At 40.0% G+C, this 63,195-nt stretch overlaps 1 long non-coding RNA gene across 1 annotated transcript; it reads right to left on the minus strand.

Moving 5' to 3' along the window:
• Window positions 1-23,068: 23,068 nt before the first annotated feature.
• Window positions 23,069-59,483, minus strand: LOC135480707 (uncharacterized). Its single transcript, XR_010445954.1, has 3 exons — window positions 58,848-59,483; window positions 26,620-26,682; window positions 23,069-23,834 (listed from the first exon to the last, which is right to left on the minus strand). It is a non-coding gene; the product is annotated as an uncharacterized LOC135480707 (long non-coding RNA).
• Between the last annotated feature and the right edge of the window lie 3,712 nt (window positions 59,484-63,195).

Below are 63,195 nucleotides of genomic sequence, written 5' to 3' on the forward strand. Positions count from 1 at the left end.
ATTGGAGGAGAAAGGAGTAATTATTCATGATCATAGAACAATGGGAATTAGTCCCGAAAATAATGTGTTTTTTGCGACTGCACCTTTGAAAACAAGAAGCAGCGTTCGGTGGGAGGGAAGTCCATGCCTAAAGCTCACTTAGAAAAAGTTGGGTTTTGTGTCAAAAACCTCTACCTCAAGTGCTTAACCTATTGTAATACATGTCAGGTGTTTTGACCAGAGCCTCATACAAAATCTACCAGGAGAATGACAGCGTCCACTCATTAACACACATCAAGTGACTTAAAGTGACGCGGAATCCGTGATTGGTTAATTAAATGTGCATTAGTTAAAGCTGTCGTAGTAGTCTACGTAAATGATTGTCGTGAAATCGTCCTTAGTAAAGAACTCTGTACATCCAATATATTTTGATTGTAAGGAGTACAAATAGCACGCAGATTATACAAAATAACACAAGGATAGTCTTTCCATGATTGTAACTCTTGTGTGAGTTAAGTTATCTTATCAGTCTGTTGTTAACTCTTATGGCTCAGTATGCATAACTATTGTCTTTTACCCAATGGACGTCGCTTCTGTATTCGTGTAAACAGCTACACTGGCGCTCGACAATCCACTGCCCCACTAGTCCATTATAAGCGACAAGATATAATTGATTTTAGGTGATTTCAGTTGTGTTTTAAGTCGTACTAATAACTGTTGACTTCTCTGATGCCATTACATTTTAGAGTCGGGCAATGTACAAAATCTTTTGGGAACAGAAAACTGGTCGTCAGAAAAAAAATTATTTTTAGTCTAGTTTTGTAGCCTGAGCCGTAAATAATGGCACGGCCTGATGTGTCACATCAGTTAACACTCATTTACTTTCACGTAATGTGAGCTCCATTTATGTACACCACTTGTATTCGTTGTCTGCAAACCGTTCAAATTGTTTCGTATGATTCCCCTGTACAGCGATGAATTATTTCATATATCAGGACAGATATAGCTATATACAGGTATGAAGTGTTAAAATAACACATGTACATTAGTTACTTATCTGGTTCACCGTTCTTGTAGCATTCCTGGTTGGTGTAGTACGTTTGTTTCATGTAATTATGTGCATTATTTGTTTACTTGTTTATTTATTTTTTATTTATTTTTTTGATTGGTGTTTTACGCCGTACTCAAAAATATTTCACTTATTTCACTTAGACATGCATTATTTGTGTTAGAGCGACGGAGGTGGGGGTAATTCCGCCAGACACCACCGATTCCCCCAATAAAACTCCCCCAATAACAGGATATAAATTTCCAACCAGAGGCCTTGTTACGTGTCGCTACTGTCGGTATTTTAACTTAAGTTTTATTATGTTTCATCTTCAGTCATTTTAAATACCCCCCACCATAATGTTCGCCGGAGCTGTATAAATGAAATTTTCTTGACTACGACGTAAAACACCTATCAAATACATAAGTAAATTTTTAATTAGAACGCAAAAACGAGTGGTTTCTTCAGGCGTTTTCGGGCTTATGTTGTAACACAGGGAACCATTGTTTTCGACGTAGACATTTGTCGTATAATACAATAAGTAGAACAATATATCCAAACAGATTCTTCAACATAGTTCAAAGTCGCAATGGAAACCACATGACATATATATATGATTGCAACACCGGCTAGGTCGTCTTTTAGATTCAGCTATGCAGCCTTCTAATTTTTATCCATATATTACTCAATGATTTAGCAAAATGGTAAGATTAGTTAAGGAAGACTCTCTGGAACATCAGTAAATGTGCCGCCTGGCTTTGCGATTATGCACTGCACAGGAAGATTGTGCAAAGCCACAATTTCCACAGGTGTTAGCATCCTGTAAATGTTCCTGAATGTTCTTTGTGTCAATACTAATTTGTGCCAAGGCCAGCTAAAACCGACTTGTTTGGCACGACAGAAATCGCGTTCTCCGGGTGCCAGAGCGCAGCTGATTGGCTCATATACTAGTACTCTGTGTGTTTGGAGTTGGGGAGTGGCGTGGCTTTATGGGAACAAGGTAAAGCTTTGGCAAACGTGTACGCACATTTATTACCACGTAAAGTTTAATTCCTCAGTGTACGTAGGAGAAATAGTTTATTACAGCCGAACAAACATCAAAGTCTATGATCCGTTACTACTGGCACAAAGATCTCTATCTGACCAATCGGTCTGTAGCTGACTTGCACATTACGCCTGCTGTCCTGTCAAATAGCCGGATTTACGTCAAATGTTCTATTAACACAGAGGATATATTTGAGCTGGACTTATCTGATCCTATTGCTTGAACCACTCAGAAGTGTAAATAGGGTCACTGTTTCTCTAGGGAATTTACCAACTCTGATCCGGTCTTTTAGGTACTTTCGAACTACTGTTTATTTTATACATGATCAGCAATGTTTAATAAACTGTGCCACATGACATCCTTGTACAGCGGACTGATCACAGAGAAGTAAGTGTATGTGTTATTATACCAGCAGCATTAGTCTCCGCAATGGGGCTCTACTGGAGATACAAAAGACAATGAAAAACAATACACTGAAGTTGGAATACAGTTGATACATGTATATATATACCAGCTGAAATAAGACAAGTTACTGACGCATTCGACTATGACGTCACTCACAAGACATCCGAATTGTTGTTGTAAAACTGCGCACGACTCATGACGGTCTTGCATATGGCGTGCACATAAATATATCTCGCTTTGTAGCATTTCCGATATACCGAGTGTTATATGACGATTTCAAGCAATGTCACAAATTATTTCTGCTTAACCCCTGAATATATTACATGTATATTTGTCGTGTTGAATTGAATACCAATCAAAACGCAAATGACATACATATTTTATTATCTAAAGCTTACATACTTACGTGGTACACGATTTTAATACTGATTTCACTCATTCGTCTATAGAACATACATGTATCTTGCGTCCTTCCAACATCACTGAAAAGTTTTGACTGCTTCTCTTCGCATGATTCCATCCTAATTTCCTACTTGATATAGCTTCTCAGTTTTTTGGTGATATATTTTATACATCGATTTGGGGAATTGGCCTTGCAATTACTGACCTCGAACTCCCATGTTGTTGGACGGCTGGTATACGGATGTCTGTTTGGACGTATTGATTCAACACCTACATCATCATGACTGGAGCCGTAGGTGATTTGTGACTTACATGATGTTCTGCACACAACGGGTTAAAACTACACTGTAATAAAAAAAATCAAAACACATCTAAACTATTTTAAAGATATATAAAACCCGAATTTTTATTTTATCTATTTCCTTGTGAAAAGAATCACATATGCAGAAAAGACATTATGTTAATAATTCTGTAGGATTTATTTTAAGTAACCACGGAGAGTCTGTCGGTGGAAGAAACTAGCGAAATTTTGCAAGCGAATTTTTTCCTCATGTGATACACCAATTTTCATACACAAAGCGTGTTGAAGACAGATAACTTTTCAATTGAACTGATAAAAATCTCCAACGCGTTGTGATTTCAACCAGCTTTCTTACATTGAACTGTGGCAAACCGGAGCGTGAGACTGGCTAAGTTATTGTCCCATTCATGTTCTCGCAAACTGTCCCCTCAGCTTAATACCGGACAGCAGTGCCTTTGCATTATTACATTTTCGCGGCTAACTGACGCTTGTGGGTCTCCAAAAGGCTTATGCTCGCAAACGTTAAAAAAACTTTCCTCTCTTTGCACGACGTGCATAGGCCATCAAATATACCAGTAATAGATCATGTTTCTATACTTAGTCTTGCGACTTCATTCTGTACATTACTCTTTGCACATGATTAATAGCCCCTTGTCTCTTGCATGATAAGTAGCTGGAGATACAGATCTGCCGGACCGCTAACGGCGATGGTCACTGATACGCCCGCGCTTCGGATCCCGGAGAGCCGTGACTGAGCAAACTAAAACAACAGTCTAGCCTTTGATGTGGCGTTTGACCGGAAATCCCACAAATCAACTTTTATCCCTAAAAAAGCTACTAGATTTTTTATGAATCGTCTGTATTTCTTTCAGATCATTTATCTATACCTCAGGAGACTCTTCGCCTACAAAATCTGGTATCATTTTTTACCTACAAATGTTTAAGACATTCTGTACGAGGGAAATAATTCTTCTAGTGAGCAAAAGGTTTGTTTCCTTTTTTTTTTCTTTTTAGTGATTTTGTAAATTGTGTATTTACACAAAATGTATTTGTCCAATATGTCTTTCAAACATGTGCATAATCCGAAACAGGGCAAGCCTCTGATTTGTGTTGAGCCAGAATAGTTAAAAGCAAAAACGAAAACATCAGTTACTGTAAAAGATAACAATTTTCATGGCAGAAATACTTTTTTTAGGAAGAAGTAAAATTTATTGGTCGGTAAGTCTTTTCCTTTATGGCATGGTGGATCCGCATCTTAGATGTCCGTTGTGGAGTGCAGTTTTTTTCTATGAGCTGACGTACATATACTATCTAAAACATGATCTCAACCAATACATAACGGTTACTGGCGACACCTAAACCTTCGCATTCGTCAACTTTTTATCATTAAAGAAGTCCTATTTGGAAACAAAGCATTTTATTTGTAGCTGTGACGCATCTGACAATCCGGCGTGAACTAGAATCCTATATGCAATCTTACTGGCCAAGCACAGCTGGTCTCACCCTAGGCATCTTGGACTGCTCATCGGCCTAAAACCTGCATTTGATTTATTTGTTTGATTGTTGCTTAACGCCGTACTCAAGAATCAAGCACTTATCGATTAGGGCGGGTATCTTGTGTGACAAAAACCAACGTGCCAGTGGTACGTTTTGGTTTGAACCCACATTTCGAGTGTCCTAACGATTGAAAACAATTGAATTTGATTTAATGAGTTCTTCAAACATGTATCATTTAATATTAGTATTTAGTTATATTAAACATTTAAGATTTTACCAAAACCCAAAAGACAATGATACGCAGTAGTTAGAACAATTTGTTTGGGCTAGATCATGGCTAAATGCTTTGCTTAAAGTTTAATCTAGTATGAAGGTACAGGACAGTTTTAAACAACTGTGCCCTGACCTCATGAGCCGTCCATTTTTGTGATGGCCTTTTTCTCTAACTAAAGGCTTATGTGCCCGCAATGTGGGACATTTACTCAGACGTATTTCGACAGGAGCCTTTTCTCCACGCTGTTGACATATGAACTTTGTGGCAATCAGTGGATGAAATATTGAGTTTGTTGGAGATTTTGACTTTCAGAGGTACATCTTGAAAACATTGTGTAAGTCAAAATGAAAGTATGTGGATTACGTGTAGGAAAGTTCATCACTTACGAGAAAAGGATCCGTGATTTACTTTTGACATTTTCTGACTTGTGTACGCCTAACCTACGGACCTCATCAGGACGGTAAATCTAAAGTAACGGTTAGTGAAGTTTATTATTTGTCTTATGCGGGATTGACGTCATAGTCGACCATGTCAGTAATAATCCAGACATTCGTTCAAACATGTATGCGTTATTTTTAAAGCAATTTTTATTTCGTATCACATGGACACTTTATAACTAAACCAGAGAAAGTTACTGCCAGCGAAACAAAACAAATACTCCCTTTTTTCTGATCAGTCAGCTATAATGAAGTACTCTTGTGAAACGCTGTTCTCTGTGTGTACGCTAAATAGTAGCGTTAATGATTGGAGAGACAGGACCGCAGTTAACAAATTCCCCGGAGAAGTGGACACCGTGTTGACACTTCAAAGCGATAGAAGCATCAGGACCAGACAAGCCGCGCTAAAATGTGACGTCTCTTTCACTAGAATATTGCACATGTATCCAGCTATTATGCAGGGCAGCAAACGTAATGTGGAAGTCAGGTACAGACCTGATATACCGATTGGTAGATAAAGATCTATGTGGTTGTAGTAACTGAAATATAGACTCGGGTGTTTGCTCGGCACTAACAGGCGATTCCCCTCACATGCACTGAGGTAATAGGGTATAACCTGTCCAAACAGGCTTTATGTGACACTAAATGTGAGTACACGTTTGTCAAAGCTTTACCTTGTCCCCATTAAGCCGCCCCATTGTCACTCGCCAGAGACTAAGGCTTTGTGAGCTCATTAGCTGCGCTGTGAGCCAGTTGGATCCAGTATGGTTCGATTCATATTGCACCAAAAGTGGCCATGGTTCCAGAAATCTCGTTCTGCAAACCTTTGACTGGAAATTGCATTAAAACAAACCTTAGTTCTAAGTAGGAGCGATGGCGTTTTTCTCGTCGTGTGTCTTAACTTAAGCCCTTAATACCGTAGACACTAGGACTTAGGGCTAGCTTTACCATTATTGCGTAATCTCAATACAAGGGGGTATGTTTAATGCTGTCTTACAAAGCCCACCTTAGGATTTTGCTAAATTAAAAAGATAGACACTTCAATGTAAAAATATGTTTTTTTCAGATATATTGTCCGTTTTGGCTACCTGACAATTCGTGAAAGAAGAATTATTTATTTGTATTCAAAAGCATGTCGAAAGCCAATCTGCATTTTAGAAAATTCTCATTGTAAAAGAAACAAGCCAAGTTAAAGTAACGTCACATGTATGTATTATTTTCCAGCAAAGGTTCTTATGATTTCCTCCAATATGTTTGTATGTAAATTAGACTTTGTTTTGAATTCCTTAGTCGGCAGCAGTGTAAGTTGTCCCAGTTAGGCTTGTTGATCGCTATTCCGGTCTGTTTATAAAAAGATGTGTACACTATAAGAATTTGTGGAGCATTTGTTCCAGCGTTGGAATATTCCGGAAGTAAAATTGTAAACATTTTGGATTATTCAAAAATTTTGAAAGCATACATAAAGAACGTGATTGTTGGCTCGTTAAGCCTATTCAGTTGTTATCTTGTCCCAGTGTCCACTTTTGTCTATGTCGCAGTCAGCTTATGTGCAACAACAACGTATTCTGAATTAAACTTTTTGCAGTCGTACAGTTATACCGCAGTTCGTGGAGAGAGTTACCGAGGGATTAGTATCTCTATAGGCCTACCATCTATTCCGGCCCGGATAGCACAGTTGGTAGAGCGTCCTCTTCGGGAGCGGTAGATCCAGGATCAATCCTGGGTCGAGTCACACCTAAGCCTTTGAAGGAAGAGTTGTAACCTCGCTTGGCGTTCAGTGCAACGACTGGTTGACCCGTATCAGTATACTGGCTGGGGCGGGGCGGCTTACTTACCTTGGGTAAGTCGTCTCAGTGAAGCAGCACTAGATAAAAGAGCGGTGGAAATCCTTCCTGCAACAAAGAGGTACATTACATACACCCTAAGGATAAGGTGAAAATGGTTGAGCACGAAGTTAAACGCCAAGCACTCACTCTATTCTTGTTGTATTTCTGTCCACTGGAGTTCAGCTTCTGTATTCTATAGGAAAGTTTGGATTTATTCCCCAAAGGTAATTGTTCAGCGATTGACTGGGGAACCATTTGTCAAAGTACTGCTTGTTGTATCCTGGTTGGTCTTATATATATGGACTAGCTAATTTTTTTTTTTTTTTTTTTTTTTTTGATTGGTGTTTTACGCCGTACACAAGAATATTTCACTTATATGACGACGGCCAGCATTATGGTGGGTGGAAACCGGGCAAAGCCCGGGGGAAACCCACGACCATCCGCAGGCTGCTGAAAGACCTTCCCACATACGGCCAGAGAGGAAGCCAGCATGAGCTGGACTTGAACTCACAGCGACAGCATTGCTGAGAGACTCGTGCGTCATTACGCTGCGCTATCCAACTGAGCCACGGAGGCCCCGTTAAGGGATGAGGCATAGTACGACACTATGTATACATCTATGTATATACCTGATTTTGTATATTTGTTTTGCACATAGGAATATGTGTATTATGTGTGTAGTAAATACATTATCATTCCATTATAAGTATTAAATCTGTATTAAATATCTGAGCGTGTTCGCGTTTCTGTCTTTGATCTTTGGTCCCTGTATGCCTTTCCATTAGGCTCTTCGGTGTTTATGAAATCCGACAAGGTTCATAACGAATACCTAAATTTTTTCTCTGCGTATTCATATTCGCCCAGTATATGTGTAGGTCTCTCCTCGACTCGTCGCTGTCTCGCGAAATTTCATCCACCCCCATCCAGATTCTCACTGATAAATTCACACAACCCCACGAACAATCGCTACATACGTGTATACAACATCAACCAGGACTTCTTCGTGAACATTGAAGATGCCAATGTACATGTCTAATTTGCCACAGGATATATGTGGCGTATCAGTCATTTTATCCGTTGTGTCAAGCAGTGCATTGACGTGTATGATTGTATAAGTCTTGTACGCCCTCGCAGAAAGGCCTTGATGTTCTAAGAAATGATCAGGGTTAACAGAAAATGGGAAATGTATATCTATAAACATCGGTCGATATTATTTTCAAATGTTGGTGTTCATATCTACCAGAAATAAAGCGTTGTTAATTGGGCCTTACACAACTTGAAGTTTGTGGATCACAACCTGGGGTATAAATTTTTAGTCACAAAATTATCATTTTCGGTTGACTTGATTCACGCAGTCAGGAGACTTTCGTGGAAGTGAAAAAGTCTTGAGTACGGTGTTAAACATCAATCTCAAGTCCAGCTCATGCTGGCTTCCTCTCCGGCCGTACGTGGGAAAGCCTGTCAGCAACCTACGGATGAAGGTAGGTTTACCCCGGGCTTTGCCCGGTTTCCACCCACCATAATGCTGGCCGCCGTCGTATAAATGAAACATTCTTGAGTACGGCGTAAAACAACAATGAAAAAAATAAAAAAATAAACATCAATCAAATGTTTTAAAATAAGCCATGTCTTGTCGCTGCCAAGATCAGACTGCTTGCTAATGAACTTGATTGTCACCTTGGCAGCCATAAAATGATCGTGTTATGGACTACAGCAATAATATCGACTGAAATAATATTTAAAGACTTTAATCGCAAAACATTTCTTTAAAATTCCCAGTGTTTGTAAATGTATACTTTGAAAACTACTATCCTTGTGTAACTGTATTTGCACCCATATATTACTTGTTGAAATCGAAATAAATCGGATATTTATTGTTTTGTTTAAAAGGTATGAAAGGCAATTTTACAACCCAACAGGGATGATGCCAATTTTAGCGACTGCAATTGAATTATTAGATTTCCTCCTCTCATTAACCTGGGCAATTCTTGATCACAGAATTTAACACCAATCTACCTAGCAGTCAGTCAGCCAGTCAGTCAGTCACTCACTCACTCACTCACTCACTCACTCACTCACTCACTCACTCACTCACTCACTCACTCACTCACTCACTCACTCACTCACTCACTCACTCACTCACACACTCACTCACTCACTCACACACTCACTCACACACTCACTCACTCACTCATTCACGTATTCACTCACTCACTCACTCACTCACTCACTCACTCACTCACTCACTCACTCATTCATTCATTCATTTATTCACTCACTCACTCACTCACTCACTCACTCACTCACTCACTCACTCACTCAGTCAGTCAGTCAGTCAGTCAGTCAATCAGCAGATACTGTAATTCATAATGTTCTACGCTATACGCAATTTGTCTTCGAGCAGATTTTGAAAAAAAAGTCGCACCCGTCCCGATCAAAACCTTTTTATGACTTTGTTAACCGTCTTTTGGCTCTATAAATGCACACTATCTTTGGATATTAGCACGGAATCGTTGCCTATTACCTTATGAATGGGATATTACTTTGCTTAAGCACCTTATCGTTGGGTATCACGTGTTTATGAATATCATGTGACCGTGAGTTGACAAATGGAAACCAAGAATCACTCTATGAGTTATAATAATCGTTGACATTCCTTGCCACAGCCTTTACTATCGGTGTATTGTATTGCTTGATATCAACTTCATTTCAACATTCAAATATTGTTTTCAACATCTATCTTGACAAGTTTTCCCTTCTCTGTGATCAGTTCGTTATCTAGTAATATTTTGTGTAAAACAGCCCAGATCGGCAACATGCTAAAAGAATTCATTAAAGTATGTGTGACATCTGACCTGATCTGATGAATTTCCCCAGAGAAACGGCCACCTTGTTGACACTTCTGAGTGTGCAAGCCATGCTCAAATATGACCTCTGTGTTAGCAGAATATTGTACGTGTATATCCGGTTCTATGATACGTTAGCAGACGTAATGTGGGTGTCTTACTGGTCCGACAGAGATCTTGGCGTTGAAAGTCACGGATCATAGATTCCGATGTTAGCCCGGCACTAATAGACTGTTCCTCTCATGTATACCGAGGTAACAGAGCAAAACCTATCCAAACAGGCTTTATGTGACATTAAATGTGCGTACACGTTTGTCAAAGCTTTACCTTGCCCCCATTAAGCCGCCCCACTCCCACACGCCAGAGACAAAGGCTTTGTGAGGCCATTAACTTCGCTCTATAAACCATTTGTATCCAGGTTAGCTCAAATTCAGTCGCACCAGCAGTATCTCTCCTCTAAAGAATCAAACAAGCACTGACTTCAAGTGCAATATAGAAAAGACCAATCCTCCGAAACATGTATAGGGTTTGTCAAGGAGAATGATTTTAAGTCCCTGACTTCAAAAGGCGTTCACAAAGAGCTTAAACGCCTGGATGTTAAAACTGTGATGTAACATGCTCATGACCGAATCAAATTAATGTCATTTTGGATCACGCCTTACGCGTGGAATTTTGTATCTCTCATTTAAGGTATAATACTACGAGAAAAAAGAGAATCATGGAAAGTAAATAAGACTCGATAAGCGTTTTATAACGTCCTTTGGCGTTACTTTTACAATCCAATATAAGCTTCTATATGACGACAGTTGGGAAACACAGGGGTAAGACATCTGGTCAGGCAAAATCGTAGGCATTGAAGCCTGTATTCTTTTATGCTAGGACAATATTTTCTGCCAATATAATGTTAGCTATATTCTATAAGGCCTCTTAACTTACTTAACATGTTCAGAACAGTGGTAGAAAACGTCTTTCTGCTTTCACACCTCAGACGACAATGAGAGAATAAAATTATAACTCCACCTAATAAATGTAATTTCTTAAGCTATGTATGCAAATGAAGAAATGTTTACAAATGAAACATGCAGTATAGATTTATAGATTGTCATAGCAAGATTCGGAGCCACGGGAGTCACTTAAAACTCCAGACCATTATCTTTAGACACACCATACAACACACTGTGCCTCACTTCCTTAAATAACCAATCATATTGTTGCAGATATTTGTGAAAATTTATCACGTACTCCACCGAATCTCGCGAGATTTTCTCCACCATAATTTAAACCCCTGTCGATCTCATCGAAATAGTCTAAACATCTACGATTTCTTGGTCACTAACTCAACCAGCCCAGTGTAATCTTATATTTACCTCTGAGGGGGTAATAAAGTTGTTTTTTCTGGTTACCTACATCTTATAATGTAAATGATTTTTGAAAGCGTGCAAATAAGGACTTTTACCAAAATTAACCAGTCCAGAATATACCTGTTTACGTTTCAGCAATATTCAATTTCAATTAAACACAGGATAGGCTCCCAGATACGTATAACAAAAGACACGAGTCTTCTATTCTTCCTGCGTACATGTTTGGGGAAATTGCTCACTAGCAGAATAGCTTAAGCAAAATCAGCAGAAAATTTTTTTGTTTCTACATTTTTGTAAATACATTTACCTACACAATGGCCACAAGGTGGGTTATAATTACTCACAATGTAAAATATGTACAATGGGTTGGCGCACTATCGGCAGCATTTGCTACACATAATGTAACAATGTTACACGATGGGTAGCAAGTGATGCCGGTACTGTAATAATTGTTACCTTACGGGCATTTACTTTTGTGGATATCTGCATGCTGTTTAGCTTCCGGAAGCTCAAAATTCCTTTTAGCCAACAAAACTTTATTTGACTGGAGTTTTACGCCGTACTCAAATATATTTCATTTATACAACGACGGCCTGCATTGTGGGGGGAGGAAACCGAGCAAAGACAAGGGCAATCCCAAGGCCACCCGCGGTTTGCACCCTTTAACATAACTTTACAACTTTTTCTAAGGTCAATCTAAGAGTGGGAGAGAGGTCGGGAGCTGTAGACATTCGAGCCCCTCCTCTTATATCCCCTCCCCCTATTCTGGCGTGTGTGTACATCAGCTTGCCGTCACGAACATTAAAAATCCCACCCACCATACGCCTGGTTATCCGGAAGTACAATCCTAAAAGAGCAACTGGGAATAACATTTCCGGTGTACAATGACGTAAGACAACGCATTCATTGCCTCTCCAATAAAAACGACCAGCAATAAAGCGAGGTGTAAAATCCGATCTCTAGCAAACGTAAGCCATCGCGCTCCTACGTGGCCAAGGAGGGGCCGATACTGAACGTCCTATTGATGATGTTGTTTAGGCTTGTGACATCGTTCAGTACATTATTCTCTACAAGTGACTGATAAGTGTTTGCCTCGTGTCCGATATGTATCTGGAGATACAGATCCACAGGATAGACAAAGGCAATGGCACTTTCGAGCTCAGAGAGCGGTGTCTGAGGAAACAATTGATCCTGCCGTGGATGTGGTATTTGGTGGAAAAATCTCACAAAAAAATGTTTTACCGCCTCGAAATCTGTTCCTTCTTTCTTACCTTGTATTCCTTGTACCACATATAGGTAAAGACACCGTTCTCCCACAAGATGTAAAATAATGTGTACCCACTCATTCTTTAGGCGCTCTACATGACGGGAATACGGAGTAGTAACTTCTGGGATACATTATTAATCACCCTGTCTGTGGAAGACTTTAGATACTACCTCCCTTAACTCTTCTTAAATCATTTCTAAGCTCCTTTGCAAATGTTTCAACTTTTACTCTCTATAACCGTATTTTTACACTTGGCAGTTTAAATACATTCGTACAAGGATGAATCAGAAATGAAATGGTTAAAGAAACAACTCGACACAACTATAAAATGGCCCATGTCATTTTCTGCCTCATTCACTCATTTATTTAATTGTTGCAAAACGTCCTACTCAACAGTTTTCCCGCTATACTTATGAAGGTCAGTTTCATGGAAACCAGAGTGCCCGGTGTAAACCACCGACCTGCCACAAGTTACTGATGCACTTTTCCACGTGAGTCGTTTAGATATAAAACACCATAATAGTGGAAGACAAGTGGTTTTCAACGAATTCGACGCTGTGCAAAACGGTTAAATAAAGATCGTCTGGCGCTTACTGTCATTAAAGCCCCACAAAAGCTAAGGGATTACACAATTTCCCTTTTCCAATGAACAAAAACGTTTGCACAATTTAGTAGACCAAAGCTTTTCTCTTCTCAAGATGTTTCTGAGCAAATTAAATAGAGCAGGGGTGGAGAGGGTTTGGAGGATTCTACTAGGCGGTTTACCAGTTGAGTCCAAATTTTAGTGTTCTATATGCTGTAGGACCCCCAAAGTAGTGGGACTTGTGTCTAATACCATTATTTATTATGTGATGCCCGTTCCTATATAAATTTGTTAGATATAAAAAATTTCAGGATTCTATCAAGGAGAGTAAACAAGTGTCGATACTCTATGCATGTATGCGTCAGTCATATGACGACGAGGAGTCATTAAGCGTGTGAACATCTTCTTGTTGCAGGGTGAGTCCATGTTACAAAAGTGCTGCCACGACTGAAATATAATGCCGAAGACACCAGATATGACACCCACTTGACGGTCATCCAGAAAGTCCTGTTTCCTCGTTTTAACCTTTAAGAGTTGAGCACCAAGCGAGGAAGTAACATTTTATTCTGGCTTTGGTGCGACCCGAGCCACATTTGATTGAAGGCCCCCTGATTTAAAAAAAAATGATGTGTTAAATTTAACCAAAAGTCTGTTATTTGAGTGTATTTTATTGTTGCAGCAGGTTAATCTGCTACATATAACACGCATATTCCATTAATTCAACATAACAATTCTATTAGACTAACGGGGAATTATACTGAATAGGACAGAAGGTTGTGTTATGATCACAGAATGCATTCTAGCATCACTCAGAAAACAGATTTTCTATTAAATTTCACAGATTCATTTTCGAGGTGTGCTACTGTTGTCTCTGCTGTAGTTTTGTTCTTTATGTTGTAGTCTTTTCTAACGTGTCGCTTTTTACTCCATGCGTAGTTACAAATATCAAGTATAAAATATGAATGACCATACATAAAAATATCAGTTTTAAAAAATACACAGAACGATGTGAACAGCTGAAAAGAAAACCACACATTGCTTTGTGCTTTACACAATAGTGCTGTATATGTACTGAGTTTTTCCTATACCCCGCTTAAATGTTTATGTATTTAGTTACGAAAGTATATAATTTACAAGACTGATGCCAATATAGCTGATACATGGCAATTCGACTTGCCGCAATAATGCTTTTGACCTTCTGGTTTGTAAATAGTGTTGTATACAAGATCTTTGTTCCTTGCAGGCTGTAAAAATAATAGCGAACTAGTTAAAAATAATACAAGTGTCAATGACGAATTGTTTAAGAAAAGTGCTGTTATGAGTGTTACTTTTAAAACCATGCTTTTGTACGTGTTTTGTGCTTTTTGCTTTGTGCTTCAAACGCTATACATGAGTGAGAGTTAAACACTAAATTCAACTCAACCCATCTTTTGCGTTGGGTCGTACGTGATCGTGTAAGGGAAATAACGACCCGACTCACGGGTTACGTAGATGCATTTCAGTTTAAAGCTCTGCCTAAGCAAGAGCTTAAAAACACGACTCAACTGCACTGGTCGTATGGAGTTGGTTGCAGTTAGTGATGGCCACACGACGTTAAGGTTGAACGGCATAAACGAGTCAAGTCGTTGTTTGCACACAAAACAGCGGTCGAGTTAAGTTGAGTTGAGTTGGACTAATCAATTACGACTTTAAAAGTGAAATGCATGCACGTAACGACTGAAGTAGAATTCAAGTTGCGCGGCGTCGTAACTTTACATACCGTATACGAGCCATGAGGACCCGAGGTAATAGTCGGATTGGGCTGAGTTGGGTAAGTTCCCGTGTAAACAGACTTTATATATACTAAAATTCACTTAAGAGTTTGTGACTTCAAACACATCTTGACAGACGTGGAGAATATTACCTGTCCTCTGTGGTCATCTGCATGCCTTTGCAATCGATCTGTTTTTTCTTCTACCACTTTATTTATTTATTTAATTTTTTATTTGATTGTTGTTTTTCGCCATACTCAAGAATCTTTCACTTTCACGACGGCGGCCAGCATTATAGTGGGAAGACCGGGCAGAGCCAGGAGAAACCCAACGTTGCTGGCAGACCTTCACACCTGCGACCGAAGAGGAAGCCAGTATAAGCTGGACTTGATCTTACAGCGACTGCATTGGTGAGAGGCTCCCAAAACAGATTGCGAGAGTGTGAGTGCTTGGGGTTAACGTCGTACTTAACAATTATTCATATGACGACGAAGGAGTCCTTAGAGTGTATGTACTGTGCCTCCTTGTTGCAGGACGGATTTCCACCGTTCTTTTATCTAGTACTGCTTCACTGAGACGAATTACCGTGGGTAAGTAAGCCGCACCGCCCGAGCCATTATACTGATACGGTTCAACTATTCGTTGTACTATCCCCTTCATGCTGAACACCAAGCGAGGAAGCTTCAACTTAAAACAGATTGTAGTCTGCCGAATATTACACTTATACATATACATAGTAAGGCTCGGTTGGTTTTAGTATTGGTATATATCTTACTGGTGAGGGTGTTGGCATTGGGACGTCCCTCCCGAAACCGTTGGATAGACTACTGAGAGAAAGACTAACTTGTTTGAGATTTCCCTGATCGATCGATATCAATTGTGGTTGTAGAAACTGTGACAGAAATACAGACCGGTCTACACTACACACTATAGAGGCAAGCATCAGAGAGCACGAGAAACGGTGGTAACTGTATTGTCCACTGCTAATCTTTATGCATACCTTCGCAGACTTGTAGTCTGACAATAGAACAGCCGGTATGAAATTCTGCGACTGTCTCACACACGAAGTGATTGACCCCCATTGGCTTAACGGTCTACAAGATGTGAAAATTCGAAAGTATCTATGAAATATGGAGAGTTTACCTTAATTAATTTAATTAGCTACGGTTTGGAAATCAACTGTATGCATGTAGAATGGTTTGGTTGTTTTGGAATGTTGCAATTCATTTATTTACTTTGCATTGTTTTTCAAGCCACCAAGTCTGCGACCAGATCGATGGTCTTGGAACCTGCAGTACTCGAAAAAAAAAAACACCAGCTTTTTTCAAGTATGTTGTTCAAACCGCCAGAGTTAAAGCTGCTTTTAAACTAGCATCAGCTAGATGTGATCTTGGCCTCATTGATTACTGACAGGCCAATCGGCAACGATAACATCAACGTTTTAAATGCGTGATCAATTAAGTCATATAACAAGTACACAAATAGTAGGTACATATTAAAAATCAGTGTTTCGTTTTTGAACACATTTCTTACAGTGTTACAGTTTAGAAACACGTCCTGAGCCCAGTTGTTCAAAACTGGTTTAAGACTTTATACCAAATTTAAGTTTAAGCCGAGTCTTCATATTTGTACTTACACTAAAAAATGTGTAGCATTATATTAAATATGAACTAAAACTGCTGCCGTTATACTTTGACTTTGGAGAACTGCTGTGGCAGCTAATTTTGGCTAAAATTTATACATAAAAATATGACTTAATACGAGTATTAGATATTACACTTCCGAACACTGGGCTTTGGTGTTTAATTCATAGACAAATATGTTAAGTAACTAAAGAGATGTTACTGAGGGTCACATATATAACATATACATATGTAACATGTATATATGTTTATCAGCATTTTACATATAATCACAAAATCATGTTTGTTGAACCATGAGAAAATATCCACCACATGACTATATAAACCTTGTCATATTAAACACATACTTACTTAACATAGTATTTTATTGAACGAAGAAGGAAGCGTTTCTTTATTGCAAAAATGTGCTTAAAGTTGAAACACTTTTTGGTGTGATACTTGCCAGTGAAATATTCCCCTCAATCGGCTAGTTAAGGAGAATACGAGAATCTAGCAGTGATAGGATACTAACTAGAGAGTAACCTATTTTTACTGCTGCAAAAAGTTCGTCAGTAAATTGCTGAAGGTCGGTGGTTTAACCCGGGCACTCCGGTTCCCGTCACTCATGCATCTTGCCACCTCCAAATAAGCCAAAGAGTCTTCGTTTGGGGCTTTCAATGACAATTAATTATTCTATCAATGTATCACTCAGTCAGTTTGTTATGTAACAAGACATGAAAGCTAACACGACGTCATGGATTTTACGCCATGGCACCCTTCGGCTTTGAACCAAGGTCTGATGCCTAGAATTTTAGATGTTCAAAATGAAGGCCATCAGCAGTGCTCTATACTGGAACATGCGGGCGTTGGTACATTTCTTTGATTATCGATTACCATATCAGAAACAAGGTCACGTTAACACAAGCGTAATAAGCAAATCATTCCATCAGAGTCCGTTGCTGGCCATGCGTGTGTAACCACAGAAACCCACACCACCCAGAGTATGATAACTCGTCACATAAACCTGCCAACTTATAACACAGTTGTCGTTCGTCTTGAAACGAGTTGATGTGTACTCTTTGCAAGGTGCATGGATTTCTGATTTATGATTGAGTGTCAGATTTCTCGTCTCGTAATTTTCCTGTGCTTTTCCTGCGTTCTTCCTGTGCTGATGAGAAGATTACTCCGACTCCTATGTGACAAATTTGAAAACGGTGTAAAACACAGAAAACATCAGTAAATGCTATTCCAAACGACAACACTCAATAATGATAAAAAATACTTAGAACGTTATTCACTGACAGAAATCAATGCTGGTTTAATCTTTGACGTCTAAGATGTTCGAATCAGCTCTCGCTAATTAAGCTGGGCGAACCGGCATGTTCCTGGTAAAGCATGGTCGTAGTTACATACATCTGTGCATTGCACAAGAAAAAGCATAAAAATAAAGAATACCTGCATCATTCATGTATTAAACCGATGAACGTCTAACTACTAATACATATCTTCGGTGTGGAAAGCTTCATGAACCAAGGAGTATATTTGTACAGATGGTGTAAACATGCAAATTTAAACTATAACTCAAGTCATATCTGATTTCTACTTCTTATACTGTTTGGTGTCTATTGCCATCTATATCTGATGTGAACTTACTCCCAGGTTGCCCGCTCTTCGTCTCACACCCAATAAACCTAGCATTCTGCCAATTTATCGCATTAGCCTTTAGAGTGTATCAACAAATAAGATTAAAAACGATGCTTTCAATCATCATGGCATCTCAGCCCACTTGATAGGCAACTAGGCAAATGAGGTCGCAAGCTCGAATCCATCGCTCGTTACTTCGACAACGCTTCAAAGTCAAGGGGCTGCTAAGTACAAGGGGCTCTGGACGTTCCGGTTTCCTCAACCCGTAAATCCGAACGCCGTTGGTAAAATGCAAAAAATCTGCAGTATGGAGCAAAACAAGAAAAAAAAACAAATTAGTAATATCAAGGTGTTATCTTATATTCTTAAATGCGTACACACATATATATCTCATACAGTTGCCATTTCTGAGATGAAAAATTCCCAAACTCCAGCAGTAGGAAATGTACATATGAATCTGACGATGTCCCGATGTCTATTTTCTTGGAGATGCCATTAACGTAGCCCACTGATAAATTTGTTCCTTCTTTACCACATATCACTTAGTCAAGATTCGTGAATTAGCTTCACGTATTAGATCCGGGCCGTCAAGGTGTTCTGGTGATTAACAGCCTGGTTCCAGGTCTCCCTTCCTAGCCTGATGGATAAACACAAAGTCATGAACTGAGACAGACCGTTCAGATTTTTCGTACGAATTAACAAAGAGTTCTCGGTAATGATTACGGCTCCACCTGCGCACTATTGCTGTTCCGCATACTTCCGATCAGCTGCCATTAACGATTGATTGCGCGCATTGTAAATTGTTGAAAGCGGAAAGCCATTAGCAGTTCCAGACTGCTGGAATCACTCTGGCGATCCGTTGAAGTATATCTGTTCAATTCTAACCACTTGTGTTTTGTACTTTGAGCTGACACTCACTTCCGTGTTATACAACACGCATGCATGCACACAATTGGTGTCAGCAGTGTTTTTAGGTCATCTCTCCTTTGGGTGAGGAAGTGCTTATGGCTTAACGTCGTACTTAACAATTTTTAAGTAATATGACAACGAACGAGTCCTTAGAGTGCATGTACATGCAATGTGCCTCCTTGTTGCAGTACGGATTTCCACCGCTCTTTTATCTAATGCTGCTTCACTGATACGACTTACCGTGTTGCCCCATCCGCGCCATTATACTGATACGGGTCAACCACTCGTTGCACTACCCCTTAGTGCTGAAGACCAAGCGAGGAAGCCACAACTTCCTCTTTTAAGGTCTTGGATGTGATCCGACAAAGGATTGACCCTGGATATACCGTCTCCAAAGCGGACGGTCTACCTGCTGAGCTATCGGGCCGGTCCTCTCTCATTTGAAGCTATTTCGTTGTGAGAATTAAACAAACACATTTTGTGTTTTTGGAAATCAGTTTTGGACTGTTACTACTTATGTATCGGGGGTCAAATTGTACGCAGATGCACAGGCGTTGAAGGGCGACGTTTACCTTGTACTTAAGGATTGACTGTAATATTTTAGGTTTATTGACGTATAAACGAAAAAACACCGCTTTGCCTACTGCATATACCTGCGCAGGAGTTCATACAAAAGTTTGCTCAGCGGCTTTTTCGTTACACCCCAGTAAACCTACATATGTTACGTTAATCAATCCTTATATTTTAATTTCAGAAATAAAAGAATATAATCTAATGGTTTACTTTCATTCCAAACTGTGAGAAATGTTAGTCGATTGTTTTGAAGAAAGAAACACCGCAGGCTCTTGAATACACATTTTGTGAATGAGAGTCTTTGGGCCGTTGAAATTCGTGATCAATGGTCTACCATTACTAATCCACTTCACCAGCCCAGCAAGCAAAATCACGAGACAAAGTTTGCATCTACAGGTCCTTAATCGTGAGCAACTTAACATTTCGACCCTAGATAATGAAATCTGAGAGAATTTTATTTTATGAGACTAATTATCTAGGTGACAAGACCTTTGTGCTGTGAATAACGGGCCGCTCTTGTTGTTGTCTCACATTGGTGATTTTGCAATGTCCGCTTCAAAACTCGTGTAGTTATAAGATGTGGAAGGTATATAATTAAATTATACAAGAATAAGCAAAACACCCAGTCATGATACAAACCTCATGTAACGTTTCTAAGACGTAACCGCTACGGTTACCCAGGTAAACGAATGTACGTGCGCGTTTCTGTATGTTTGTTGTTTGTTACAGTCACAATACAAATGTGGACAATAAAATATATCAAAAAAGATATTGGTGAGTATATATAAAGAAATGGCTTAGTATATGTGAGGTGGGAATAAAGTAATGTTAATGTGCTGGTAGATCTTCAAGGGCCCATAACTGCCGCGCGAGTGTATGTGTAAAACAGCCAGGACCTACGGTGTCTGTCAGGCAAATCCATTAGCAGACATGTCCCCGACTTTTAGACATCATGGACTTATAACGATGTATGCCATACTCGCATTCAATTGGATTCTGCCTGCCGGAGCTTCTGGTAAACCAAAGACAAAAGCATCTAACCTACTTATGGACTGGGTGAGACTTCATACAAGTGGACATTGGATTTAATCAGCCCATATACTCACACCCAAACCCTCTTAAAATTTTCACCCCTGCTTTTCACCGCACTGCCCCTCAGGGGAGATAAATCAGACTGGTTGAGACATGTACTGAATGACAAAGACTTCAGAAAGTTCGGGGACAATGCGATTATACTTTGGATGGACTGCCAAATGAGGCCTCTGAATGCGGAATATGGCATCATTTTCAAACCGCCATGGAACAATTCAATTCAGCATCTGACTCTTGTTGGCATCACCTTAACAGACAAATAAACAAAAGAGTTTTTTGTACATTGTAACGCCATAATTTTCATTCCCTATATTGGCCTACGAAATTTTTTTCCGCTGTCATCTTGTTCAAAAATAACGTTTGTAATCGGATGAAGTTATTTGCTACAAATGTCATTTTGAACGGTTTGAATGTTTTTGTACGTTGAATGTGATGAAAACACATTTCAAATATTTCTAGATCAGTTAATTTTTATAAATTACAAATATTATTACTGCGTTTTTCTTCATATTTCCGCTTAAGCCTTTGTACTAAGGAGTGTATAATCGCCACTATTTAATGACTTACATGAACAGATAAAATAAAGCCTAAGGCCTTACTTAACCGATTATTTGTCACCATTTGCCAATCACACATGTCGTCGTTGCTCTGATTTTACTCTCTGTGCTGTTGTATTTTCTATTCACATTAGCCAGATATAAATGTAATAACCGCTCGTTCAGCGATAATAAAGCCATGGCGTGCGGATGGTCGTATGTTTCTCCTGGTTACCTCCCACCAAAATGCTGGCAGCCGTCGTATAGGTGACAGATTCTTGAGAACTGCGTAAACCACCAATCAAAGGAATAAGTAAATCCTTCGTAATTAACATATTCATTACAATGTCCAAAGGAAGGTCAGGGGATCGCTTGTAGTGGGCGGATATGCATCCAAGTCCATTAACAAACCTCGACTGTGCTGGCAAAAACAAATGTACAACTATTGACCCGACCTACAGTCTTCAGACACCGATGGTCATCGATCTCAATTTATGTATGGTTTAATATCACACAGAAGCAGAGTACACTTGAACACGTACATGTGGATGAGCTTTCCTAAACGTGGAGACAACCACTTTTGCAGCTAATGTATATTAAAGTATATTAATTTTTTCTCTGCAGTTATTCATGAACTGTCCCTTTAAGAGGTCAGAATGGTTTGGAAAAGGCCTTTTGCCCTGATTATGTCAAAGTCATAGTGTATATCCTTTCGGTAAATTGTGCAGATGTTTTTGTCCAGAGTTTGTATTACGTGGAAAATCCTACAATGAACAAATCAAAATCAAAGTAACTGTAACAGAAAAATTGGGAGCTGATGTCACACTTCCTTCAGTTCTCTGTTCTGGGTGTTTTTCGCGTATTTTGAGATTAACCGATAACTTATATTTTAAATCATGCAATCTACTGGTTACGATGTCCTCTTGAGTTGAACCCCACAACTGCTGTCACATCCAACGCCCCAGTATTCAAGTTTCGAGGGTAAACTACATGTACAAAGACTTACTGTCATTTATTTCTTTGATTTGTATTTAACGCCCTTCTGAAGCATATTTCACTTACAGGTACTTACATGTACACAGTGATTTATTTATTATTTATCTGGTTGGAATATTACGCCATACTTAAGAATATTTCACTTATCGGTTGGTTGGTGTTTGAGATGTTGGCGTGTGCCAGTCGACTGATAGGGCTGTATTTCACTTTTACAACGGCGACCTGTATTATGGTGGGAGGAAACCGGACAGAGCCCTGGGAAACCCACGACCATCTGTAGATTGCTGACAGACCTTCCCACGTGCGGCCAGACGAATGTTTTGTTTTACAATGTTATTGTCAGAACAGGGAACCGACGTGGTCGAGTGGTTAATATCGCTTGTCTCCCAATGGCAAGGCCGCACTATCCATGGGTTCAATCCAGATCTTGGACTTGGAATTAGTACATTTTCGCTCTCACTATTCGTGGGCGGCTTTGGTGACCATATAAGTGGACGACAGCGCCGGAATGAGCGTTAGGACAGTCCAGCATTGGTCAAAGATCGGATGTCTTCAATGAATATGATGTGCATGTGTGTATCACAGACGAAGAAGAGCTCGTCAGTAATTTGCCGTTCGGTGTCATCCACTTGTTAACCTAGTCGTCGTAATCTATGCAAAACATTCTTGACTACCTCCTTAAACACCCATCAGTTAGCTGTATGGCGTTTCTGTGTAAAATTATACCAGCGAAGGAAATTGCATCGGATAAGAATTATATGCCATCTTAGTCACCGGAATTTAAATACCACCATAAATCAGTTGAATACAAGAGAGTCTGCGACACGAAGAGATTTAAAGAACGATAAACTGTATTTGCATTTCATAATTTCTCTTTCAACCAGTGAATAGCACCACCAAATTCAGTACATCTCGTGGTGTCATAGAGAGTTAGACAACGATTGGATTTAGGACAGCAGTCGGTCGTGAAGTCACTGGATCACTCCACTAACAACGGAGGGGTGAGCAGGATTAGCCATACCGGAACAAGTTACGATTGACTCCGATCGGTTTCTCCGTCTTGAGAAATAGCCTGGTCCCAAAGGGTGTTATTCGGTTGCTGACGGGAAGTAGTTCCCTCTTCAGATCGCCGGGGAAAAAGTTTCGGACAGGTATTCCGTACATTCTCTGTCTTTTCTCTGCAACTGAGGACCTCGTTCGTGGATCACCCTGGCGGTCGTGAACAGGCGAATGGAGATCGGCAAGAAATTCACTGAAATCTAAAAAGTTGTTTTTCTCGTTTTAAATCATCTTTGTTGCCTGACAATTCTGGTGAGTTGTCAAAGTTTCCAGAGTTTACAAGAAGCCCCACCCCTCGTGGTTTGGAGACAGCTAATGGCGAGAGAAACATCAGTAAAATAATGTCCACTAAAATCACCCGAAGCTCCATTTTGTGGGAATCTGAAAAAGAAGCAAACATAGAGATGTAGCATCTGCTATGGACTTCAACGAAACTTAAACTACATGTACGAATAAACATAAAAGGAACAGCACAATCTCCTTTGGGTGAATAGCTAAAAGCCAGTGACAACAAATCCAATTAAAAGTCTACCCAAGCAGTGAACTCTTTTGTACACTTCTGTAATACGTCGATGTTTCTTCAAAGTTGTGAACGTAAAGCTAGATTTCGTCAATTTCTGCTATAAGTGTATACCAGTGTTTACAACACAGAACAACTTTCGAGTAAAAGGTGCAAGTTTATACAACAAAATCCTGATGACACGTATTTAAGAAAGAGTGGAAGAATTTAAGGAATTTGACTGTGAAACGATTATTGAATGGGTTTTCTATTAAAGCTATCATTGCAGAAACGAATAGTAAACACTGAAAACTGTTTTTCTCCTTCTTCACGCATGTTTATGCATGTTTACTTCCAGTGAAAAGAACTTGTTGATTAGACGACAGATGCTACTTGTTACCAAACACCTAGACCAAGCACCTAGTCTGGGCCATTAACGTTATCCTGTTCAAAGGTAACAACATATAATTATGTGTAAATCGATGTTATGCTTGAAAAGACTGATTAGCAAGACGTTGATGTGGAAACAACTGTTCCTACATCACCCGTGTTTTTCGATATTTCGAAATACAAAACGTGTTCCATACTTTCTATGGAATGTGCAATTTATAACAGTATGTTATATATATGTGTGTGTGTGTGTGTGTGTGTGTGTGTGTGTGTGTGTGTGTGTGTGTGTGTGTGTGTGTCAAATGTACAATTCGATGTTTATCACAGCTCAACATTATAACATCGTGTCAAATGTACAATTCGATGTTTATCACAGCTCAACATTATAACATCGTGACTGTTATAACATTGTATACTACTGAAATTAATACCTGCTTAATATAAGCAATTCAACGATGGCGCCTCCGTGGTCGAGGAGGTAAGCACGCTAGCAAATGTGGTCGCTCTGAGTTCAGCTCATGCGGGCTTCCTGTCCCTCTCGTACGTGGGAAGGTCTGCCAGCAGCCTGCTGCCCAGTTTCCTTCCACCATAAAGTTGGCCGCTGTCATATGAGTGAAATATTCTTGAGTGTGGCGCAAAACAACAAGCAAGTAAAGCAATAAACTAATCAATTCTATGGCGATGAGAAAAGCATGTCAACTACAATACCCTGCACCATTCAAGGTATATAGAGAGCTTGGGCCATGTGCATGACAAACGAACGGGCTTAACTGACATTGAAGCAACAAAAAATAACAATATTCAATGTAATCCATCATCTACTGAGCATTGTATCTCATTCTGTTGAAGCATAGCAACCATTAGATCCGAGATCTATTTGATTTTTTGACAGCTTAGCTTACAGAAAAACAGTTCTGTACTTTTCCATTTACTCATCAGGAAATCGGTCGTTTTGAGCATGCTGTCCTCAATATGTCCAAGCTGTAGGCAATAAAATCGTGTTCAATTTCATCCTGAAGAAATTTTGACTTCATATCACATAGTTATTGGTGACTAATACAGACCATAACGTAATGATTAGCACAGATATACCTGACGTATTGACAGCCAGTAAAACGTCGCTAACCGTTCCACTCGATTCTCTTTTGGCATTCAGCACATTTTGTTCCAATGATGTATAGGGGAAGTATAAGTAGCTATTATGTTACATATGATAATCTTAATTCTGGAAGATCAACGGAAAGTTCACCCTTGAAGTTGTGTCACTGATTTTAAAATGACGCTTTGTGATGTTCAGATGCTGCCCAGTAAAGTGTATGCTATACGGTTAAGTTAATTGCCAAATTATCGTCTTTAACATTCTTGCATAATGAGCTGAATTTAATCTATGGAAAAATATTCATAATCACTTCAAGATCATAGAATCCGAGGTTTCCTGACGCACACCTCTGATATTTTATGGACACCGCATGCAGGCGACAGTACCGATTCAGATCGGTTAATATGAAAATTACCTTTAAGCTGGGAATATGGTCAACGAATCTCAGAGCTTAGCCGCATGTGCAAAGATAGTTTATTTAATTTTGACTGGTCTATGACGCCATATACTGAAAAACTGTTTCTTTTATACAATGACGGCTGGGTCTCGATGGATGAGAGGATTAAAGTGCTGGCTAAACGACTGTCAAGAGCTTGATCAATGAGGGAACAAGTTCGAATTCAGCTCTTGCTGTTTCAGCTAGGGTTTTAATTCCATGGTTTTGCCATGTCCTTGACGAAGGCATCGTAAAACATTCTTAAAACACTAATAAGTCAATCAGCGTACGATGAAAAAAGTGGAATTCTGGGCGTCAGTTGAAATCGTTCCTGTGGTTGTTTATTCATTGTGATGACGACACAGCATTTCCGGTAGTTCTAGAGTTAAGGAAATGCCATGGTGCTACCTATTAAGCATTTACTTAAAAGGTTGGAGTGAAACCCTAAATGCGGTAAACAGACAGGTAGCCACATTTCATCGGCTATAAATGTCAGCATTGAAAAACCATCACACCGTTTTCGATGCTTTTGTTCTGCTGTAGTCTTTTGTACCTAGAGAATGCCGTTGACGACCTCATTTACCGTAAGAAAATACTGCCTGTTTTGTGGACTTTTATACTTAAACTTTTATACGTGTATTAGCTCTGCCTTTTCTTTCTGGTATTTCTAGAATATTTTCAAATTCCACCTACAGAGCAGGCGCAAAAATGTAAAGAAAAGAATTCTTCGTCAAGTACTTACATGAATTGAAAAATTTCTTGCACGGGTTTTTCCTCAGTCCGCGATTTCGTGCACCCTTGTTGCCTATGGAGGTGAAAGTAAAATTATGAGCGGGTTACACAGAGAATATACATGTATACCAGATATTTTGCTGAGTTGCGAAGATAACGTGATAATTAGAGTCACACGTGTTAACCAGGTGAACGTTGATGGTGACGCAGGTTTATGCTTAATGCGCTCTTCCAGGTCCAAAAAAAACAAACTAGGCAGGAATATTAAAATGGTATGAATGGAATAAGTATCACCATGGCTCTATGGAATCACCATGGAATCACGAGGATTATTACTATTTAACCTTGATATCCAAAGTGTGCACAAAAGGCAAGATTTTTGGTTTGAAATTTGCCTGATGTGATGTGATGTTAATGAATGATAGAGTAGATCTGTATATTTGAAAACTAAGCCAGGAAGAATGGAACAGATCAAAGAGCTCATGTGTCGTTGTAAATTAGGGGCGTTGTCAAATTGGTGTTTTCTTCTTGTTCTGTTGTGTATTACTTCATTTCGCGAAACACCCGGGTTCTTCGGAAGGAGTAGAAGGCGACTTGGAAACTGAAAGATCAAAAGTCTAATTCCGGATTCGACCACCTTGCTGGCAAACGGATGTCCACAATAACCCCCGACGTCCTGAGGATTTATCTGACGTCAGGCATGATCTGCAATCGTGCTGAAAGCAGTTAAGTTTATTGCTGGACGTATTTTTATAGTTTTGTTCGTTGGCACCTTTTTGTTTCTGGGATATTCAGTTCTATTTACATTTACTATTTGGACCGGGTATATGAAGCTCATTAGGCATAGTGGTACATGTAGATCACATAGGTTGCTCAATAACAACAGACAATGATATGTTATTACGTAAAAGGCAACACGTAACAAACATGTTGACAAAGTTGTCGTGTTAACACGGACAACAGTATAGCCTACAGCTGGGCTCGCCATGGGTTCTTCCAGATAAATCTGTACTAACTGTTGACAATATGTTGGCTGCATATCGGTCGAAAGTTGTTCAGGTACCTCTGCTCCTGATGTAACGCAAGTCAGAGACCTTGGCTAGGAATTAGGATGTCGATTTTCAGTAAACGTCTGTTGTCTGTTACACATTGAACATTTTTATTTATTTCTTTTTTTTTTATTTTTTTTTTTTATTTATTTATTTGATTGGTGTTTAACGCCGTACTCAATAATATTTCACTTATTCGACGGCGGCCAGAATTGTCGTGGAAAGGAAACCGGGCAGTACCGGGTGGAAACCCACAAACAAAGGTTTTATTGTTTTCAAGCCAAAATACAGAACAAGTTAACTGTTTGATTCTATTTACCTATATACACCCCTAATAATCAGTTCTGAAAGAGTTTGTTTCCACACTATTATTTCCCACAACAACCCAGTGGAGAAAGTCAATGTACAAAATACCTACTCTCCAGCATTACCATATTGGTCTATCACATTCCGTCTATCACAAACCGCAAACATTTGCCAGATTGTAATTATGTCACAAATCTATTAAAATATGGCATGCTTTGTGCCTTTTCAGTTTCAGTTATGGCACTGAACTTATCCAGCTACACCATAAGTAAAATGTAAGTAACGAAAATCTTGGGAAAGAAGACCAGACTAAGGTGCGACTTCCTGCAAAAAGCCAATGTTGTTTTGTTAATGACCCATCTAACAGTGTGGAAGTTAAATGATGGACTAATCGACGGGCCGACAAAAAAAGAGATATATATGAACAGTCAGAATAAAACAAGAGCCGTATTTCACCAGTTACGTGTGGGCAGTTATCACGCTGCCAGATATCACTGCTCTGTTTTTCCTCTCTGTGCTGTACGGCCGGCCCCGATAGCACAGTTGGTAAAGCGTCCGCTTCGGGAGCGCTAGATCCAGGATCAATTCTGGGTCGCGTCACACCTAAGACCTTAAAGGATTAAGTTGTAGCTTACTCGCTTGTCGTTCAGCGTAAAGGGGATAGTGCAACGACTGGTTGACTCGTATCAGTGTAATGGCTCGGGCGAGGCAGATTACTTGCCTTCGGTAAGGCGTCTCAGTGAAGCAGCACTAGATAAAAGAGCGGTGGAAATCTGCCCTGCAACAAGGGAGCATATAACATGCACTCTAGGGATTCCTTCGTCGTCGTGACTGAAAAATTGTTAAGTAATGTAGTAATTCTACACCAGTGAATTCTAATCAGTTGTCATTAACATCACTGCATTTTTTAACCTAATTCTACTAAAACCACGGTGCTCAGGGGAGTGAAGTTTGCTACCATTTGCGTATTTACATGAACAGAATAAAACCCTGAATGAGGTAAACTGACAAGAGGCCGTATTTCACCACCTACGTGCGACCATATGCCAGTTATCACACCTTCGTCCTCTGATTTCACTCTCTATGTTGCAGCCTTTAATTATAAATTTACGTTTAGAGGTGCCTGCCGAAGCTAAAGAAGAAAGGATGACCGAATTCCAGTTATAAGCTGCAAAAAAACAAAACAAGAACACCTTGTGTCGTTCTTTTCCACTGTGGGGCGTCAGAATGCAATGATGCCAGTCGTTCGTATGCTTATTATCGACGTCATATCTCACTGCACCTTATTTTAGAAGTTTTAGACCACTTTATTAGACGTTACTCGTCTAGAATTACTCACAACGCTGTGTTGTCATCACATGTAAATGAGAAATACATCAAAAGCAATATAAATGCTGGCCGCCGACGTACATGTGGAATGTTGTTGACAATGGCGCGAAAATTAAATGAAACTAAAACTGCATGCAGTTATACGACTTCCAAGCGGTCTGTACACACAGTTTTTAGCATTCATTTTCTACAACTTTCCCCTTTTTCTCAACCACAGGCCGTTCAAATCTATCAGTTCTATGCCCTTCTGAAAAGACCGCAGGTTTGTCTAATACAAGCACAAAATATGGCTAGACATAATCCATATTAGACAATAAATTCTCCGAAAAACTGAATTGCGTGTACCTTGTCGAAAGAGATCTCGTATTTTCAACGAAAACAAAACTATTTTAGCAATACCCAGCATCTCCAAAAATCAACCATAGTGTCCATTCTTAAATCCGAAATGAATTTGGTAAGAATGGTAAGGAGTAGACTGGATTTGAATCTAGGCTGCTAGGATTGGCTGTCTGGTCCCTAATAATTTTATGGTAATGGATGAAAAAAAGAGAACAAAGATTGTCAGGAATGAACTGTATTTGAACCGGTAACTGCTAGGGTGATGTTCATTTGGGCTATGGTGAAAGACAAAAAACAAAACAAAAAAAACATTGTTCACAAATAGCAGTACTGGGCCACAACATGTGGAGACAGATTGTTCCTTTGATCTAATGCTCCTACCGCTAGACAGAATTAGAACACACGTCCTGTAGCCAGCACTCCACAGTGATGCAGCGGGTTTCATGCAGCCTAGCACTAAGCTTTTTTAAATGGGAGGTTTGTTCATAACCTGAAAACTATACTAAAAATATTAAAAGTACAAAATAATGCTTAGAGGTTTGTAATCCTGACGTCAAGGAATACCAGCCAGTGAGTTTATTTTAGCATTTTAAGCAGTTTTTAGAACTGACTTACTTTTAAACTAATTTCATTGGTCAGTTACAGCACAACTTGCATACCGAGCAAAAAGTTTTTTTACAACATGGGTACGGCGATCCACCTTATATTTGCAAGTGAAATTTCATGCAAAGATGGTTTAAGACGGAAAAAGATGGTTCAAGCTTATCAATAAAATTCAGAATGGCTGCTAAATCACGTGACTAGCCCAAGAGCACAAAACGTCAAAAGCTGCTCCATATGTTCGTTATGAAAAAAGCAAAGTTTGTTTTTTTATACCTTTACTGGTTTTGGAGATATTGCAACTTTAGGAGCTATTTGCGAGATATTTTAATTTTCTATGGCAAAACTATCACTCGTAGCCCGGCAGTCCTAAATTAAAAATAAAGATCTGTAGTTGATCTATCTACTGACCAATTTTCAGCTTATTACGGTGTCCGGTCACGTGATATTTAAAATATGACACTAAAATGAGCTATAATTGCAATTTAAAGAAAAGCTATACATCTTAGGAAAAAACTAAAACCATGATTGTCTTCAGAAGGTCAATCTGCATCTAACTGCTGTCTTGTTTTTTTTAAATTCAATCAGAGGTCATCTTGTGGACTAAGACGACCAATAGCAATTATCCACATTTCTCGACCGATTTGCGGAAATTTTTAAATCGTGATACACCCAGTAGTCAGTTTTCAATGCAATCGGATCAGTGGTTCCAGAGAAGAAATTATTTCCAGATTTCCGTATTTCTCCAATATGACCGAAAAGTGGGTCACGGGTGGGTAAAGTTTTATGTGCTGGACTCCGGCAGGTAGCCCAAACGATTTGGTAATGAACATGTGTAGAAAGTTAACAGCTGCGACTCGTAGTTTTTTCGCAAAACGAAGAAGAAGCAGTTGTCAGAGAGGAACAAAAATAATCTGAGCGAGAACAATAGTCTTCTAAGCTTCTCCTAATAAATAAATCAATAAGTAAATAAGAGCAATGCACGCGAAGATGTCTTAACCAAGGCACACATTATCGTGCCTGTCCCAAACTTTGGTCATTTGTACGTTTTTGCATTAGTGAGAAGAGTGTATTGGTAACAAGACAGATTTCACCGATCACTCATTTGAGACTGTACGCGACAAATTACGACAACGGAAGAAATGTGGAAGGGGAAACGGAGAGACCTTGCACGAGGCCAAGCTCGGCGGAGCGAGAGATGGTCGCCTTGTGTGTGACCCCGCGAGAGGAAGTGGGGTTCCCGTTAGGAGCTATGTGGGAAGCCCGGCTTTATGAACCAGGAGGACACCCCGTGCTCTCCGCTGGGGACAATGCTGCTACCGTTAATTTCCACGGACGCTGACGGTAATTTGAAAGATTATCGAAGTAATTCCTTAGACCGTTGCTCTAATTTGTCTGCTTATAGATGAGGACGGTCCTGGTGGTTAGAAGACGCCTTCTTGTGGAGTTTTCTCTGCAGAGCCGTGTAACACAGCGATGTGTTACAGACATACACTATCTATTTTTTATTAAGCCCTAATGCATGGGAAGGATTGCGGGTGAGCAGGGGTCAATTTCTGCCCATTAGGAACTTTTTCTAAACGACTGTCGGTTTGCCAAAACAAACGTGGGATGCAGACTTCCTACTTTGTTAAGCTCTAAATAAAAGTATAGGGCCTTTATTATATGTGCTTGGCATATGATCTTTTGATCCCACGAGAATGACAGAGTGGATGATCACTAGAGTGAGATTGTTTTCCTAGTGGAATCATGTACTCAATACTAAAGTGAATAAATCAATGAATAGCATTGGTTTAACGCCACATTGGCAATATTTCAGCCATATCGTTGCGACATAATAAAGTGAAACAAAAACAAAAAATAAAGTGAGCGTCAGTACAAAGGCCACTAAAATCTACATCCATTTCTACCTGTATTTATTTATTTATCTTTGGTTTTTGTTTTCCTGTTTGTGTCGTGGAGGGCGGTTGTAGCGAAAGGTTGGGATAGGGTGGGGGTGCGAATTTTGAGGTGTGTGCCATGGACCAAACTTATTGTCACCCCAGATTCTGTATTTCACGAAAGCTAATTTGTATATGTCATCAGATTCGTCATCAGACTCTTCCCTGTGTATCTAACCGTGTATCTAAAAACTTTCTTAAATAAAATTCTATCGGTTGAAACCTTAATAGTGTTTGGCAAAATTATTAGTACGTTTGACCATTGGCAGTTCCTGTCCAGTTCTTTGTCCAGTACATCTAAGGAACAATACTAGTCTTCAGTATACATGGATTGTAACAAGTTCAGAGAATTAAATGTGTTTTCAACAAGAGATCTTAGTTGAAACAAACAAAACAGCTCATACATCGATCAGTCTGTTCCTGGTTTATAGCGGCGAGTGAGCCAACTGTGGCTAGATTCGATATCTCGACCTTAACGGCCAGATATGACAAGATTTAATTATTTATTTATTTGTTTGATCGGTGTTTTACGCCATACTCAAGAATATTTCACTTATATGACGGCGGCCTTCCCACCTACGACCGGAGAGAAGGTCAGCATGAGCTGGACTTGAACTCACAGCGACCACATTCTTGATAGGTTCGTGGGTCATTACACCACGCTAGCGCGCTAACCAGCTGAGCCATGGAGGCCCCATTATTGGACTAGATGCGTTATACGGGTGGACTCTGATACAATGCAATAAGAATGATTATTAAATGTAATTTTTACAGACTTTGAAATAATCCAAACAGCATACATGGAATTTGCCAGATTCACATGTTTTCATTGTTCTAGAGGTCATTGTACAAAAAAGAAATGGCGCTCGCTAAAGACCGCATGCCTCCCATCAACAGCACGTGGAAAAGTTTGTCAGTCAATTGCGAAAAGATCGCTGGTTTACTCCGCCCACAAAACTGTCCGCCGTCGTATATGTTAAAAATTATGTAGTATGGAGTTAAACAGCAGCCAGTTAGAATAGAAAAAAATATGAATTTGTGCTTCGAAACATTTATATACCAGTCGTCAACCAAGATGTGCGCTCCGGGTCGGTAATCGTAAGGCTAATTCCTAAAATGACGCTTAACACTAACTACCAAAGGACTAAGAAAATATATACAGTACGAAAATAGGACGCGATCATAGGAAGAGAAGCAGTCAGCAGTTTTTAATGATGTAGGAAAGACACACGGTATGTTCCTTGAAGGTAGTGGTCATACTGTGTTATATTAAATGGGAACTGAAGGGAACTGCTTGGGTATAACTCACCGTGTATTACAAAATGAATTACAAATTGCAATCAAATAGCAGCCAAGAGATGATAATCTCCACAATATTATTCCATCAGTTGACTAGTAATTAACAAGCCAGACTTCAAAATGAAAGCATGGTTGGCATATAAAACACTACAGTATAGTGAGTAAAATCAGAGCTGTGACGACAGAGGCCATTCATATTGTAAGATGTAAAGCACAACTCAACCTTGACCAGCGCACGCTGGCTTCATTCCCGGTCGTACGTGGGGAGGTCGTACGTGGGGAGGTCTGACAGCATTCTGCTCGTGATCGTGTTTTTTCCCGCCCGTTTTCTTTCTACACAATACTGGCCACCCTCGCATAAGTTGAGTACAGCGTAAAAGTATAACCAAATCAATCATTTAAACAAACATGTTTGTTATACGCTGGTAATAGCACAGTGTAGAGAGAGAGCCATCAAAATCCCCAACACGATAAATATTGAAAATCGCGAAAGTGCGAAGGTCAAAATGACCATAGTGCGTAGAGAAACTCGAATGGGCGAGGTGAAAACGCGAAAATGCGAAGGTCGAAATGGCCTTGTGAAAACATGAATGGGCAAGGTGAAAACGCGGAAATGCAAAACTTATACAGGTGAGCACCTTTGGGTTTTCGCATTTTTGTCCTTATAGTTGTAACGTCAAACTTTAGAAAATTCGAGTGTGAAACGGCTGAAAACACCAATAAAATAAATATGTCATAAGTCGTAAGTATTTCGCGCGGAAGCGCTTCCTCTAACCAGGTGCATCACATGCTGATTTCCTGTACGTGGGAAGAAGTCTGACCCCCGTCGTATAAGTTAAATACTCTTGAGAACGGCGTAAAACACCAGTTCGACAAATACGTAAATGTATACCGGGCACATCTTATATTGCAACATGACTGTATTTCTTGACGTAATTCTATTTTAGCCAAGCATGGTGCTAGAAGTGATGTTAGTTGCTACTTTTAAACATTTATATTAACAGCTATAATAAAACTCTCCCTGCTCAGTTGGTTAGCACGCTAGCACAGCGTAATGCCCCAGGAGCCTTTCATCAATGCGCTTGCTGTGAGTTTGTCCAGCTCATACTGGCTTCCTCTCCGGGCGTAAGTAGGGAGATCTGTCAGCAAGCTGCGGATGGTCGTGGGTTTCCACCGGGCTCTGCCCGGTTTCCTCCCACCATAATGCTGGCCGTCGTCGTATGAGAGAAATATTCTTGAGCACGGCGTAAAACACCAATCAAATAAATAAATAAATAAATAAAACTCTAACTGATGCCAGGCATAACTGGTTATTTGTGACCATTTTCCAACTATCACACTATCGCCACTGCTCTCGTTTTACTTCCTATTTTCTCGTCTATTATACTGAAACAAACTTAACAGTTTCACTTGACAGTGTTTGCAGGGTCTCGCTTGGCAGTGTATTTATAGTCCGTGCTTAAATCTATAGTAAGTGAACATAAAATTTAATGGATAATACCGAAAATTGCCGGGTGAAAATATTAATTACTCGATAATGACAACGTAAGCAACATTTTTACACAGAGAGATCTGTCTGAAAAAATGTAATCCTTTGATTTGTGAAACTGTTAGCCTATATGTATAGGAAGTCAGAAGCAAATCAACAGATTTTTCTGGAAACCATTCAAAGCATATCCTGTACCTCTAAATTTTCTTTTCATCCGTATATTAGTCAACTGACGTCATATACAGAAATTTACGTGTGAATATACTTTAAACTGCTAAAATTCTTTTCATCCGTTTATCAATCAATTGACGTCATATACACGAATTTACATGAGAATATCCTTTACAAAGACAAAACTATTCGCGATCTTTTCAGTGTGACCACTGACCTTAACGAATAATTGTTCAAAATAACTCTGGATCCGGAAGACGCGTTTCTTACCCACAGCACGGCGGTCTGTGTCTTGATTTTCACGCCCCATGGACCTTCGACGAGTAATTGTATGAAGAACAATTTATCCGCACGTTTACCCTTGTAAAGTCGTGTCCATCACTTACTAATTAAACCCGCACACCTACCTAGAAGACGTCCGAGGCAAAGTACACGTACCACCTATAGTGCTCGGGAAGCCATTAACGTTAAGACAAGGTAGAACCTGTTTTGTTCAGGGTCGGGAGGCCTGGTAAAAGATAGTACCCAGACAACGCCGAGAACACGCTGTGTCCGTGAAGAACCCGACTAATGGCCGTAGCGCCAGGAGACGGGTGATGAGGCATCAAAAGAATCGCGTATTCGCCAAAGAGGGTAGGAGATTCGTTTGTACCGTTATATCAAGGTTTAGTAACGGAAAGGCTGGAGAGTCAGCTAACGAAGAAATTCATATTGTTTGTATTATTAATAAGTATAATCCGCAAAGTGTAATGTCCGCAAAGCTCTAAAACCACAATATAATACGTCTTTCTTAAAGTAACGCTGATCAAATACCCAAGAACATGTAGGCCTAATCAACGGGGAATGTGTTTCACCTGGGAAAAAGTTCATTTGATTTGTTTGACCCGGTATAGATATCAAGATCGCAACGGCTATGTGAGGTAAGAAAGAACAGCAGTCATGTTCAAGTTTATAACTTAATTCGTTATTCTACATTTACTTAAATGTCAGTTCGAGCCTCAGATTTTAGATAAGCACTTATTTACAACTAGGCCTATTTGTGATCAAGTCTTTGTAGAAAGAATTATGTATCAACTGCCTTTACAATATATTTTACCTATTATTCGGATTCATAAAAAACATATTTTTACTATATATCCCCCACCTCATGCAGATGTTAAATACTAAGCGACTATATATATGCGACTAATCCATTAACTATTGACTTTCGCCTAAACTAAATGAGGCTAAATCACTCTAACCAATGTATTTCGACCAAACACGAGGAGTCTGCATTAACTGAGGAGTCTGCATTAACTGATATGTGGAGGGGGCCTGCGTGGCTCAGTCGGTTAGCGCGCTAGCGCGGCGTAGTGACCCAGAAGCCTCTCACCAATGCGGTCGCTGTGAGCTCAAGACCAGCCTATGCTGGCTTCCTCTCCAGCCGTACGTGGGAAGGTCTGTCAGCGTGTCGTAGGTTTCCCCCGGGTTCGGCCCGGTTTCCACCCACCATAATGCTGACCGCCGTCGTATAAGTGAAATATTCTTGAGTACGGTGTAAAACAACAATCAAAAAAAAATCAGATATGTGGAACGATGTTATTTACATGTATTACCTAATGGTTGTCAGCTGAATGGTTAAGACTAACTTAATACTACCTGATTTCCCCCAAATATTGCGTTGTTATTGTGGAAACAGTTCCTTCTTAGAGAATCAATGAATTTGCTACGCCACATATTATCATAAGAAGCTAGAATCCTTCCCAAGTTAGGTACAGACGCATTTGCTTCAAATGAAGAAAAGGAATCTCCATCTCTGTGACTATTGACTGCTTTAGCAATCAACACGCGGCGTTTTTTTTTTCCTTTTTTGAAAATAATTTTGCGTACTAAATGATGGAATCCTATTCGATTAACTAATACTTGGATGAATATGGAATTCCCCAATGATGATGGGGTGGATAAGGGGTAGATAATGTTACTCGCAATTACATAACTGCTCCAGAACAATCTCGTGTCAACCGTTTGCGTTGAACCAGCCAATAGCGTAGAATGTTTTTCGGGTAAATCTCAAGTTTAACTGTTCTTCATTCTGATACCGGAAGTATAATTTTTACAAACACGGATGTGCGTTGATTTGAAGCCAATTTTCCTCGAATTACAAGTGTAAAACCTTTCTTGTGGTGACATAGCTACAGGCCATCCGATTTAAACCTGCATAATATCTATAATCCCGCAGCAATGTATCGTTTTAGTTCCTGACTTTCGTCCACTTACTGGAGAAGGAGCCTTGACTTCTGCATTTCAGTGCTTGATGGAATCAAAACGACCGGTTTACTTCTTCTGCGGTTAGCGTTCTGAAGGACAAGATAGTGTGGTCGTGTCACCTGTGTGCTATATGGCAAGAAAATGTGGTAGTCGAATTATTTGTGAGCGACAAGACAAGATAGTGTGGTGGTCGTGTCATTATTGCTCTGTAAGACAAGTTATTGTGGAAGTTGTTTCACTCGTGTTCTATAAGACAAGATAATGGGGTAGTCGTGTCACTCGTGGTCTATAACACAAGATATTGTGGTAGTCGTTTCACTCGTGCTCTATAAGACAAGATAATGGGGTAGTCGTGTCACTCGTGATCTGTAAACAAGATAGTGTGGTAGTCGTGTCACTCCTGTTCTATAAGACAAGATAATGTGGTAGTCGTGTCACTTGTGTGCCATAAGACAAAATGGTGTGGTAGTCGTGTCACTCGTGGCCTATACAACAAGAAATGTGGTAGTCGTGTCACTTGTGTGTCATTAGACAAAATAATGTGGTGGTCGTGTCACTTGTGTACCATAAGACAAAATGGTGTGGTAGTCGTGTCACTCGTGGTCTATACAACAAGATAGTTCGGTAGTCGTGTCACTCGTGGTCTATACAAGAAGAAATGTGGTAGTCGTATCACTTGTGTGCCATAAGACAAAATGGTGTGGTATTCGTGTCACTCGCGTTCTATACAACAAGATAGTGTGGTAGTCGCGTCACTCGTGGTCTATACAACAACAAATGTGGTAGTCGTGTCACGTGTGTGCCATAAGACAAAATGGTGTGGTAGTCGTGTGACTCGTGGTCTATACAACAAGATAGTGTGGTAGTCGTGTGACTCGTGGTCTATACAACAAGATAGTTCGGTAGTCGTGTCACTCGTGGTCTATACAACAAGATCGTGTGGTAGTCGCGTCACTCGTGGTCTATACAAGAAGAAATGTGGTGGCCGTGTCACTTGTGTGCCATAAGACAAAATGGTGTGGTAGTCGTGTGACTCGGGGCTTATACAACAAGATAGTGTGGTAGTCGTGTCACTTTTATGCAATGAGACAAGATAGTGTGGTAGCCGTCTCATTCGTGTGCGATAAGACAAGATAATATTGTAATCGTTTCACTCGTGTTCTATAAGACAAGAAAAAATGCGGTATTAGCCACATTCGTGTTTTGGAAGACAAGACCGTACTGTAGTCGTCCCACTGTGTGTTATAAAACAATATCGCCATCCGTTGTGTCTTGACTCGCGATCATAAGCCCCGAATGTCATATCAGCTTTATTCAACACCATTTCCTTCGAAAATAACTTTCTCAAACACCTGGAAATGTTGAAAAACATTCCTGAGTACCAAACTGCATTTAGCTAAGTGCGTGTGCATTGTTAATACCGTAATGTTGCTTTAAAAATGTAGCGGTTTTTGGATCTGACGTGATAGACGGGCAAATGAATCGACCAAGACCAATTCTACTTCACTGCGTCTCAAAATCCAAGTTCAAATTATTTTGATCAAATTGCCAAGCCCAACTTTGCAGCTCACGTTTAATTAGAGAGGGTATGTTATGGCTGAATAAATTTCACTGTAAGAAATATTAAGATTTCAGCATTTTCTTTCCAACTTTTACATTCCAATTTTTGTTTTTTTCTTCCATTTGCAGGGAACAAAAATATGTATGAATTCTTAAATTTGGAACATGTTTCCGGTAGTTACCCACCATTTACATAACGCATTCCCTCCGTTGCCATGGCATTGCTTTTAAACTCTTACGACGCCTGTCGTAGTTTGTCAGCCACGCGTACTCAGATACTTATTATAGTCACCTTATATGGGATGGATTAGGATTATCTTCATTTATTTTTTATGTAAAATATCACTTATTTCCCACTAATGTTTTGGTATGGAGTACCAGTACTATATTCACTTTGTAATTATTTATTAATGTATTTGATTGCGGCTTTACGCCTCACTCAAGGATATTTCACTTGTACGACGCCGGCCAACATTATGGCGGGAGGAAAACCCGGGCAGAGCTCGGGGAAGCCTCACGACCACCCACAAGTTGCTGGAAGGCTTTCTCACACATGACGGGAGAGGAAGGCAGTATGACTTTGTAATCATTTGGAATGAAACATAAACTCTGCAACATATATGACAATGTTTGTCGACTGTGTGGACATGGTGCTTGCCTTTCTCTAAAAGAATGAGAGAGGCGTAAGTTCAAATCTGACTTTGGACAAGAATTTTACACATTTTCTCTACATATGTTGGATTTTGGTAATAAGTGGTCGAGTACGTCGTATGACCGTTATTGTTCGTTAAAGACAACTTTGTATCCAACAACACGGTGTGTATTTCTATACGTCACGTATGGAAAAGCTAATATGAACCTTATTTTCCACATAGTTGACAATAATTTCTATCACCGGTATTATATTAAAAACAACCAACAAAAACCCCTTAGAAATGTTAGATCATTAAACCTCTATACATTCTATCGGGGAAATGAGTCAAGTTTGTGCACTTTTATACCAGTACAATTCATGTATTCCACTAGGACGTGGACACGTTTCGCTGCTGCCATAGCGACGCGTTAAGTTGTACAATAAGATCACGGAATCTTCGGCCTCTACGACATCTCTCCAAACCCGATCCTTCCTCCCCCCCCCTCCCCCAACCATCCCCCATCCGTGGTCACAGCCTACAGTGATTCCTGTACGATATCAGGTCAATAATGTGACCTTCTAGGCATACCAGATGCATCATCTATAGTTATATAGCAGCGTACAGAGTGGATCTCAAAGATACACTAGTTCTAGATGTTCCGTTAACGTGTATTAGTCTAGGCATCGAAACGAGGCATTCCTATACCAACCATCAACCACAATCGCCTGACTAATTTCCAAACCGACGCTCAAACCACCATGGCAATAATACAGTAAGGAATTAGGATAAGAATTAACCTAGAATAAAGTTGCAGTATGTAATTGTGGATTACAGAGTGACTGGTATGAACTTTAAAATTTGAAGCTGGCTAAAAAATTTAAAAAAAAAACCTTCGAACAAATGAGCACTTGAAACATGTGCTTTTCAATTTTGTGCGAATAGATTGTTGTAGAATATTACTCGATCAGCGCCTGGATAACGAGGAAGAATGCCGCGTTCTTCAGCCAATAAGAACGCAGACTGCAATTTAGGAAGCCGAAACCATACAAGCATTAGCCCATATTTCAATTGCCAGAATAGAGTTTATTAAAGAAATTTTTTGAACCACCTCATAAATGCTTTGAGAGGAGATATATGTGCACCGGACAAAATGAAGAGGTTTTAAGTCCTGACGCCAGAAATAGATTTGTGAAATCAGCCCCTGGTCTCGGTAAATGAAATGCGGCTTGACGTCAGGAGGTTTCCAAGGTATCATATACAGGTGGATACCAGACGTTTGACTACGGTTTCAAAGACATATGACCAGCTCCACAGTTGGTAGAACGTCCACTTCGGGAGCGATAGCTCCGGAGTCAATCCGGGATGGAGTCACATGCGTTCAGCATGAAGAGGACAGTTCAAACGACTGGTTGATCTGTATCAGTATAATGACTCGGGCGGAGCAGCTTACTTGCCATTGTTAAGGTGACTCAGTGAAGCAGCACTAGATAAAGAGTGGTGGAAATCCGGCCTGCAATAAGGAGGAACATTACATGCAATCTAAGAATTCGTTCGTCGCCGTATGACTTAAAAATTGTTAAGTACAACACGCACTCACTTACTCACTCAAAGACAAAAAAGGTATGGAAAAATAAATACCGTAGAATGGCACAGCAAAAACGCATTAAGAGCTCTAAGGTACGAATCACTTGAGTACATATCAATGTATTATTTTTTACAAAACAATATAAGGAATGATGTTAGAATGTTTAAAATCCCTTGGTAGCTTTGTACAACACAAGATCGTTACCATCGCACTGAATTATGCATGGCACCGAATATTTTATAGCCTCCGTCTCTGTGTGCTGCGAAGACCCACATTTAAAACACATAAAATGTACTGTGAGATCTTTCCCTAAAATAACATAGGATATAACAAGAAAGTTGGAATTAAAGGAAAGTTGGAGCAGGATACTCGTATTAATTTAGAAGCTAACATCAACTAGCCTAAGGTCAGCATTTATCGTGACCAAATTGCCACGCATCAAAATGTTTCCAGAGTTACTACAGGCTCGTGGGAATGATAACCCCGACATCTTCACTCTATTCCGCGAAATTAAATATGTCAAGAAAAAATCTTAGGAGGCTACTTCAGATCTCAGTATTCATTTATGACAAGAGCAACAAAAAGCCTTAATAGTGTATAAAACTCAGACAAACCACCTTTCTGGGCAGGCGCTTTCCTGATGCGATCGGAACGGCCATTGCGTTGCAGTTTAGCGAAAGTTTTGCACAATGGTATAACGTTTTACATAACACATCGGAGCAGGAACATTCGTCATGCTGGCGACAATTGTCTCAAGCAGACCAAGGATTAGCACACATTTTTATTAAGAAGGTCACTAAGACCATTGCGACCGAAGAAGAATGCACTTACAGACAGCCTGTCCACCCACAAGTATTAATCTCTGTTAATGACACACACGGCCATTGTCTAATAGGCGAGGAGGTGGAGATATGAATAGATATATAAAGACTCTTTGAGTCACGTGTAACTTATCCAGGTTTATAATTTGATTGATTTGATTGATGTTTTATTAGCAATACTCAAAAGCTTTTTTTACTGATATGACTCCGGTCGCGTTCATGACCAGAAGAAACCCATATGCCCGGCGTAAACCACCGACTCTCCCCAGCTAGCTGATAAGCCTCTTTATTTAAAGTGAGAGCATTATCTATGAGTAGATTTGAATGATTGAAGTTCAGCGCCTTACTCAAGAACTACGATGAACATTAATCTCTTGAGTAGAGGAAGGCCGAGTGCTGATCAAGCCGGTTACGTAACAAACCTCCTGATTCCCAATCTAAGTATAATCTATGAGTAGGTTTGGTTGATTGTAGTTTAACGCCTTGCTCAAGAAATACATGTATGATGGCAATCAGTCTTTTGAGTAGATGAAACACGGTTGTTCAGGCTATACCAGCAATATTTGGCTTAAGTTACTGACAAATCTTCTCCCCTGTGACACCGGGATATGAAAGTGATAGTTGTTCTCTGTATGTTGTCTTCAAAACGAGCGATGGTGAGTGAGTGAGTGCCTGGGGTTAAACATTTTGCTCAACAATTGTTCCGTCTATGACGACGAAGGAATCCTTAGGATGTAAGTAATGTACCTCCTTGTTGCAGGACGGATTTCCCATCGCTCTTTTATCTAGTGCTGCTTCAATGAGACGACTTACCAAAGGCAAGTAAGGCGCCCCGCCCGAGCCATTATACTGATACGGGTCAACCAGTCGTTGAGCTATCCCCTTCATGCTGAACGAGCAATGGTCGTTCGTTTTCTCTGGGTTCTGCCAGGTTTCTCTCACCATAGTGCTGAACTCCGATGTAGAGGTGAAATATTCTTGAGTACGGCGTAAAAAATTATACAAATCAATAAATTAAAACGGAAATAGGGCTACACAAAAGACCTTACGAGAGTGTTATCTATGGGGAAGTTGAAAATTGTGTAATCTGACGTCAAACGCGAAGATCGAGAGCATGGAGAGTACACTGCAACTGTAGCCGACGTTTCATACGTGAAGATATTTCCAATTTTACTTTCATTTCACGAAAAGCTGAAAAAGTAGCGATTTAAAAAAGGAGAAAAAATTAAACATCATCGAAAAGACTATGGGAAGCCATTGCTAAACAGTTTGTGAGCACAAATGTTTGTACTATTTTTAAATACTTGTTTTACAGACAAAAACGTTTAGTAAAACGTTCACATTAAAAGGTGGGCTTTAGCTGGAGCACTTTACAAATGTACATGCTGGGATATCGACGTGAATGACTTATATGTTTGTTTTCATAAAGGCTACGCTCTCGATGGATCGTTCACATGAGGAGTTTATGAGGCTATATGGATATTACTTAGGAAGTTTGACAGGTAACTGCTGACGGGAGGTGGTTCTCTCAGAGCATATGTATATCAGTCTATCAAATATCATTTGAATAAAATATATGTGTTGAGGTTTGTGTCTGCAGAACGGCAGGTGTCCGAGAAACCGCAAGCACGCCAGTGTGTCACATATACAGAGTTATGGCACTTAAACACGCGAGCGTTATACCAAGTACATGTACATGCAATTACATGAAAGCATCAACCTTGCTGCATGGAAATACAACAAGAATCTAACCCTGATTTTTACTCGGAATAACCCTGAATTCTTTTCACAGTAACCTGACATTTCATGATAAGACATGGAAATATATGCCAGTGTAAGGTGGATAATAGGAAAAAGGGGTGCTGTTGAGTGGGTATTGAGTTGGACAGTCATAAAGTACGATTTCCAACTTTGTACATGAAATAGATTTCCACCTTCTTACAGTTCTTGAGGACTTGGCAACAGAAAGCCACCAGTCAGGCACGTGTGACGATTTGCGAAGTGTATCATCCGTTGAAGACAATTTGTCTCCAGTTAATATGATGTGCATATTTAGGCGTCACACGTGGGAACATTCGTCAGTAACTTGCCAGATGTCGGTGGTTTAACGGGTACTTGGGTTTTCCCAACGCACAAAAATGACTGAAATTATTGATACCCTTTTATCCTTGAAGCCTTTCACTAAAATATCAGTCATGAGAAAGGTGAAGGTCATTTTTCAGTACCTCCTGGGAAATGTAGTACAAAGTTTGATTTAAATCAACTACTCATTTCAGGATTCAGTGACACTTCTCCATGGTGCTTGCGCATGGTTTCTTCACACATAATCTTGACCGCCATCATCCATTATTAAACAGCAGAAGGGCATATTTCAGTTGGTGTTTATATTTCTCGAAAATCTAAATGAATACGGAATGCAGTTAGACTGTACAAGACGAATTACTTTATATGAATGACGCTAAAGGTTTAAAACTTGCAATTAAGTTAACCTAGGAAAAGCTCAATTACGAATTTCTTGGCCATTTTCAAACATGATGCATTGATGTTGCTACGAATAACTCTCAAAGTCTCAAAAACATCTCATGTGATATATACTTTTGAACACAAGTTATACTGACAGTAGGATAGTTGAGGTAAAAAGATATACTATACACATAAAGACCACAGCTTTAATAACATGATACCGGACATAAACAAAAGCAGATGAAAACAAAATCACATTCTTTCTGTTTAGTTCTCTACTGACCCAATGGTGCAAGCATAAATCAGACCTGCAGCTGGAATGGTACTATACGATGACAACTTACAACTGACCTGTAGGGAAAGGACGCTAAGTGTGGAAACGCGATTTTCGAGGAGGTGGCACTAACCGGGTGTTGACATAATCCGAGAAGTATGCTTTCTTCCGTATTGGACGTCTAAATCAAATAATTCCAGCTGTGTTGTCCCTGTGGCCTAATGGTAATCGGGAAATCTTCTTCCCGGTTTATCAGATGAACCTAAATCCATCCATATATGTCTTGCGCGAGGTGAAAAAATACGTCTTGAGCGAGTATCGAAGAGAAAAGTACACTATGTTCAAAGCCACAACATAATATCCTATACTTCTGAAGCAGCCGCTCTGTCCTTCTTCGGTGTCCAGTTTTTGCCACTCTGCTGCTCTGACCGGTGTCCCGGATTTTTATCTGACCACTCTCCCGTTTTGATTATTGTGCGTGACAACAAAGCATTTAAGTCATTTTAAACCATGAATGAGTTACAAATTGCTATCAAAATCACTATAATTTGTCACCTATATCGGCTTAAGCCATTGTGATTGAGGGAGTGTAACTTGTTGCCATTTAACCATTTGAGTGAACAGTTAGAAAAAACTCCAGCTGAGCTAAATTGACAAGAGGCCACATTTTACTAGTTACCTGTGATATTTTACCGTCACACTGTCGTTACTTCTCCAGTTTCATTATCTATAGTGAAAGTCCTAATATATTTCCATGCAAAATTTATATTTCCTACAGGTGATAATTAAATAACCGTCATTTACAGAGCAACGTCGACATGATTTGCAAACTGCTCTCCAGTTTCGCCTCAAGAGTGGTTTCCAGTATAGTGACGTTCAACTGGTACAGAACTGTTCAACACAACGCCAGGGAAAACCAGCCCTCTGGCTATATATGCCAAAAATGTTGCAAAGAATACACATTAAACGAAGACGTTTGCTGCACTATTTTGCCAAAGTACTTTCTGAATTTATAAGTAATGACGTAAGAGGTACAAGCTGAACCCGTCTGTACTTATCAAGACTTATTTATTTCATTTTCTGGACTGGTGTTTTTCCCCATATCCAAAGACATTATACACTGGGTTAGTCAAGCGGATTTAAGTGCGAAGTGTGAAACCTGTGCATTTTAGTACAGTCCTAGCTATTCAAGAAGGGCATTGCACCATTCTGAATGTCTCATAATCTACTTCGTCGACCATTGTGCCATTTTGATTGTCTTCTGATCAACAGCACCGATCATTGTGTTAATCTGGTTGTGGTCTAATCATTGGCACCGACCACTGTGCCATTCAGTTTGTGGTCTAATCTATGGCACTGACCATGGTGCCATTCTGGTTGTGGTCTTACCTACTACACCGACCATTGTGCCATTCTGGTTGTGGTCTTATCTACCGCACCGATCATTGTGTCATTTTGGTTGTGGTCCAATAGACGGAACCGACCATGGTGATATTCTGGTTGTAGTCTACTCTATGGCACCGACCATTGTGCCATTCTGGTTGTGGTCTATTCTACGGCATCGACCATGGTGCCATTCTGGTTGTGGTCTAATTTGTGGCACCGATCATTGTGTCATTCTGGTTGTGGTCTAATCTACTGTACCGACCATTGTGCCATTCTGATTGTGGTCTAATCTATGGCACCGATCACTGTGCCATTCTGGTTGTGGTTTGATCTACAGCATCTATCATTGTGCCATTCTGGTTGTAGTCTATTTTACTGAACCAACCATTGTGTCATTCTGGTTGTGGTGAAATATACGGCACCGATAATGGTGCCATTCTGGTTGTGGTCTAATCTACAACACACACCAAAGTGCCATTCTGATTGTGGTCTAATCTATGGCACCGACCATTGTCCCATTCTGGTTGTGATCTAATCTATGGCACCGACCATGGTGCCATTCTGGTTGTTGTCTAATCTTCGGCATTGACCATGGTGCCATTCTGGTTGTAATCTATTCTACGGCATCGACCATTATGCCATTCTGGTTCTGGCCTAATCTTTGGCACCGATCATTGTGCCATTTTGGTTGTGGTCTATTCTACGGCACGATCATGGTGCCATTCTGGTTGTGGTCTAATCTATGGCACCGACCATTGTGCCATTCTGGTTCTGGTCTATTCTACGGCACCTATCATTGTGTTATTCTGCTTGTGGTCTGATCTATGGCACCGACCATTGTGCCATTCTGGTTGTGGTCTATTCTACGACATCGACAATTGTGCCATTCTGGTTCTGGTCTATTCTACGGCACGACCATTTCGCCATTCTGGTTGTGGTCTGATCTATGGCACCGATCATTGTGTTATTCTGCTTGTGGTCTGATCTATGGCACCGACCATTGTGCCATTCTGGTTGTGGTCTATTCTACGACATCGACCATGGCGCCATTCTGGTTGTGGTCTAATCTATGGCACCGACCATTGTGCCATTCTGGTTCTGGTTTAATCTATGACACCGATCATTGTGCCATTCTGGTTGTGGTCTAATCTATGGCACCTATCATTGTGTCATTCTGGTTGTGGTCTGATCTATGGCACCGATCATTGTGTTATTCTGCTTGTGGTCTGATCTATGGCACCGACCATTGTGCCATTCTGGTTGTGGTCTATTCTACGACATCGACCATGGCGCCGTTCTGGTTGTGGTCTGATATACGGCACCGATCATTGTGTCATTCTGGTTGTGGTCTAATATACGGCACCGACCATTGTGTCATTCTAGTTGTGATTTAATCTACGTCACCGACCATGGTGCCATTCTAGTTGTGGTCTAATCTACGGCACCGACCATGGTGCCATTCTGGTTGTGATTTAATCTACAGCACCGACCATGGTGTCAACTGCCCTAGAGAACACAAATTACTCTTCAGCGCAATGTCTATATTTGCTGTATTTCAGGTAGTAATAGCTGATACACTTAACACGAAAGTGTTTGATGGAGTATATTTGACAAAGTTATACCTGAGTGTAACACTAGTGACGTAGGATGACGCCATTACATAAGTTACTGTATCCAACAATGTCAACATGGTGTGAAATATATAGGTCTAAAGCAGGTCATTTTGGAACCTATACATTGTCCATTTACGAACAGGTAATTTGCCATGTCAATATTATAATTACCCCATTTGTCATAAAGACATCGAGGAAAGAGCGTCTGTCACTTTTGTTGGTCCATAGGAAAGCTGATATGTGTTTTTCGCCTCCTCACCTATATAGAGGTTATTTAAAACCCCTTCTTAACCACAAAGCGAGAAAGGACACGGCTTTAATGATTATTTATGGCATCTACTGACTGTAGTTGTCTTAACATGAAAACATGGGTTAAGAAGTCAGAAATGGATAGTTTATCCCTTGCCGGTGATTAACAGTACTCTAAAGATAAATACTGTCACTTTCTTTGTGCTCTAGAGAAATGTCAGCATCTAAATGTTCATCCTAAAGATTTAAATTTTTATATAATGCTAGCCTTTGTTAAATTAAAGATAGATATGCAGAATCGATTGTGATTGACTGGTATGAGAGATAGGGAAGTCCAGGCTATGCCTTGAATAACCTGAATTTTAGGTACTGTACATTTATTCAAGCGTGACCAAGGCTGCAATATTTAACCCAGGAAACCCTACATCCAACGTCAGCCAGTGTAGAGCCTCTGCAGTCTTCTAAGTCAAAACAACAGGCCCCGATGGCTCAGCTGGTTGAGCTTCCACGTCGGGGTCGGTAGATCCAGGGTTAATCCTGGATCGGATCACACCTAAGACCTTAAAATAAGCAGCTTCTTCGCTTGACGATTCAGCATTAAGGTGAAGCGTCTTCGCTTGACGTTTTAGCATTAAGGTGAAGCGACCTCGCTTGACGTTTCAGAATTAAGATGAAGCGTCCTCGCTTGACTTTTCCGCATTAGGGTGAAGCACTCACTTAGCCTTGGTTAAATGTTTTCATGTATTGATGGCCCACCAGAATTTATTTCAAAACGACTTGGTGTCCCATTTTTCTGAGCTCACCAGTGTCCCGCTCTTAGTGGTGTCCTCTTTTTTCTGAACCGACCATTTTTCTTCCTTTGAACGCTGTCCCATATTTCTCAACCGATCACTGTACCGCTCTGACTAATGTTTCACTTTTCTTAAACAAACATTTTCTCCCTCTGACTGATACACAAACTCAGGTAACAGCCCTCATATAGCCTGTTTTAGCTTACGTTTTCCAATGAAGCTCTGAACAGTGGTTCCACTTTGTTACTTTCATACCTTTAATTAATGATTCACTTTTGTTCGTTTGATACAGGATGTATTCATTGGTTGACCTTGTTCCTTTGGTACATGTATGTACTTAGAGCCTCGTGATGTTAAAGTAATTATTAATTTTTATTACCTCATTATGTGAGAATAATAAAGATCATTATGTCGCAATTAACCCAGACATCCTCTCCGATAGCATGCGAACTTCGAATCGCGTGACTCCATGGCTAAGGTGAACTCGGCTGTTCTTAGCAAAATTTCTTCTGTTCCTTGTAAAACACAAAAAAGACTCCAAAAGAAGTTGCCAGTCGTGCTTTCAACGGCGTACATGTTCTTGACTTCGATTCTAAAGTTTGACTAGTTTATGTTTTTTCGGACGATGCTGAGTCTGACCGACTAATATCAAAATGGCCCTCTTCACAGATTGATTTATTATCGATGTACCTGGTACATTTGTGTTAACTGTGACCTTATGGTCTTTATTATTCACGAACAACTAGGTTATATGACGCCAGAATGACTATGATTGAACGACAAAAGTTTTTATAGCGTGCAGCGTTAAGATGTTGAGGATTGTACACTCGAAACGATGGAGTTTCAGATTAGTGAATGGGACAGTTCAGATCTGTATTTCTGAAAGCTCAGCTGAGAAGATTGAAACAGATCTGAAAATTATTTTGGGACAAATTGCCCTTGCTACAGCAGACCACCTTACTCTCTCTTCTGTATTTTTATATGTGATTTCCACATTAACCTATAACCAGATGTAGGTCGATGTAGCCCAAACAATGTGACAAAAATATAGGACTGTTGATGATACTGCTGTATACACGTTGTATTTTGGGATTGTATTTATTTATTTATTTTATTGGTGTTCTACGCCGTGCTCCAGATTATTTCATTTATACGACCGAGACCAGCATTGTGGTGTGAAGACACCGGGCAGGGCCCGGGAGGAAACCCACGACCATCAGCAGGCTGCGAGTAAGCCTTCCCACGTGCGACCGGAGAGGAAGTTAAACTCACCTCGATCCTTTTGGTGAGAATCTCCTGGGTCATCGCGTCGCGCTGGAACACGGTTCGCCTGGGCGTCGGAGGCCCCTTATGGAATAGTACGGAACGGTTGCAAACTGACTATTTCTTCCCAAAGTTCGACCACATTGTATATAATAAACTAAGTAAGATAGTTTCTTAGGTTATTATGTAAGGTATTCTAACCGTTCACGTAAATGTTCAACTAGCAGCAACTTAATATACATTCCCCAGCACTTTGCGAAGCAGGAGCAGGTGAAAAAACAGCGATATTGAAAACAATCTATTAGACGTCACTGCTGTAGATATTAAAAACTAGCAGTAGGATTTTTGATCATTTCGGCTGCATTATCTATGTATACGAGATAAACACATCTATCATATGATATAAATGTGTATACAATATGGGTCAACTGACTAGTTGTATCATGCTGAGATTACTTTGTGGTCGTCGCCATTGCATCTAATTCATCATCAATAAATAATGGGTGGCAGTTCGAACAGTTTCCGCTGACTTCACGGTCAAAGCAAATTTCATTATCATGGCTGACTTCCTGTCAGTCCTGAAATAAAGCAAAACTGCGTTGGTCGCTGACTACGACAAGAAAACCGTTAAAACAATCAGACCTACCACAAAAAATCTCATAAGAAAGAGTGTACGTGTGATACGTTGGATGGGATGTTCCAGCTGTGCGCTAAGTATAAAGATGTGGCTGAAGCTTTTAAGGTTGACGAATAAGCAATTTGGGTAGTGACGAAGATGTCGTGGTAGAAAGCTAATTGTTTGTTTTCTACTTTAATCGGGTATCATGATTGATTTATGACACACAAAGCAATAGGACTTTCTCCCTTGCTTTTAGTAAATCTATAAAACGCCTTCAATATAAATACAGACGTACTAAACTACATGTCACCGAAAAGCAGCTATACTAACGAAAAGCCGGCAAATTTTCGGATTAAAAATATAGGTTTCTACAGCTTACGGCTTCTGTATTTATTCTGTCTGTCATTTATTTTTTCTTTTGGGGAGGATGTGTGTGTTAAGACGTATTTGTAGAATAATTACAATAACGCCTTATTGGTGTAATTTATACTTCTTGTCCATGTGCCCTAAAGCGGAGGTCAAATTATTTATAGCCGGAGGAACCTGTCCAGGTCTCCTAGAAACCATCATTAATCGCTCGGTATCTTGGAAGAATGTTGTATGAAAGCTGCAATGTGACCAGCGATGGCTTCGAACTCCTGATCCCAAAATACTGAGGTGCAATGTGCCGTATCACTGCCGAAATTCTTCCCTATTTGTCGTCATGGTTAAAGGTATTTAAGATGTTACTATTCCACAAAGGTAGGATGTCACAAAGACTAGCGACGGAATGATAGATCAGTGTGACGTCATTTTCATGCTGGCCTGCAGCACTACCTTCAAGCTATGACGTCACTGACTGCTACCTCAAAGAAAACAGGAAGCGGAAGTAACAATCCGCACTTCTGAGAAGCTACATGCACTTAAACACATAGACATCTTTGCAGAATGCCCCAATAATTCTTCTATAACATGTCCAAAAAAAAATGATTTATGTGTGGTCACAAGATTAGCAGAATGTACATGTATCCACGATAAACAGGAAGAAAAATACCATCCCCAGCAACAACAACAAGCACAACTCCGTCTTCCAGATAGCTGCTACGGTGTATCCGTGGCCAAAACACAGGTTCCATGATTCAGCGTTTGTTTCAATCGTGCTACTGGAATAAAATAAGCCACCATGGCAGATAACGATTGTGGCGCACATGGCAATGTAGGCAAGCCTCTGAGATCGGCTAATAACTAAAACCCTTTCTTCACAGTCTTTGTACAGTTGCTAAGATAGAGACTGCAGCTTGGGAAATAAAAACCTGACCCGTTGTGACAGCCGTGTGATAGTTGGCTAATGGTGACAGGTAACCGATGAAATTCGTGGTGTTGTGAATTTGTTTTTAACTTTTGATGCAAATGCTTAATTTCCAGCAATACCGTGATAGGAAAAAAGGTAATAATGTAGTGGTGTTAGCTGCAATGTGTTAGACGTGACTGGTATATAATATCTCACAACTGAGTAAAGCTTCCGGGTTAGATAACAGTATTGCTAGGCATTTGCGACTGAAGTTTTGGAGGCCTTCTCAATTGTTGGTGTTAATCTGCATTAGTAGTCGAAACCTCATTTAATATGTAATCAATTAACAATAATACCTGGTCAAAGGGACCAGGTCTCGGGAATACTTAGTCCACCAGCATAATCGCGGTGAAGCGGGAATACGATATGAAGGACTCCAGCAAAGAGAGCAAAACCAGAGCAGCGACTACAGTGTGATAGCTGGCAACTGATCGCACCCAACCATTATCAGTCGATTCCACTTTAGGAATGTCGCCAACGTGTAAAATGAGATATACACGACCGGCTCATTCTCTACGTGTCTTGGATTGTAGAGCGGAAGCGGGAAGAAATGGAATGTGTTGCGTAACAATTTAAAGTTGTGCTGCCGACTGCATCACAAAAATCATGCTTGGCACTGAGAGCTTTACCTGCTTTAATACGACGTCATTCCGTTGCACCAAAATCTCATACTCAGTAACTCCAGATCGGCACGGCCGTAAATATGTTAGCTGCGCTCATGTGGCTTAATTGGACTCCCTATACCACAACGCTAACCTTGAGAACCAATACGCTTTCGTAACCCGTTCGAAATCAGGAGCCCGTAAATATTTCCGGTTTGCTCGATGGAATATGTGAACTTCATATACTTTAAGGTATTTTGTTTCCTAACAGCAACCTATTTTTGGTTAATTATCTAAACATGTGGGAGGGCCGGTGTTTCTCTGAGCACATGGTGACAGTCTTGGCCTGCGGGTGCATTTCGTTAGGTCTGGAAACGTTAAAAACAGCGACTCGGTGAAGGTTATTTGTACCCTTATTGGAACATCTCTTGGTACACGTTTAAATATATAATCCTAACTTTCTTATAATCATATACTCGTTACACATTAGTCAAAAACACTCATAGCATGAGAAAGTTCAATAAATATCAGGTGGCCCAAGCAATGGTCTAAGCACTCGATGATACGGATTGTTTAGTGTTTCATGGTTATTAAAGTGCATATATGCGCTCCAACTGAATGGCAGATTTACGAATTCCCAAATCCACACATAGTCTTGGATATATATTTCACCGATGTATATCATACGCTGAAATTCATTGAGAAAACGGTTGCCTTGTCATCACGGTAGTATAAAAGACTACAGCGTGGAGAGTAAAAGCAGATAACAATGTGGCAGTTGGCAAATGGCCACACATAATCGGTGATATACGGTATCTAGTCAATTTACCTCAGTTAGAATTTTACTCTTTCCGTTAACACAAATGCTTAAACAGAAGCAATGGATTCTGCCACTAGCATAATGACGTAAGAAGAATTAGGTAAAACAAAGAATGTCCATATTACTGTGCATCCCATTGATCAAAGACGTTAACACAGCATCGAGGCCACATGATTTTTTACTTTGTAACGCAGAAGTTGGTGAATAGTATTTGGTTTTCGAAGGAAACTTGTGAGTGCTACGGATTTTTTTCGTCCATGCAAGTTCAATGTGAAGTGACAAACCTTGCCGGACTCTGTCACCCATACTCGCAAAATCCCGTGGTTCTCGCGATAATTTCTACACAGGTTGAATACCACTTATTGCACACGCTGTTATTCATTGGAGAGCCCGGCAATTACATCATCGGGGGAAAACGCAAAATTATGAAATTCAGTGCGATTCAGCGGATAATTAGTCGGCTGACCGAAACCATTAGCAGAAGGAGAAGCCATTGTATTGGGCAAAACCACCGACAGCCACTTCAATTCAATTTTAACACGTTGGCATTCAAATGAAAAGACGAACCACAGAACCAATAATGGGTTTCGTGGACATATATGAGGAAGAGCACTTAACCGGAAAAACTGTACGCGTGTCCTAGACTGTACTCGAACAAATAGCTAATAATCCGTTTTCATCCCCCCCCCCCCAGACATCCTGTTTTTCTTACTGAACAGTGTGAGATAGAGAGTAACGCACTGAAACATGTTTTTGTCTGTCTACACACGTTTACAGGAAAATACACTGTATATCCCAAACTTTCACCAAAATTTATTGTAAACTTTGCCAACTGCGGAAGTACAACATTGTCCAATGTAAACAAAACCGTTCTAAAGTTCCAGCAAAATTAAGTGCTCATTAACCAATGGAAGGTCAATTCCGCAAAAAACCTATAGGAGGTAATGTATTTGTAGAGAATATTTTGTCTTCGTGCTGTAATTACAGTACATCTCTCTGCTGTAAAATACGGCCATATATTGTTGTCAGAAACAAAAATCTTATAGAGCGCAAGTACTTGTTGGAAATCTGACGAAAATATTCAGGAGCTTGAAATGTTGAACAACAAAATGCAGCGGATAATTTTTATTTCAGCACCTTTCCTAAGTTTGTCTTTGACTGTCTTGAGACCTGGTCGTGAAATCTTCATTTTTTCTGCACACTCACATTTGTCATACAGTGAGTAAAATTACCATCTTTTGGCCACAAACATCATGCACCATTGCCTTTTAAATGGAAAACAAATCATGCAAACTGACTTTAACATCATCGAACCAACTGAATTACTCCCAAAACACCTGTTCGTTTCTTACTTTCTAGTTTTATTACACAGACTGCGGATCATTGTGTCTTCAGCTGTGACAAGTCGAAAGCAAAACTAATTTATTTATTTATTTGATTGCTGGTCTACGTCGTACTCAAGAATATTTCACTTATACGATGGCGGCCAGCATTATGGTGGAAGGAAGCCAGCATGAGTTGGGCTCGAACTCACAGCGACTGCATTGGTGGGAGGTTCATGGTTATGACATGGACAAGACTTGTCATAACCGATATAGTATGCACCTTGTCGTATGGCAGGCATGGAATATACACACCTATTTAAAATGTTGTCCAGGTATATATGATAGCCGAGATTGAAAGACTCACGTGTACTGTGGGATGGATGATAAAATCTATTTCAAGAGATGTCTCTTATGTTATACATTCGTGTTAACGTATTAATGAGGCGTTTGGTTGTTCTAGCCATTCATTGGGTTTCAAAAAAATAGCCGTATCTGACAGCACACGGCGCAGAACTTCACAGAGATTCCATACTTCAGGGCTGAGCGAAAACAATAGGGCGCTCGGATTGATTTCTGCAGGCTGGAAAGACATGTTTTTGTCTTGTTAACTCTCAAGGTTTTAAGACGGGCAGATGAGATACAGAAGAAACAAGCAATTACCGTCCAGAAGCCAATTATTCGGCGCCCTGAAGACACATCTGAGCTAATATAAAGCAAATATCACAAGGGAGCCGTATAACGTGCTGGTGCTAAGGCGACTTGACAAGACAACATCGGGTGGTAAAGGGCCCCTTAGGGAAACACCAGAAACGCCTTCGATTTCGCCGGCTAACACCTCGTACATTGCCGACATGGTCTCAAAAGGCTCTTCACTTAAGATTGGGGTACTCAAGGCTAGATTCGTCTAATTGCAGTCACTGCCTCGCTTGTTTCTCCATTGATACAGGGCATGAGGCCTTTGTGGCGTCACGGGAAAACCCGTTTATATGCTTTGCTTGTTGATCGCATCGTAGTGTTAAGCAGGTAAAGAGTATTAACGCCATGTTAACCTGTGTCACGCGACATATAAACTTATTACACACACAACCGAGCACTTCCCACATACACTGTAAAAGCAGCCGATCATCTTTGTCCTAAATTTGGGCTGGATACTCAAAAAAGGGTTAAACGTTTAAAACTTTTTAAACTAGATCTTTCTGCTTTTCTGTTAGATCAGCCGTCTATAATGGATTTAAATGGGAAAATAAGTTTACTTACCTGAATAACTGTTTACTATGACAGGCGATTTATTTTTTTTAAATAACAGCAAAAATGTCACATGTGTTGTTTGACTTCAGAGTGCCTTGTCTTTGAACCGAACGGAGTGATATTTTAAAGCCAGATGGATTCTGATTACAGTCCCGTACAGCTTTTGTCATATCAACACACGTGCGCAGTGTTTTTCCATTTGAACAGGTAGCTTTCTAAATCCTTATTCTCTGTTATTCGTGTAGTCATATTTTGACGACTTTTTTTAACATAAATGAAATTCTTATGTCATATCTCTTTTATTTTTCTAACGAGCATCGAAATCGTGAGCTTACTAAGGACAATTTGACTACAGAAATATTCCTTCACAGGACTATGTTGACCAATACCCTCGATTGCGCGTGTGTCAAATGGTCATCTACACAGCTGGAAGTATCTGCTGCGTCGCATTTATCCCATTGCTCAGTTTGAATCCGGTAAATCAATTAAGAGATATGAAGGTACTGATCATAAAGACATTGTAAATAGGGCAGGGTATGCGGCCTGACTTGAACTGATCCAACAAACAGGCATACAGGACATCAATTCCCCGTAATATGTCTTGTCTCCCAACAAATCTTTCATCAGACAGTTCCCTTAATGACACCATGTGACGCTCTGCAGTTTTAATCAGCGATGAAAACGAACCTATTTGTGTAGCTTAATCAGTGTGAAGGGAACACCGCACGTATGCACTATCAACCCTGGCGAGTGATATCAGCGCGACTTGATTGAAAAGTTCAATACAATTATTATCCTTAAACTGCGAAAATGTATCGCATAGACCGCTTTGCTTTTGAACGCTATGTCTATTCCTTCCCTGGGTGCACGCGCGCGGGGCGGGGGGAGTGGGGGCAGATATGCGAAGGATTTCTATTCAACTGGTCGTTTTTTGTGAAATTTGGAAGGAATTTTTTTTAAAAGAGAGAGTTGGTTGCTGGGTATGGGCGAAGGTATCCTCCCACCCCCTTTATTGGAGGTAGTGCTTTCCATAATAACTAGCACTAGATCCCCCCTCCCAAAAACACCCCAGGGTTTGACAGTGTATAAATATTAATGTTTCATCCAAGCCTTAGAATAGTCCATCACTGCGATTCAATTATCTTAACATCAAGACTAAAATAAACGGATCTTCATTTTGACCTCAGCTAAATGAATTTTAACGAAGAGCACTGAATAAAATTCCCAATTCAAGCGCTACGATGGTCTTTTTTTATCGTCATTTTTTTCCTAGCCATATCAGCTCTTTTGCCGAAAGTATTGTTGTCGCAGCGGATTGACTTCTGGCCAGAGAAATCACATGTTTGAATCCAACTCTCACTCATTTTACAACGTTTTTAGGTAAAATGGTTGACACCAAGGGCGGTGGTTCAATACAGTCAGTCGGGTTTCCTAGATCCGCAATCTTGGTTACTGTCGTATGAGTATACAATGCTAAGCAAGTTTAAAATAAAAAAATTAAGAATTCATCTATTAATCGTGCACTTTGATGACAATCCACAACAACCCGTGATGTGTTTGACATTTATAATGCCAGCTATAACCCCACAACAGACATTAGCAGCAATCAGGTACTCACAATACGGAAACTCATGTAAATGTCAGCACAAATTCCGATGGAAATGTAAAGCATGGAATAAGGTGCCGTCAATTTTCGTATCATATGACTGCTGTTTACTTTGTAGTTCTTAGATTGTATCATTTACGTGACGTAATTAAACAGAAGCGAATATCTTAGCGATGGTTAAGTACAACATCGTCTATCGTCCTTGGGGGGTATTCCTAATGTATCCATGTATGCGTATGGAACATGCAGCGAGATCTCCCGAGCTTCACATCTGCAACACTCAATGGTTGATTGACGAGTATAATGATTTTGAGATGCCTCAGGCGCGATATTTTTAACCAAAATAAAAATTATGACGTAACTTAAATTCCAACACAGTTCAGATCTGCTTCTCTGGGAATTACAGGATTTTTTTGAAAATTACAATTATCTTATTAAGTTATAGTTTCACTGAAAATGTCATTCCATTTTGTATTTCTGGGTTTATTGATTAACTGGCATTTACATATATTTTTTGTGGCTTTTATGCTAAGAAGCCCACAGTTCAAACAAAGCTGAAAAGAAAACCTAAAGGAAGTTTGCTCTCAATGTAGACATTTATTTTTTTTTCAGTTCTGTATTGCTAACCAGCATTATGACATCAGTTCCGCTGATAACGACGGCCTACATAAACTTAAGGCGAAGATTTATTTCACAGTCGAAGTATTCGTTGTTTATACAAGTAAAGGTTAATACTTATTTTTTGCCCGGTTTGAAGTACCTGTTTGTGTAGCATAATTACATGGGCAAAAAATATATATTTCACAATGCATGAACAGAGACATGAACAACCAAGTACACGTTTGCGTCACGATTAATTTATTTCACTGATGTTTATCGCCGTACTCAAGAATATTTCACTTATACGACGGCGGTCAGCATCATGGTAGGAGGAACGCACAACCTCCCGCAGGTTGCTGCAGACCTTTCCACGTACGGCTGGAGATGTCTTGTCGATTTTGCAGGTCTCCAGTTTGCTTTTTCATTATCATGTAGACATATTTTCACATCAGTATAGTGGATTTACTACCCTTTGCATATGTAATGCACGTTCCAAGGGCATACAGAAGGAAAAGTAAAGTTTCCCAGCACTTCAATTGATAATAGCCAAACCTTACGTACGTTCTGAAAAAGGATTACACTATATCACGAAGTCCCTAACTTGATTATCAGTTTTAATAGGAGACAGAGGGAAGTGCAGACTATGTGCCAGTCATGGAAGGACAAAAAAACTACTCACCTGTGAATAATATATATCTATATATATATATGTATGTGATCCTGTAAATCTTTGGGGAAAATATCTGACTGTCAGACCGGAATCCCTGCTCTCTGTCTACGTCAATTAATGTCTGGGCTCTTGGATTCCTTCTTCTTTTGGCGTTGAACAGATGGCGGCGATGAATGTTCCGAGAAATATTTTAGTTTAGAGCTGTTGGTGGAAATCCTTACACATCGATTAACATGGCTTTACGACCTGAAGAGACAACACCCTGCAGTTGCTATTGAGAAATATAAAACGCTGGATCCTTATCGTCCACTTAATTCTTTTGTCAGAACGCTTTGGCAACAGGTAAACTCTTCCAAGACTTGCCCGCCATGTTATCTCGCTCACGCGCCTTTTTCGTTTTATCTTTTTCTTGTTTCTTCCAGCAGTCTTTCTCAAAAGCGTTCCGCTTGTAAGGAGTTTGGTGCAATTGTATTCTAAATTCTACTAGACCCTCCTGCTGCTTAGACCAAGCTACTGTCTACTGGTCTAAGATACTCTGGCCGTGTGGCAAAATCCGCGCGCTGAGTTAACGCGTTTGTTCGTGACAATTAGCTCTTCACGTAGCCTGCGATTTTAGCTCGTCCAATGGTATCGCTCGCGTGCGCACATTCTTTTATCCGTATACTAGCGCCCACTTTACGACACGCTGTCCCACGACGGCCCCTAACACCTAGACGTTTGCTCTGAGCATATAACCAGATCAAGCGTTGTATTTATAACAATAGCACCGTCGCCAGACTTCTATTTAAGCTTGGGCACGTCACCAATATATTTCTGATATTGTGAGCAGATAATTCCGTTTAATTGACAAGGTGGTTTAGGGACTGGTCTCCGCACACAAAGAGTGCGGATGGTGTCCACTGAGTCAGACGGTGTAGCGATATCAGCAATGGGGATGGGTCATAAACTAGATAGCGGGTCGTCGTCAGGAAACAGGCGGGAGATTCGCGAACAGTCCCACAATCAAAGACATCCTCTCTTCATCGTCCTACGTAATGATGGTAGGCCGAAACGTGGCAACTCCCCTGAAGGGAGAGCATTAAAACTACTGCAATCGGACAGGCAATGAAAAATGACACTAATGTACTTTACGCCTAACAGAGTCGGTGTTGTTAATGTTGGCACCATTCTATTTCTCTGAATAATTCTAGAAACCGAACTTATCTTGCGGTCAATTTAGGTAACGCTCTCTACAAGCTAACTGTTTATAGCTCCATGGGGATTAGCCCACCGCCTAATTAATTGTTAACGAGCCATTTTGCCAGTGTGGAGATTTCGGGAAGTTTTGTTTTCCTTGGTATTGTGAGTGACATGTCATTACCGGATAATGATTAACCCGCTAAACCATTTGCTGTCACTATAAAATAAATTGTAATTTTCACATCGTCAGACAATGTCGTTATTCAGTAGATGACACAGGACAAATAGGGAGAGTAGAGACGATGAGCCTTAATAGCGTGGTCTGTCGCCAGGTTTCATCGAATTAACCTCAAATCTGATATATAATGTCCTAATATAGACGCTACGGTTCAACACATACAGACCTCGGGGAGGGGTGAGGACATTTTTATATTCTATAACGATCAAGTTGTCAGCTTTTGGATAATTATCATGTTAATTAAATTATTCGTTTTGATGTTACTTTTCTATTACCTGATCGTAAATTGAACATCCTTGTTTTAACATCGCACACCTTAGAATCTGCAGGGAGCGTTTCGTTGTCGTTCAGGTGTCTGTGTTTTGATAACTAGTGCACAAGAGGTGTAGAATCAAACCCTACCACATGTCGATGGTTTACCCAGGACATTCCTGTCTCCTCAAGTGATAAAACTGAGTGTAATGGTATTTTATTGAAAAATTAATTTCGACGTCATATGATAATCAAATAAGTAAACAGATTCTTCTTATATTTCGCAATGAAGCAAATTTCGGTTCAGTTCCGACATTTATCTGTTTCATGCCAGGATGCATTTCAACCTAAATTCGATCAATGTCATTAGCTACCACAAGACACAAGACACTGATCATTCTTTCGAAAAAAAATAAGATGGATATCCACGATGTTTTGTGTAGCTCTGTAACTAAGTTTATATTAGCCATTGTACCTTATATAATATTGAATGCGCAGATATAGTTGTTTCGTCTTGAAATCAGTTTTACTAACTTTCGGCTACCGATGATATCTTCGAGAAATAATATACTAAACCCAACGTTACGGCTTGCAGCGCCCCATTCATTACTCGGCTGTTTCACACAATGCTCGTTATTCCGCTATTGCCATTAGCAGGTGAAAAGATGAACCTTTGGAAAGCTAATTCTACTCTCAACTATGCGATCGCTACAAAATCCCCCCCCCCCCTTCCCAGGCAGGTCATCGTGACATAACCATGCTTTGTAACACTTAGTATCATGGCCACTTTCATATTTTTCTCTCTTTTGTTCGACTCCTCTACTCGACCCCACTTTTATTTTACTGCGTCTGCACCTCTTGTACTTTTCTTTACGAATACATGTGTTCACCTGGATGATGTAATAAAGACTTAAAGAGCAGCAATGACAGTGTGATAACTGGCAAATGGTCACACGTAACCGGTGAAATACGGTCCCTTTTCAATTTACCTCTCAGATAGGGTTTTATTCTAACTGTTCACGTCAGAATCACTACATTAAATGCTCGTCCACCTTCTATCGCTCTCCTTCCTTCGACTGTGTCGTTTCACTCTATTTCCATTCTACCAATAACGGTAAAACCATTTATCAGTTGTTATGGGGTTGGATAATTTCAGGTATATATACACTTGACTGCGACACAGTTTATATAGATATAACCAAAGAATAAGGTGATTTGTATTATCTTAACTCCAAGCTGGTATGCAAAAAACTAATCTGGAGTCTATAGTCACGTTCAAGGCATTCAAGGCTATCACAACAATACTATCAGGGCATGTTGAAGAGGCGCAGAAAAACGAGCAGCCTACTTCAAGTTTTGACTTCGTTACTGACTTTACTGTTACTCAGATATATATTGGCGAAGGTGTTATACTTTTACCAGTGCCTCCAACATCCTTCCTTGTATCTAGTACGTGCTGGTCTTTTAAGTCCCAATAGCACCATCAGATGCTAGGAAGGAAACACAACATCGTTGACGACAATTTTTCAATGGACTTCAATCCATCCATAAAGGGTAAACTAGCACTATCAGATGCTAGGGAGGGTATTCTTACCATCAGTTATGTGCCTTGAATTCAATTCCACTCAGGCGTCTTCCCTTCCTTGTATGTGGTACATACTGGTGTAAATTTTCAATTAGGACTATCACATTCTAGGAAAGGAAAGTTCTACTATTTCTGCTTTGATAGTGGTTGTAAATTTATTACATCTATAAGTCTGCTATTTTCACTTGGAAAGAGTTATAGCAGCCGTTGTTTAGGTTATAGTGTCTTTCTTTGTATCTAGTAGGCCCTACTTGCTGGTTTTGCAAATTCTATTAGCACTATTAGATGCTTAGGACGGCAAGCTTCAATTTCTTAATGCGATTGTCTTAAGAGTACCTTAAAATTTACTGCTAAAAGTCTGCCATTGCGATATTTCTTCATTCTGTAGAGGAGCATATTTACGTTTCGTTCATTAGTCTCTTGTTTTGGACTGAGCAGTAATTTTTTAAGAAAGGAAAGACAGCAGGAATTCACACAGAGTAAACATTTTCTGCGCTTCTACTCGCCAGACACATTTTTCTCAACTGCCAATCCAAGCTTAAAGTACTTCATTTTCTCCCCATATAAACTGTACAACATAATTACACACGTACAGCATAGAGAGTAAAACCAGAGCACCGACGATAGTGTGATAGACGTAGAGCATAGAGAGTAAAACCGGAGCAGCGACGACTGTCTGATAGACGTAAAGCATAAAGAGTAAAACCAGAGCAACAACGACAGAGTGATAGGCGCACAGCATAGAGACGGTGTGGTAACTGGCAAATGGTCACACGTAACTGGTGAAATGCAGCCTCTTGTCAATTTACCTCAGTCAAGGTTTTATTCTAAGTCTTCATCCAAATGCATAAATAGTAGCAATTTACACGCCCCCTAGCATCATGGCTTAGGCAGAATTAGGTCAAAAAGGTGCAGTGATATTAATTTCTATCCATTAGACGTTACGGGCCTGGAATTACTAAAAAAAATCTGAGTAATTTTGAGGACCAACGTGTGAACTTTATTTTCAGCGGCATATATAGGAAAGACATGATAAACCATGATGTCCATCAGTGATGTAAGCCGGATAAGGCGATCATCGTTCCATCGCTAGGCCATGCCAC

The sequence above is a fragment of the Liolophura sinensis genome, chromosome 13 (assembly GCF_032854445.1).
Source record: "Liolophura sinensis isolate JHLJ2023 chromosome 13, CUHK_Ljap_v2, whole genome shotgun sequence".
NCBI lineage: Eukaryota > Metazoa > Mollusca > Polyplacophora > Chitonida > Chitonidae > Liolophura > Liolophura sinensis.